The 72,089-nt window shown below is 41.8% G+C and overlaps 1 protein-coding gene across 4 annotated transcripts; it reads left to right on the forward strand.

Annotated features, from left to right (window-relative positions):
• Positions 1 to 5,350: 5,350 nt before the first annotated feature.
• On the forward strand, positions 5,351 to 35,841 carry PDGFA (platelet derived growth factor subunit A). 4 transcript variants are annotated; one of them, XM_072120475.1, is made up of 7 exons: positions 5,351 to 6,056; positions 8,234 to 8,330; positions 15,762 to 15,872; positions 16,724 to 16,911; positions 27,082 to 27,205; positions 28,867 to 28,988; positions 31,061 to 35,841. In XM_072120475.1, the coding sequence occupies exons 1-6, from the start codon at positions 5,994 to 5,996 to the stop codon at positions 28,956 to 28,958; spliced, it is 675 nt and encodes a 224-aa protein (XP_071976576.1). In that variant the 5' UTR covers positions 5,351 to 5,993; the 3' UTR covers positions 28,959 to 28,988; positions 31,061 to 35,841. The 4 variants fall into 4 exon arrangements, with proteins under 4 accessions (XP_071976576.1, XP_071976577.1, XP_071976578.1 ...); XM_072120476.1 differs by having other exon boundaries at positions 5,352 to 6,056; positions 28,900 to 28,988; XM_072120477.1 differs by lacking the exon at positions 28,867 to 28,988 and adding an exon at positions 29,824 to 29,892 and having other exon boundaries at positions 5,353 to 6,056.
• The last annotated feature ends 36,248 nt before the right edge of the window (positions 35,842 to 72,089 follow it).

Consider the following 72,089-nt stretch of genomic DNA (forward strand, 5'->3'; position numbering starts at 1 on the left):
GACCTCAGCGGGGGAAGTGACACATGCAGGAAATTGGACGCACGATCTTAGTGAATCACGGCAGACCCAAATCCTCATCCTCATGCCGAATCTATCTACTTATGCAGCAATGTGAGAAGAGGCGCTGAATTACCCCACAGCCAGACAGAAATGGTATTTAGGAGTATGGGAAATCTGGTTTACACAGCTGAAGGCGCAATTTAAAATATTAAGGTCATGTCACCTCCTCTCAAATATCTGATGTGTATTTCCCATAAAATAACTAATCTGGAGCATTTTTTCCTAATTCTGTTGTTCCCTTGTTATTCTTTCTAGAAGTTGATACCACCATTGGGGGGTTATCACTTCTTATTGCGTGTCCCTACACAATATAGTACTATAGCATTTCTGATTGGACAGTTTGTACAGGGACACGCCCCAACGGTTAGCATTCATGGATTTCCAGGATGAATAACAGAGGAACAATAAAAACCCAATTGATTCATTCTTGTAGCACTGTATTTATATATAAAATTATATACCAAAATTGAATCAGAGGAGGTGACAGGTTTACCCTAAATTCGCATCAAAGTTGCTGTCAATCTTCCGACTGCGTTTTGTTCTGTGGATGTGATTGCCACATGTCAATGTTTGGCCTGGAATGAATGTAGAGTAAAAATTTATTTTAATTACATAAAAATAACTCACAATTCTGAAATCCAAATTTGGGTTTCCTAAAATACATTGCGCTTCAACATCAGACCAGTAGAGGGCGACCCAGTACATTGAACTCCAGCACATTCCTGATAAGAGGTGGAATTTTTAACTCATTTCAATGTGATTTATTTATTTATTGCATTAAATATTTGTATATTTAAAACTATGGAAAATGTCACATTACTATGACCTCATGAAGAACTTTGGGTGAGTTTTTCTTTTATCTTCAGGTTCTGTTCAATCAAGGTATCTTCTCTGCCATGAAGCCCCCGATACCTATAAAGTGTATATAGTGTATATGAAGCACCTTATACCTATAAAGTGTATATAGTGTATATGAAGCCCCCGATACCTATAAATTGTATATAGTGTATATGAAGCCCCCAATACCTATAAAGTGTATATAGTGTATATGAAGCCCCCAATACCTATAAAGTGTATATAGTGTATATGAAGCCCCCGATACCTATAAAGTGTATATAGTGTATATGAAGCCCCCGATACCTATAAATTGTATATAGTGTATATGAAGCCCCCGATACCTATAAATTGTATATAGTGTATATGAAGCCCCCGATACCTATAAATTGTATATAGTGTATATGAAGCCCCCGATACCTATAAAGTGTATATAGTGTATATGAAGCCCCCGATACCTATAAAGTGTATATAGTGTATATGAAGCCCCCCTGATACCTATAAATTGTATATAGTGTATATGAAGCCCCCAATACCTATAAAGTGTATATAGTGTATATGAACCCCCCTGATACCTATAAATTGTATATAGTGTATATGAAGCCCCCGATACCTATAAAGTGTATATAGTGTATATAAAGCCCACCTGATACCTATAAAGTGTATATAGTGTATATGAAGCCCCCCTGATACCTATAAATTGTATATAGTGTATATGAAGCCCCCAATACCTATAAAGTGTATATAGTGTATATGAACCCCCCTGATACCTATAAATTGTATATAGTGTATATGAAGCCCCCGATACCTATAAAGTGTATATAGTGTATATAAAGCCCACCTGATACCTATAAAGTGTATATAGTGTCTATGAAGCCCCCAATACCTATAAATTGTATATAGTGTATATGAAGCCCCTTATACCTATAAAGTGTATATAAAGCCCACCTGATACCTATAAATTGTATATAGTGTATTTGAAGCCCCCCTGATACTTATAAAGTGTATATAGTGTATATGAAGCCCCCGATACCTATAAAGTGTATATAGTGTATATGAAGCCCCCGATACCTATAAAGTGTATATAGTGTATATGAAGCCCCCGATACTTATAAAGTGTATATAGTATATATGAAGCCCCCGATACCTATAAAGTGTATATAGTGTCTATGAAGCCCCCCTGATACTTATAAAGTGTATATAGTGTCTATGAAGCCCCCCTGATACTTATAAAGTGTATATAGTGTATATAAAGCCCCCTATACTTTTAAAGGGGGGGATATCCAAATCTATGTCCCATCTATCTATATCCTAATCTCCTTTCCATTAATGTACAGCAGGTGATTTTTTTGCCTTAATATGGCTCCCACTATCATTCACATGACTCAAGAAGCGCTGCTCGGTCGCTGTATGCTTAGTGGTGATGTCAGGTACTGCAGCAGTGTCTCATAGACTAGAATGGGCTATTGCTGCAGTACCTAAACCCACCACTACAACTAGTATGGCGCGTGAGCTCCATAGCTCCCAATACGTAACGGTGGTGCTCAGCGAGGGTCTCTATAGAGCATCTCCTTATATTCCTGTATACAGGTGATGACTATTCTGCAGTCTCGCTGTGATTTCCATCTCTCGCTGACTGTCTCAGGGATATGTTTACATGTGTCTCGCTGGAAATAGAATCCCATTAAAAATCGGAACTTTAATATCATCTGGAAGGAAGCCCATACAGATAAGAGCCGGCTCCCGCTGTGACCTAATGGCCTTTCCTGAGACAGGGGGATTGATTTCCCGTGCCTTTACCACAATACCATTTGATTTCTCTGTGCCAGGCTGCTGGCATGGGTTACACAAAGTGCAGGACGCCTTCTTATAGGAACCTATAGGATACGACTGTATATATACGAGGGGCCTATCCTGAGTGCTGCTCAGAGCCCTCCGAGGAAACCTCAGCACTCTATTCCAGGAGGCTGGCATCACTCTAGTGTGGCACCCACCTCCTTGTCCGACAGCGCCAGTTTACCAGTGGTACAGCAAAACTTAGGGCAACTGAGATCACAATGTTTGGGGGTCAACCTATTTAATGCCCATTAGTAGATACAGGGTTCCCTAAGTGTTTCCTCCTATATATATGGTAGTATTAAAGAGGCACCCAGCTATTAAGCCAGTTACAGCTCCACCCATATCCATGAACTGTTCGCCTGAATTAGCTGCAATACCAGATACCGCCACCGACAAGAGTGGCGCTGTTTCTGGGGAAAAGATTCTTTCAGGTGCAGATTTATTCCAAATACCAATCCAGTCTAAAATGTTGTAAAAAAACATGGATCTATTCTTATACATCATCCTTCAATAATTCCGCATAGGGAATCTCCCATCAAAATCCATCATGATAAACCCTGGGACATTACTCATAGATCCAGGCACTGTGACCGTATTATATTTGTTATACATGGTCTCCTTCCTGATAAAATCAACTTTTAAAATCATTTGAATGGGTCAAGAGGACTCTGAGGGGCGTTACCAGAGCCCCTCCATACTTCAGCTTCAGAGGCTGTTACACTGTACAGGAGAACTGCTCCCTCAGCACTTCCCCACTTTCTCTGCCTGATGTAACCTCACAACACGAAGAGGCTCTGGTAACAACCCCTCCCCAGAACACTTCTTCCTCATTTGCATAATTTTAATAGTTGATTTTAGAAGGAATAATAACAAATATAAGAAGATTAAGGCACACCCGGACACCATTGCCATCTCATTCATTGTGGGTCACCGTAGTTGGTTCCATCATCCAGACTCATGGCATCTCCTACCCATGTGCCAGCACTACGTATCCCCAGACAACCTCATGGAATAATCACAGATTTGGCGCAGATCCATACGTGCCTTTAATAAGTTCTAGACTTTGGAATGGAGTAAAGATCATTCAGATACAACGTAAATGTCATCAATGATTATTAGGTATTAAAGGTGTTATACATGATAGGAAAATCCTCTCTACTGATCGGAATGGAAGTGCAATACCGAGGAGAACCTGCGGACAGGTGTGGCGCTGTTTTTGGAGCAAACAAGTCATTTTTTGATGTATAAAGCGATTACTGGAATCGCCTCATAGTGTGATCTAATAATACAGCAGGGAAGCTCAGATAATTATAGCCGGGCTCCCGGGACCTGCGCTCCTTCTATTATACATACCTGGAGGCTCCGCAGAAGGTGATCCCTTACTAGACCTGTCATGGTAAACAGTCAGGCTCCATGATGTTATGGCTGCACTTTACCTATATCTCGTATCTCTAGCCATATAAACCCACCTGATCCCTCTATACATTATAGCTCAGTGACAGGCAGGCAGGCAGTATATACATTATAGTGACAGGCAGGCAGGCAGTATATACGTTATAGTGGCAGGCAGGCAGGCAGTATATACACGTTATAGTGACAGGCAGGCAGGCAGTATATACACGTTATAGTGACAGGCAGGCAGTATATACACGTTATAGTGACAGGCAGGCAGTATATACACTATAGTGGCAGGCAGGCAGGCAGGCAGTATATACACTATAGTGGCAGGCAAGCAGTATATACACTATAGTGACAGGCAGGCAGGCAGTATATACATTATAGTGGCAGGCAGGCAGTATATACACTATAGTGGCAGGCAGGCAGGCAGTATATACACTATAGTGGCAGGCAGGCAGTATATACACGTTATAGTGACAGGCAGGCAGTATATACACGTTATAGTGACAGGCAGGCAGTATATACACGTTATAGTGACAGGCAGGCAGTATATAGACTATAGTGGCAGGCAGGCAGGCAGTATATACACTATAGTGGCAGGCAGGCAGTATATACACTATAGTGGCAGGCAGGCAGTATATACACTATAGTGACAGGCAGGCAGTATATACACTATAGTGGCAGGCAGGCAGTATATACACTATAGTGGCAGGCAGGCAGTATATACACTATAGTGGCAGGCAGGCAGTATATACACTATAGTGACAGGCAGGCAGTATATACACTATAGTGGCAGGCAGGCAGTATATACACTATAGTGACAGGCAGGCAGTATATACACTATAGTGACAGGCAGGCAGTATATACACTATAGTGGCAGGCAGGCAGTATATACACTATAGTGACAGTCAGGCAGTATATACACTATAGTGACAGGCAGGCAGTATATACACTATAGTGACAGGCAGGCAGTATATACACTATAGTGGCAGGCAGGCAGTATATACACTATAGTGACAGGCAGGCAGTATATACACTATAGTGGCAGGCAGGCAGTATATAAATTATAGTGACAGGCAGGCAGGCAGGCAGTATATACACTATAGTGGCAGGCAGGCAGTGTTGGCTCGGAGAACCTGCCCACTACTTGGCTGTTTGTGGTCGTGTTGCTTAGTACAGGAGAGGGGGCGGTACAGGGGAGGCTGGCAATGCTATAATCTCTTGCTCCAGATTATTTCACTCTCCCAACAGCAGAGAGCTGTGAGCAGCTGACATCCCCAGGAGTTACTCGTCCACCCTCCTCCTGCTGCTGCTGCTGCTTCCTCACCCTGGGATTTAAACCATTTTCCATCCAGGTGGAGCTCCAGGGATCTGCTGCCTCATTGACCACCAAGCAGAAGACCTGACAAGATCTCAGTCTTTGGAAACTTGGTTTCTTTGGCTTCTTCCTCTGAGACAGACCCAGTGCTTGCTGCCTTTGTGCATTTAATGATTGGGAAGGGAGGGGGCACATAGGAGCTCCATGCAGACAGGTGATGGGCGTTTCAGTGGAGATCTAGAGCTTCCTCCTTGGGCTTTTATGTTGGTCTGATCAGTGCACAACATGCAGACCCTCAGCCTCATTGCCTGGTAAAGATCAACCCATCTGCAAAAAAAAAAAAGGGGGTGAAAGAGCAGGTTGGTCTTCTTGGTCTTGGAGAACCCACCCAACCCCTCAGAAGGTCCAGCAGATCCAATACATTTGGTGGGGTGTTGATCCCCCTCTAAGGGATGGTACTGACTCCCCCAGACACAGGAGCAGTTCTGCAGCTCCTACATCAAGACATTGCATTGTCATTCAGTAATAAGTGCAGCAGAACGCAATGAAGAGCTGGGCTTGGATTTGGCTTCTAGGCGTCTGCTACCTGTCTTCTTCATCCTGCGAGGTAGGTCTTCATATTCTCCATATGTTCTGTGTGCAGAGAACCTTGTATGTATATAGCATTTTGTGCAGATCCTACATTGCCTGCCATCCAGCAGCACTAAGGGCAGGGCTGGAAAGACCTACAGAGCTGATCCATTTACTCGCAGCAGCCTCAGATCTTGAGGAGCTTCTTGTCATAACCATGCTGCAAGTCACCTGCACTTGAGCAAGTTGCACCGTAAAGTCTAACCAACAACTGATCACTTATATGACCACCAACACCCCCATTACCATATCAAACATGGAATGTCACCATGGGCGCTTGTATGTTGAAGAACACTTTGGCCAAAAATTCTCCACCCTTTGTAGACCAACCGTGGAGCCAAGAATATCAATTCTTTATCATTTACTCACCAAATGAGCCTCAATCTAGCTAATATGCTTGCATCTAATGTGTGTGGTCACCTTTAAGACCATGATTGACGGTTCTGTATCCCAGGAGGTTCTGCAGCAGATGACAGCTGCCTCCCGAGAGGTTCTGGCGCAGGTTTTTCTGCATTGGCCTCCCATGGTGTCTCTAATAATGAAATCACAGAAGTGCTATATTGATCTATGGAGTGCACACCATTGACTAGTGCAGTGAACCACATTCTGAGTCCATGCCTAGACAAGATTGAGGCATGTTCCAGCACATTGGGCTCCTAAATGCTATTTTCCTTCCCTTCCTTCCTATACGCTACGATGTGCAAGGCCCTACACATGTGCTCTGATGCTATAGGTTCTTCCTGAGCACATCTGTCTGGGGTATACTGCCTCCTAGTATAAAAGTTCCTAAGCTATAATTAATGTGGATTTGTAGGATCCTAGTGGAAAAAAAATGAAGCAAAATCTCATTGCATTGCAGTTTTTACTCCATAGAGGAGCAGGGGCTGGGGTATTGGTCATGTGTGCTCTTGCCACGGAAGGCAGAAAAAAGAATCTTCAAGATCAAGTTCAAAGATTTTAGTTTTTGTTATGTTTATAGAAAAGTTACATTTGTATCAATATTGTTTCCTGAGCTGTTTCCTTTCCTATGGCACGATGGGTGTTCTCCAGCACAGACAGGAGTCTTTTGCACATCCATAGCATGTGGGGCACAGCTGGTAAAGTTTTGGCTAGTGTAATAGGTAGCCGTGGGCTTGTAGGGGAGGAGGGGGATTCCTATGCTGATGCATTACAGTGCAGAGATTCACGACTTCTTCTTCTTCTCCACCTTGAAGAGATAGAGACTTGGGCTGCAGGTTGTAGATACTTGTCTGGAACTAACCCCCTCCACCACAGTACAAAAAAAACCCCCAAACCTCTCTCATTGTTGACTTCACGGCTAAATGGAAGCAGTTACCTGCCTGTGGGCTTTCCTCAAAGAGTTTTGTTTCCCGCAGCCGCTGCATGTGGTGATCTTCAAAGCCCCTACTTGTTTCTTTCATACAATCCTACTACAGGTTGAACTAACTAAACCGTGGAACCACTTCAAAACCTGTGCATAGAAGGGGGTGGCCGTCTCCGATTGTCTCACCCTATAAAAGATTGTGTCTCCAAGGGGTTAAAATTGCGACTATTGACCAAAGAGCTAACAATCTACTGGCTCCATTACATATAAACACGGATCCTGAGTGTTAGTGGCGCGTGCCTAGGCCGTGGACTGTATATTTCCGTCTCTGCCGCGTGCCCTTTGGCTATAGAGTGGGACACAATGAGCTGATTTTCCATTTCTTGCCTTTATGTCTTGCTTTCCAGACTGCTGACATGCTCCCTTAGAGAAAACACAGACACCTTTTTTTTTTTTCTCTCTTTGCAAGTCTAGTTTACAAGTGGCTGAATGATTTCTAGTCCTCCTAGTCTCCTGCTAGTAACATGGGCAGGGAAAAAAATGACATTCGGTGACAAGTTTGAGAATGTGAGGTGGGTGCAAAGGTAACTCGGGTCACCGATAAGGAACAAATAAGACGCCATTGTGCGGTGGAAGGAAATGTGACATTGAGAATGAGATGTTAGGCCTGTGCTGTGTGTGACACTAGTGTCCCTCTGTGCTGGAGGTGCTCAGTACTAAGGGAGGATCCGGCATGTGCGCTGTACGTTATATAGTGGGAGTGGATTATCATTGGGAAGTGTCTATGTACTGTATTTTTTTAAATGTCTTTCTTCCCTGGCTGCATTAAGGAAGCAGAGTTCCCCCAGGAGCTGATCGAGAGACTGGCTCACAGCGAAATCCACAACATCCGTGACCTACAGCGCCTCCTGGAGATTGATTCCGTAGGTAAATTCGATTTTTCCTTTTTTTTTTGTACCTTCTCCCGTTTTATCTGCTGATTTTTCAGGATGTTGTTACCCCGATCACTTGTCAATGGTTAAATGAGAAGAAGAAAGGTCATATTCCAGGCCAATAAATAGCAGCGGAGCTATTGATAAACTAACCAGGGCTGGTAATGAGTGGGTGTGACGAGACTCTCTAGGGGCAATGGGAGAGGTTGGTGTAAGAGGTGACCTGGGTTCATGTTCATTGCCTGGTCCCAGAAGAGCAGAGGCCGAGATGATGATAATAATAATAATTCGGGAAGTAGCTTAGTCATTGTGTGTTCACAGCCCATCTGTTGCTATCAGAATGGAAATGTCATACAATTGTGTCTATGGACGTTCCAAAATTTTTTTTTACTCGGAGGGGCAACTTGTATCCATGTGTCACAAATAGCGAAAACTGGATTCGGGAAAATTGGCGGCTGGTAACGTATGCCAGTTTCCAGGATTTTTTCCATATTACTATTTCGGAAGATGGTTACACAGATAACTGTTACTTGTTCTTGGGTCGGATTCACATTGTGCAGTTTTTGATACGTTTTATGTTTCTTTAACCAGAGTTCTAATGATAACAAAAGTTTTCATTTTTGTTGTTGATCCGGCCTTTGTTTGCTTTGTAGCACGGTTTAGGTACGGAGCCTCGTACACAGAAAATTGGCCCTGAATATTTGTAAAAATATATTTTTAGCATGACTTTGATTACTGGGAATAATGGTTCTCCTATCTTGGTCAAGAACCTAGGAAGTGGTGGACCAAGGATATTAATTTACGGGATAGCTGCCTATAGGTGGCACCAGAGAGACAGTTTTCTTTTGTCGGATAGCTAATTTGCATATTTTTCAATGACTGATGCATTTCTCAAGAAAAAAAATTAATGTTATATAAAATTGTCATTGTAGACTAAGCAGTCTCTTTATGACCTTTGGGGGATTTTTTTTTCTGGGATTTTGTAGATGAGCTTGGATCAATTTATAGATTCCACTATTAAGTTTCAATTTACACGAATGTGTAGAGTTTGGTGTGATGAAATTTTTTATTTTGGCACTAAAGCTTTGGGCTGCCGGGTTCAGAACGGGTAGCCTGGTAGCCAACATGAGTTGGGTTAAAATCCATTTGACAGGGGTAAAAGTTCAGTACTTTTCTCCTACACATTGAACTTTCTGATCATTTGGTGGTGTGACTCTAAGACGTTCCAATCACTTGGTGGTGTGATGCTCAAACCTTCCTACCCTCGGTGCTGTGTCCCTCGAATCTTCCGGTCTTCCGCTGCTGTGTCCCTCAAACCTTCCGGTCCCCGGGTGCTGTGTCCCTCGAACCTTCCGGTCCCCGGGTGCTGTGTCCCTCGAACCTTCCGGTCCCCGGGTGCTGTGTCCCTCGAACCTTCCGGTCCCCGGGTGCTGTGTCCCTCGAACCTTCCGGTCCCCGGGTGCTGTGTCCCTCGAACCTTCCGGTCCCCGGGTGCTGTGTCCCTCGAACCTTCCGGTCCCCGGGTGCTGTGTCCCTCGAACCTTCCGGTCCCCGGGTGCTGTGTCCCTCGAACCTTCCGGTCCCCGGGTGCTGTGTCCCTCGAACCTTCCGGTCCCCGGGTGCTGTGTCCCTCGAACCTTCCGGTCCCCGGGTGCTGTGTCCCTCGAACCTTCCGGTCCCCGGGTGCTGTGTCCCTCGAACCTTCCGGTCCCCGGGTGCTGTGTCCCTCGAACCTTCCGTTCTCCCGCTGCTGTGTCCCTCGAACCTTCCGGTCTCCCGCTGCTGTGTCCCTCGAACCTTCCGGTCTCCCGCTGCTGTGTCCCTCGAATCTTCCGCTCCTTCAGTGCTGTGTCCTTCACACCTGGGAAGCCCAACTTGATTTGTGTTTACATTGGCTTTACGATTATCATGGTAGAACTTATTGTGCTCCACAAGTCTCCAACAACTTTTTAGAAAACTTCAGCGCACCCGATGTGTTGCAAAATTTATAATGATGAGTTACATTTTGGGAAAACACCCACCGCTTTTGTAATATAATTACCAAATATCCCTTATAAAGCCTTAGGGAAGAAATGCAATAATTGTTCCAATTATCTTGGATTATGTGGCACCAGATATTTTTGTAGCCTTCTACCTGTTGACAGGAATTTTTTTTTTTCTCTCTCTGTTTCTCCTCTTTTGTGAGCTATAACCCAGAGAGGAAGATTATGCCTGGTGGTGAAAAGATGCCTGACAATAGCCGTGTTATGATGGTGTCTCTAATGAATAGGGAAGACTCTTTGATAACATCGGGGTGGTAGCTTCTGTTGAGTGCATGCCTTTAGCAATTTTGAGTCTGCGTTGCGTTTGAAGTCGTGTTGGGACCTCCTAACTTTGGCCATAGTCATAAATAATAAAAAGCAATTATTTGTAGGGTATTAAACAAATCAGTGGTGCAGGATCAGAGAGCCTGTTGTAACAAGACTGCAAGGCTAATTTCCCTTGGATCCACACAATTGTCTAGCGGGGTTGTAGGACACAGAGAGCTGCTCGCCTCATTCACACATCCTTTACTGAGGGCATAATTGCAGGTCTATTTATATAGGCCAGGTTTTCTGCTTCACAACCTCCCTTTTGCCGCTGAGCTTTGAGCAGGTAATGAAGCACCGCGGTCCCAGACAGCTGATTGTGCAGGTTTTAAGATAAAAGGAGCTTTTATCTTGAAAGGAGGAAAATAATGCTGAACTTCCAATTGAAGATGCCAATAGTTCTCCATCTGGATGGTACTAACATGCAGATGGTGACGTACATCTGTGATCTGAGTGATGGACTTCATGTATTGACATATTCCAGGGCGATGTCCGTAAGATGAAGTCCCTGGCCCAAATACATCATCTGCACCATGACCCACAACCCTAATTTATTGTTTATACTACCGGTAATGGGAATAGTCGCCTTGTAGACCTCCTAAGGCACCTTTATAACCTTTTCATGTTATGGCCTTAGTGATGTCTTTGAAGGGTAGCTGGTTGTATTTTTTTTATATTGGATTATGACGGTCTCGAATTGAGGTTCCTTGGGCTCGCCAGATAAAATGGGGCCATCAACCCATTGGAAATAGACTCTAGCAGACCCTGGGGATTATTATAAAAATAGAGCCTGCACTCAATGGTAGATCTTCTGGAGGTGAGACATGGACTTTGTTTTATAAACTGTCCTGACTTGTTATTCTTGGTATCTTGGGTAAGAACAGGCAGCCAGCTTGACTTGGTTTCAAATGCATTTTCTGCTATGGGCAAAAGTTCAGAACTTATTTTCTCCTACTCATTGAACCTTCAGATTCCTTCGTGGTGTGTCCCTAAGACCTTCTTGTTCCATGATGGTTTGTCCGTAAGATGTTCTCAACTCTTGGTGGGGGTCCTTGAAACCTTCTGGTCCCTTGGTGGCTTCTCCGTAAGACGTTCTCATGCCCTGGTGGCATGTCCTTCAAACCTTCTGGTCCCTTGGTGGCTTGTCCGTAAAACGTTCTCATCCCCTGGTGGCGTGTCCTTCAAACCTTCTGGTTCCTTGGTGCCTTGTTCGTAAGACGTTCTCATCCCTTGGTGGTGCGTCCCTCAAACCTTCTTGTTATCTTGGGTAGCATAAAACAATTTAATTATTATTGAGAAAATCTGGAAATTGATAAAAAGGAAATTTTATGTTCTGATTGTATATAGGGAACCTTCTCTCATTGTGTGATTTATTCATGAGGATGGATCCTGTCTGCATCTGAGATGCTCCGTGCAAGGGTGGAATCTGAAATATTTGATATAATCAGTATAGCAAAAATTCTTATAATCTGGTGATATTGAGATCTATATATAATATGTATAAGGGCCTTATTGCTACAGATACACAGACCCCATATATAGTAAAAACTTCATAAAAGATGTATGTTACAGTGTCTCCTCCTAGTGGAGAACATTAAAACTAAATGAAATCAAAAGTGCTGCATAATGCACCATATATGATAAATTATACCAAAAACCCAAGCCTTTTCGTTCTAAGATAAGGCCCACACGACACCAAATACTATACTTAAAACTTTTTATTGCTCTAAGTGTTATTTTAATAATTATTTTCTATCGTGAGGCCATGGGGGGGAGTTGGCTGTGTCATGGCATGGAACTGTTTAGTTTTTAAGACTTTGACCTTCTAAAGTTTGTCATAACTCTATAAATGTGGTCTTAAAACCTTATCATGCAGCAATTTGAACCTGAGCCGAGGAAGCGAGTGACATTTTTATCCGCTGCAAAAATAAAGTGACAGAAGGGGCAGGAAGAGATTTGGTTGGGACGTTCTATATACAGAACATAATTGTACAAGAGAAATGAGGACCGGCTAAAATAACTCTACATCCAGCGGATATGCTGAGCCAGTGACCAGGGAAAGGTGTCTCTGGTGACTGAAATGCTTCATGTCATCACGTCTCGAAGGAAATGTTACCCTGGAATAGATTGTAGCTTTGGATGGAGAATTTGGGGGGTTGATAATGGGACAAATTATATAATAGACTTGGTCCTAATTCATATGATGGAGTTTATTGTAGGACCATCCCAATTCTTTGTTCATGAACAGATTGAAAGACTAAAACCAAAAATGTGCTTAAAGGTTTAACTCAAAATAGAATATTCGAGAGGGGTCCCTAATCATGTCGGGAGCTGCACCCATAGTGATGAACCTTAACAAGTGGAGAGGGTAATAAATTATTGTATAACTACTAGTTTCTATTATGTGAAAACCTCCCTTCGAATGGTGTGTCTGTTTCTTATAACAACCAGTCACAGCCCAGCTCTCATATCCTACTCCGTTCTGAAATAATGAAAGTCGTCCTGTGATTGGTTGCTATGATTTTTCACTATGGAGAGTTAAAACTACTCTACATAGCAACCTATCCCTGTGCTGATTAATTAACCGCAAGTTGTGAAATAAAGGCCTCATTGTGATTGGTTCTTGATTGATTTTTTTTTTTTTTTTTTTTTTTTTTTGTAAAAGCAGTTTGAGAAAAAGTGGAACTCTGGTTGGTTGCTTTGAGTCATAATGATAATTCGGGGCCCCCTAGTGCAGGATGTTTCTTTTTCACAGCACTCCCAACTTTAGGCAAGTTGCGTATGTGTAGGGGATGGGAGGCGGGCTGTCACAGGACCCTCTTGGACCAATATGTTTCCTCCTTGGACCATGGGACTTCACTTGACATAAGAAATGATAGCCCATGGTACAAGTAGGCCAATCTTTGCACATTGGTCTTCACACTTTAGGTCTTCAGCAGACCTTCCTTGATCAGTGTTGGACCTGATCCTTAGGCCCAACAGAGGAAATTAATCTAGGGGCCCACTCTTCATCTTCCCCAAGTAAATAGTTTTCTGCTGGTCCCTTGGGGTTCAGTATTGGGTTGAACCAGGCCCACCGGATGATCCTCTGGTACTCTGGTGGGCCAATTTGAGAACTGGAGCAGAGTATTCTTTTTGCCAATTCTGCATTGGCCTCCAACAGAGTTTTCCATAATTCTTTAAAATCTCCTTTAATTTGCGGTTTGGGGTCAAGAACTACCCTCTTGAAAACCACTTTGGGCATTGCATTACTTTATCTTGAAGTATTTAATTTAACATTATCCTATAGTTACATGAATGCGGGACATCTTACCGAGATGTCTATTGTATCTAGTAGCGGGGAATAAAAAAAAATTGGCTTTGCCTTCTCTAGATCTGATTTACATGAAAATAATGTGCATATTTTGTTCCCTGTTGGTCGACGGGAGTTATTGTGAATTCAATCATGTTTTGTCTACCCGGACCCATAGATCAATGTGAGGCGACTCCATTCTGGGCTTCTGAAAATGTAATTGCCTTTTTTTGGCAGATGTTGAAACGAATGCCAATACCTTGTCATTCCACGTAGGAGCAACTTATCCTCATGCGTTTACTTGGCGCGGCTCCATTTTGCCATTTTGTTGGTAATGATCAAGTTGCATTTTCAGATACATTACGGAACAAAACAGAACTAATTGTCGTATATTTTATCCATTCTCTAAACATTGTCAGTACATCAGGGCATAAAAAATTTAAGTGAAACTATTTGGGTCCTTGCCACAAAACCATTCTAAATTAACTTCTGGCAATGTCTTGCCCCTCACCTCCCAGAGAGTCTAGAAGAGAATCAGATATGTAGAATATGGAAACAATGAACGTGGGATCAAAGGTTTTTATGTCGGGTTAATGACGGAGATGTATGTTGCCTGCAGTAATTGTAGGTTTTGTGCGGCAAGGAATGTGGAATAGTAAAAATGGAGATCGAGAATTTTACTAGACGTTCTAATGGAGGGTTCATAAATTAGTCAAAAATAATAAAATAAAAAATGACACTTGAGTAGGTTTCACATCATATTAAATACCTGGGGCCCTCCAGACATTGCAAAAATATAACCCCCCCCAACACACACAGGCTGGTGTGGTTGTAGTTTCTCAATGGCCATATTCTCTTAAGTTGTTGCCTATGGAGAAGAGTGGTCATCTCTGGAAGGAAGCATCTATGTTTTTGTAACTTCATACAATTTTTTAGCTTCTAGGCTAGAACATTTGTTTTGAGGCTAGTTTTAAATTAAGTTTCCACCTCCATCAACTCCAAACTCCTTGAATCCTTTCTTATATCACAACAGTTGGAATATTTTTCTCTAGTTCCTACCGTTCCCGAGCAAACAACTGGACACCACCTGCTTGACCGTAGAGAACCTTGTCAGCATATTAGTTTCCAGGAATGTTGGGCCCTAGAGCCAAAAAGAAAATTGCACCAGAATTGGAAGGTCCACATCTTCAAAAAGTTGTAGTTGGTGGAGGTGGATCATGGAAGAAGAATTTCCTTCAACCATCTGCCATACCATGGGTCAAGCTTCCACTGCTGATACAGCCCCAGGTGTAGAGATAAAAAAGAGAGATTTTTGGCACCGTGTTTGAGCTGCTATTTTGGCCCAGAGTTGATACATTTTATTCTGGAATCAAAATAGTCTAAACCACTCATGTAAGAGTTGGTTATTTGTATACCCAGTTCTGAAGGGTCTGTAGTTGTCAGAGACCTGGTTGGGCAGGACAAGTAATCTGCATCAGAGCAGTTGAGGTGGGACGAGGAAGTAGAGACCAGAATGCTAGAAAGTTATTTCCATCCAGTGTAGCTTTCATTAAACTCTATGAAATGTCTGCAGTTGAGTTGCGCTGTAGATGCTTGAAAAAGTTGCAATAGGCCTAGGCTATAACATCTGGTGCGCCTTGAGCAGCAGTCCATCCATACCATCTTTCTTGTCCATCTGTTTTATGCTGTCGTAGACCTGATACTGACCTTTTTATAGATTAAAATGTATAAAACCTTTTTATATATTACATTTTTTTCTCAATCTCTTTTCTGCCTTTCCTTTTAGCGTCTGATGCTACATCGGGAGGAAACGTAAAAGCGCAGTCTCACAGCTTCTATCACAATAAACATGTTCAAGAGAAGAGGTCTGCGCCTGTTCGCAGGAAGCGAAGCATTGGTGAGATAATTTTTTTAAAATGTTCTTTTTTTTTTTCGTTGGATTTATAAATTGGTAATCTGGGCTAACGATGGCTGCAACTGCTTGTCTGGGCTACCAGTACAGAAGTTACAGTCCCTACCAGGCACGGCTGTTTTATGCCGTTTCCGTAACTCTGCCCATCTCCGGGGAGTTAAAACTGGGCCTTTCTCATCTCGGCTATGAAGTTTCTCCAACTAAAATTTGTTTTTATGCGATGCTGATTTCATATCCATGGCATAGACCACTTAGAAGTGTTTTTAATAAACTTTATTGTAATATTATTTTTAACCAATTCTGCCCAATATTATTGTCCATGTTTCTTTTTTATGGTACTTTCTTTTTGAACTTTGGGTGTAATAGATATGGAAAACATGGTGAATGTATGTGCCGGAGCTAGCCTTGACTTCCCTTGTGTGACTATTGAAGCCATATCCTAGCTCTGCCCTTCAGAACTTTTTTTTTATCCCGGGAGCTAATTGTCTGTTTTCAGTTCTCCGAGGCACAATTCAATGCGGAGGTTGTCTGGAGAGATGGCCTTGGAGATGATTCAGGAAGAGTGATTATCACACAGCACATAGACTCAACTTTCTCACTTACTGAGGGTATATATTTAGCAAGACATAGGTGACAGATTGTATGACTGGGATTGCAGCAGGTGTTTTGCTGAGTCATAACTTTGCACTTTTACCTCCTATCATACAACTAAGGCACTAAACAAATAAACAATGTATGACTATATATCTTACTTCTTTAGACTATTTTTTAGTGAAAATAATAAAATCTACATGCAGATAATAATAACTTTATCTCATTTTCTTTTTTTGGAACAGAAGAGGCGGTCCCTGCAGTCTGCAAAACAAGGACTGTTATATACGAGATACCTCGTAGCCAAATCGACCCAACATCGGCAAACTTTCTGATATGGCCGCCTTGTGTGGAGGTGAAACGTTGCACAGGCTGCTGTAATACCAGCAGTGTTAAATGCCAACCATCAAGAATACACCACCGGAGTGTCAAGGTAAGCAGATTCTATTACTCGGATCCTGACTTGACTTGAACTGGGTTATTTTTGGCTTTTGTTATCGTTGATGTTGATCCAGCCATGGTTGGTGCTATTGGCTAGATTTATTGGTGATACGCTAAAATGCAAATATGTTTTCTTATGGTGACTCTTGTCAGTCTTGTTTTAACCAGTCTTTGTGTTTGTTGCTGGACTTTAGTACAAGGGCCTAGGACTGCTGGATGGCAACCAGGGCAATTCTGGCCTGGAGTTATGTTGTGTCTTTCTCATCCGCATGGCATGAACGTTCTTGGATTAACTGCTTCCTCATCAAACTGATCCTTCAGTGTTAGTGTGTGAGTTGTTGGGCCCACACAGGCAAGAGGCAGTGTAGAGGTTTAAGTTGGCCATACTAATTTGACAGGAGTGTCATTCACGTTGTTGAAGATGACATGTTCTTCTTCATTGTGATCAACCATGCCTTGCTAGATAATTCTGCTTCAAGGAGTTGTGCAAAGATTGAAGTTTATACTGTATCCACAGAATAAGGGTTAATTGTGTATTGATTTGCGTTCTGACCTTTTAGGATCTTCGATGATCATAAGCAGCAGTCTTGAGTTGGCTCATTCCAGTTTCATGCCTGAGAAACCGCTACTTTATTGGATACAAGAGACCCTTCTTCTTGTCATAAAGTCCCAAAGGTCCCTTTCCCAAATTGTAAACATGGCAAAACTGCATTGAATTTCGGGTTTGTTTGACTCTTAAGCTACCCTGGAAGATTATGTACTTATCGTCATTAATGTTGACCCTTAGTTGCATGTGTACCTCATATGCGCAGATCTACTTTACTTCTGGAGACATCCACTACCCTGTACTGAAGAGCAGGTGAAAGTAACTGTGGGAACTCTACAAACGGGCAAGACTTGAGGTGATGTAAGTTTTGGGTTATGCTACAAACAGCCATGGCAAAACTATGACCCCCGACCCCCACAAGCTGTTAGGGCAAGCAAGCAGTTGTAGCTTTTTAGTGGCCATAAACTCTTAGGCTGAAACCAAAGCTCAGGGCTCAATACCAGAGTTGTGATGTGTCCACGAGACCTCTAGGTGATCCAGTAAAAGTACACAAAAATAAATTTGTAAATTTAACTATTTTATTATATAGATGTTATGCTGTTTTTACATTTTTTTTTTTTTTTTGGTTCCCGGATCACTTCTTTAAATTGTTGTGGTTTTTCCGTTATAATAATTATTTTTTTGTTCCTTATAACCAAGATAATTTTTTTTCCCTTCTGCAAAATGTCAAAACATTTAGTCTAATTACAAACCTCTGGTAAAAGACCATCCAGATAATATCCATCTATTTCTGTGTGGTATAGCGGATATGTAAAATTGGAACAAACTACGGCTAATTTCTTCGAGCAAAGTTAAAGGACAGAAGGTCAAAGAGCATGTTAGGAGAAAGGGTGTTTAAGCCTTGGAACTGGAAGCTCACCCCTTCACCTCCCGATGTAGACAATGGAGCACAGTGTACACCGCAGCACCCGCCTCTTTCTTGAGGCTTTATGCAGTTGACAAGCCGAGTTTTCTGAATCTGAACTCTGTACTTGAATGGCTTTGTGTGGCGTCATTTAGCAAATTGTACGGGAGAGTCACGCAGGATGTGGTGGAAAGTGTTACATGCTACTGGACGGCCTCGTATTGCTGGAATGTTTTTTAACTTTTTACTGTTTTTACAATGTCTAGTTTTATAAATACTTCCCTTTTCTATTAAAATAGAGGCCTTTCTTATGACGAGGCACAGGGATCATAGGAATGAATGCTGGCGGAGTACACGGCACATCCAGAGATCAATAAATGATAAGGCCGGCTGTTCCGACAAGGGCATCTGGCTGCATCTTTCACATCTACTTGGCAACGTTACCTTCTTTTTTTTCCCAAACTGTAATTATAGAGCAGCGGAGTAACTCTAAATAACTTTTACTGTCCTTGGAAAGTTAAAGAAAGTGATCAAGACTAATGTCTTCTCATGTTAGACCAGATGTGTTCTACCTGGAGGCTAAAAATCTACCTTTGGTTAAAGTATCTACAGCCGACGTCTCTTGAATGGAAACTATGTAGTATAATTGCCAACTATTTTTATTTTTTTTTGTTTTAACTTTGAAATGAAAAACAAATTTAATTTGAATTGTAGGGTAAAAAATGTTTCCCCGAGTTTGACATATTGGTGACAATGTTATAGTTACAAACCCGTAATGAATGGGAAATGTTTTTTTTATCATGAAGTGTGGTTTGTTGGAGACTGGGTTTGCTAAATTTGGAGCATCTTTAAAGGTGTGCTTAGTAGGACATTAAGCTTTACAACTCTATCCCATCACTCAGTGCTCCTCATATAGCAAACTAGAAATCTGCTCTGTGTGTTGTGCAATCACACTTTCCGAAATGGGTTAGACGTCAAAGGGTTAGGAGTTGACTTCCTGGGTAGACATTTTTTTTCCTCTGCATGCTGTTCTTTCACTTGTTGTATTAAGAATCCATGTAGAATGGGTATGTACATGAAAGTTGGATTTTTTGGGGCGGGGCATGAACTATAATTCAGTTTTCTAGTCGTCAAATATTGCAATTATTAAGAGTGTTTTTGTGCTTCCTTATCCACTCCTACAACTAGTTCACATACCACCCAAACTTAGCTCATTGACCTTTCCAGACTCTTCTGTCTCCGGAATATTTCTCTCGTTCTTCGTGTACTCGCACAGCCCACCACCTCACATAGCGATGATTCATTCTATAAATGCCCTGTCTGTGACTCCCTGCATCTAATGAAAAGAGATGATGCCAGAGTTGCTCTTTTGATGCAGATTTTACTCTAGATCTTTGCTGGAGATGATTAATATTTGAGATGTTCTGAATTATATTTATGGTACGGCATCATTTCCACATCAGTTGGGTCTAATCGCGTCAGAATACCACATCATATTGTGCATTCATGACTTGTAAAGCATGGGTTATGATTAACTTCAGAGAGGCGTTTTTGGTTTCTGAAATAGTTGCCTTGTTCTTGGAAATTGGACCTCTGATGGTTGCTGGTTTGTAGATGTGGGTTCCAGAACCCAACATGAGTTCAGTGTTTGAAACGCTTTTTAAAGACAACCCGTATTTATAGGGTTGGCAAGTACGATGTCCTACCGTGGTTCGGAATAATCTGATGTATTGTAATACTTTCATGTTGGATTTAGTCTTTTTGGCTTCTCTGATGAAAATCGGGACTGAAATTATTTTTGATAAAGTGCAGCGCCAGAATACAATTTTTTTTTTTCCCATTTGCGATGATAGCATATGTAATGCTTGTGCCTCTTCAGTTTTTATATGGCGAGAAAAATTGTGTAAAAATTAGGAAACAACTTAATGCTTTCAAGCCGTGGCCATTCTCCACGCAAGATATGTACCTGTGATACGGTTTACATTGACCCATGAGCAAGAAATGTCCCATGGATATAAATCAAATTCTGCTACCACATTGAACATGATGATTATATTTTACGTAATGATTAACTAGCCCTTGGTTCCTACTGAAAGGCACTTTTGGTAAATTTTAAAGGGAACCTGATACCAGGAGACCCATTTTTAGCCCAGTCCCCACAGAGCATAGTACATACACTGCCAAAGTGTTTTTGTATAAAAAATTGGTTTTACGGAAAAAAAGATATGTTATATTGTACCTTTCATTAGCATCTGCTGTATGACTAGGCAGTTGCCAATTGGAAGGGGCTGGAAAGGAGTAGTCCCCCCCCCCCCACCCCTTGGGAAACATGTGGCCTTTTCAAATATATGAATAACTCCCCTCACTTGGGATTGGCTGTAGAGGAGCAGGGGGCGTCGCTAAGCCCAGTGATGGGTGTTTTTCATGTATTTGAAAAGGTCACATGTTCCCCAAGGGTGGGGGGGAACGGCTCCTTTCCAGCCCCTCCCAGGGGACGAGTGCCTAGTCACACAGCAGATACTAATGAAAGGTACAATATAACATATCTTTTTTCTGTAAAACCAATTTTTTATACAAAAACACTTTGGCAGTGTATGTACTATGCTCTGTGGGGACTGGGGGAGTGCTAAAAATGGGTCTCCTGGTGACAGGTTCCCTTTAAGCATTATACAAACTCTGTCTACTGGAAGACCATATGCCACCATTTTCCCGTAGCCTAAAAGACTGATTCTGGAGTGGTGGGTACAAGTTGAACAACAATACATTTTTTTTTTCAAAATTCTAAATTTGAATGTAGACCTAAAAAAAAAAAAAAAAAATCTATAAATTAACACCGACTACTTTAAAGTACAAGCTAAAATAATGCTGCTGTGTAAAAATCCAATTATTCACCCCCTAAAGAACTGTCCTAATTATTCTTGGAGTGCACATTTTAAGTATTTAATCTATACTTTTGTGCAAAAAAAGTTCTTTTAAGGTTAATAAGTAGTGTATGTCATCGTAAGGTATTTCGTAATATATGGGTTAAATAGTTTCAAAAGACTGGAAGCTCAAAGGAGATCAACCACATCTGGAATCTAAATAGCTGGGCCTAGAGGAACAAGAAGGTGTATTGTGATCTGGGTATAATTCTAGTCAAATCGGTTCATGTAAGGACCTCGGTGAGTAGAGAAGTCTGGAATATGTTTGAGCAAGACCTAATGAGGCGGACGACTTGAAATGTTGCGATGCGTAATGGGGGTTCCTCTATTGATCATGATGGTAGTCGTAATAGGGTAGAATAAACTTTGACATTGTTTTGCTCAGTGAGTTTGATGTGACTTATACTGGTAAGTATAGTTTACTTTACTAACTCAGTTTGCTGGAGCTTGTTAATAGGGGGTGGGGGAAGCCCACCCCTTAATTAACTTGGAATAAACTGCCCATGGGAGCAGTCTCCAACCTCCTTCATGGGAAGTGATCTAGAAACTTTGAACGGGAGATCTGTCCTTCAGATCTTGTGGATGTAATACAGATTCTAAATACAACACATGGATCTTCACCCCATGTTAACCTTTCTGTAACTTTATAAATACTTGTGTTCCACAGTTAAAAAGGACTGTATAGGGAATCTGTAGATCTTTTGATAAATGGAGGACTCTAGAACATCTCAAAGGGTTGTCCAGGCATCTAAAAGTCTTTAAGACAACTTTGTGGCAACAATTATACTTTCCTTATTAATCACTTGCCTTTACCCTTCCAATTGTTCTGTTGGCCTCAGAAAGTTTTGGTTCCTCCTGATTAGGTGATGACTAGTTGACATGAGAACATTTGAGGCCATTTGGTATCTGTAACAGAGAAATGTCAACACCAATAACTTCACTGCATTGGCGAGTGATGGGCTACAACAGACCTTGTTCATACATATTATAGAAATGGGGACATTGGCAGGAGATCTTGAAGTGGTGGTTGATAATTATTGTATTTTTTAAGAAGTTTTTGAGGTGCCTTGATGGCCCTTTTTTAAAAAAAACTTTTTCAACCATATTACAGATTTGAAGGGTTGTCTAGGAATTTTTATGGATGTCTATACCATAATATACCATCAATATCTGACCTGTCCAGGGCTGACACTCAGCCCCACACTGACCAACTTTTCTGGGCAACATAAATACAGAGGTGGGAGCCATCGTCTCCGTGCTATGTTTCATGGCTGATGACCGAAGAGCAGACATGGCTCCAATTCACTTCACTGAGAGCTGTGGCTGCTGTTTCATATTTTGACCACTATACATAGTAGGGAGCCAAGTGCTCCGAGTTTTGTGCTCTGTGCTTAAGCAGACAGCATCTGCTCCACAGTGTTCAGATTTCGAAGGCCTATCCCGAGGATAAACCATCAGTCAAAATTCTGGTCACCCTCATTAAAATGGAACAGTGTTTTGGCTTTCATGTTATGTCCTAAATCGGGTTTAGTCTTGAAAGAGTCGTGTAGTGTTACTAATTCTATACACAATGATCATTATGCCATGAGTAGCTTGTTTCCCTTGTAATAACTGCAGATTATCTGACTCTCTATACTAATCTCTACTTTTTATTGGCCTCTGTCCTGTGTAATTTTCAACAATTCATGGCTGCCAGCAAAAACCTCAATAACTGAGCTGGTTGTACTGCCATATTTTTAACATAGTGAAGTCCCAAGACCTCTTGCCACTTTATCATTAGGGTTTCTGCAACAGGAGCCGAATATTGAACGTACTCCTTTCAAACCAAGTGCCGTATCATTTTTGAAGTCTTCGTAGGGAGGTCCTGACAGCTGTTTTACTGGAAAATTCGATAAATGTTATATATAACTTTCTTCCTAATCTGTGATGAAACCCTGTACAGCTTCTCGTATCTTTGTTGATCTTATCTCCTGAAATTCTGGATGCTTCGTTGATACCAGAGCAACAGCTGATGGCCCAGGGATGTATGTAGAGTCTGCGGTAGAGGACTTGGCTTTGTCAATTTTCTGGCCATAGATTAAAAAAAAAAGTTCCCAAAAGAAGCTCTCCAGATCTCCTGTGTTGATATTGTTTTGCCCACCCTGCTCCCTTTACCAATAGAAGGCCAACTTTTTACAAAAGGTCTTTATCTGTTGGTATTTGGAGGAGGTTAGAGGGTACACAAGAGGGCACGCTAGGTTAGCAGCTGTATTTATCAGCAGGACCTGTAGTTGTCTTCTTCGTCTTTTCACCCCTTGACAAATACTCCTGTTTGGTTGAAAAGGCTGTGTATGTACATATTTGTGTTTCCAGTGTTTTTTTTTTTTTTTTACGCTCCGAGGGTAAAAGAATGCAGCAAGATAAAAGATAAATTGATTTCAGAAGGCGAGGGGGGGAAAGAAAATAAATCTTATCTTCTTTATAAATCTAAAAACGCTGAATTATTAGAAGCCTCCAAGAAAGCACCTTTTATGGTGATCGGTTGAACTTGGCCGCGAAGTGGAAAGATGAGTCAGAGACTGCGAAATAACGGTCCGCAGAGAGATTAGGGCTTTGTACGACTAAGCTCCTTCTACATGATAATTGTGAATTTTTGTAACTGTACATTGATTTTTTTTTTCCAGTGCCTTGAGACCATGTTGTAGAAGAGGGACTTTCCAAGAGCTGTTCTTCATTCAGACGCAGCTCGGCGGGATAATTAGAGATTTGCTAGAATTGCCGTCTGTATCTTCACTCTTAGGTCTTAATCATCATTTGATCTTCGAGAGTTTTGCAGATTAGCCGTTCTTTCATGCCGGATGAGTCAAATTTACCCAGCGTCTTGAAAAGCATTAGCAGGAGGCGCTCACCATAAAAGAAACTTAAACATATTACTTCGACCCAAAGTTGACCTTCTTGCAAGGCATTCATACTTGTCACATACAGCTTTGACTTGTTCAATGGAAATCTGACAGCCCTGGAAAATGCCTTTAAGTTTGACTTTTTTTTTTTTTTTTCTCCCTGTCCGCTACTGTCTGACTATAAGACTTTTGTTTGCAGGGCTAATGAAAGCAGGCTCCATGTCCTGTTGACAAAAAGGGCAGTGACTGAAAGCCGAGTTTCAGATACTTTGAGACTTCTACTTTGTGTGTGCCAAAAGTACAGTTTATTTGTTATGAAGTGGTGGTGTTTTTTGTATAGTATGTTGATGGTGACTATGGGACAATGTTGTGTGTGTTGTTTTTTTTTTTTTTTTTTTTTTTCAATTAAAGCAGTAATTTATTTCTCCTTGTTCTTTGACAACTTTAAATCGTTCAGCCTCCTAAAGACACCAAGGCAGTTGAAAGGAGGAGGGCAAATTTGCCTATCATTGTAGGAAGATATTGTAGGAAGATTCTTTGAGTCCTGTCTGGTGAACTTCATTCTGGGGTGATGGCCTTGGTGCCCACAGAGAGGGCTCTGAGTGCCGCCTCTGGCACCCGTGCCATAGGTTCGCCACCACTGCTTTAAAGGCTAAGATTTTGTTGTTCCTATACTACGGACAGGACATCAATATCAAATCGGTGGGTCCAACAGCACTGTCATGGGTCAGTTGAACAAGAATGAAACAAGGCGGCTCCATATTCTGTGTTGTGACTAAATCAAGTCACTGCAGCTTAGTTCCATTCAAAATGAATGCAGTAACCAGTTCTGACCACTACACTGAGAATGGAGCTGTCTGCTTCCCGGTTTATCAGCTTTTTTACAATATGAGGAGTGCTGTATGTTGGACACTCTCCAGTCTTATTCTATAGTTATGTTGTAAGTATTTTAGCTCCCAAAACCTCCTTTCGAGCTATGAACCAAAGGATCATGTTGAAATCTATCAAGTTCAATTGTGGACAGTTGGATTTCCTCAATACACATTAGATTGGTGAGTTCAACCAGACATTAAGTTGTAGCCTCAAGGCAGCCATCTGCACTTCTGTCGAGGGTTTGGCATTGATGGTGGTAGAAGCTTCAAGGGACGCATGGTTGGATCTGTTGCCACAGTGCTCCTGTGTTTTGGCTTCTGTTCCCAATGCCTACTTTACCTATATCACAGCCCTTTTCATGCACCATATTTCACCATCAATTCTTCGCTTTTGGAACCTACGTTTCTAAGGGAATACATACTAAAGCTTTCTGAGATCCGGTTGTGTTGAGTACATGTCCCTGATGCTTGTGGTCCATTAGTGACTCCCCCCTCATGGCACCACTAATGGTTACTTGCTCCTCTTGGTGTGGTCATAGCTGTGCAGGAAAAGGTTTCTTCCGATAATATGTTTATCTACAGATTACTAGTTGATTCTGGCATAGCACATAGTCAATATTATTCTACAACCAGCGTCTGAACAACAACAATGGGGGAATATCCTTGCTCTCGGACTTGTTTTATCCTTGCTGCCAATTTTCTTATCGTGAGATGATGTCACTGGCTTTTAAGAATAAAAATTGAAAAAAGAAGTTTAATCATTGAGCCTACAGACTAGGGCAAGTGAGTTCACTTTATCAGTGAAGGCTTGTTTCAGGTGGCATCCACCCACATAGAACATTGTGTCATTAGAGACCATAATCTGGATAAAAGTGTTTCATGCTTTTAACCCAAGTTGAGCCAGAAGGAGACTTACTTTTTAGGGATAGGTCATCCATATTAGAGTGGTGGGGCAGACAGAAGTAGCTGATGATCTGCTGAAGCTAGTTTCAAAATCTCTTCCAGGACATCTACCCTCAGATCTACTGATGGTAGATGTCCCAAACTTTCTTTCTCGGGGGATCTCGCTCGGTGGATCTCAAGGGATCTCGTTTGTTCTAAAAAAAGGCTTCGTAAAAATATTCAAATGAGCTGGAGGAGCTCAATTCTATGTCACCCCATCACCTCTTGGCTCCACTTCCTGCAAATATATGCACGCCCCCTTCGCGTTCACGGCACCAGGCCTCACCCACTGATCGTGACATCATTGGATCAGATTTACTGATGGGAGATGTCCTTTTTTTTATACAACTGTATTTTTACAGGGATTAAGGGAATGATGGAACAGCTGATACAATAAGACTTAAACAGTGAGCAAAATTGGAAATTTTGAAGGTTTGCATTCTATATTTTTGGAAGAATATCACTTCACTATTTGTTGTTTGGATACAAGGGTCTTCAGACAGTATCTAAGTTGATGTTGGGTTGACGTTTTTGCTAACTTTTATGGAAGAACTAGACATAATAGGTGGTCGGGATCAGAAGAAGGTTTGAAAGGTTCTGTATGGTGACACCCAAGTACTATAGCCAAGATACTCTTTCTGCCACCATAAAGTATTATGTTCCTTTATTGGTTTTGTATTGTATGAGAAAAAAAATTGCATGTCTTCGGTATAGTAAGGTCCGATTTCTATCCATAGTATTATAACGTCAACCAGATTAGGATATTCATTTCCTTTCAGCACAGTCCTAATTTTGGTCCCCTTCCACTTATTTGTACCCCAGATTAGTCTCCATTTAGACTTTCATTCCTGTGTATTGATTTTTTTTTTCCCTACAACAATTCATTTCTAACAAATAATAATTGGACCAAGAAAGATGACTTTTTTTCGTCATTGATTTTTGATTTTGTTGCTATGTCGAATTGCAATCATTAGATATGGACTTTTTTATGATTTGTTACTCCTGGAACTTTTTTTAATTTACTGAATTTTTTTGCTGCAAAAAAATTAAAGTGCACTTCAAGTAAATGCTAAAAAAAAAAATCTGTTTTATTTCAGGTGGCAAAAGTAGAATATGTAAGGAAAAAACCCAAATTAAAAGAAGTTCTGGTGCGATTAGAGGAGCACCTGGAATGCACTTGTACAGCAAATTCTAATTCAGATTATCGAGAAGAAGAAACTGGTAAGTTCTCATAGATTTACTTTCAATTTTACTCAATCCTAAATGTTTGTTAAAAAAAACAACAACAACAAGCCTTCTTTCCTCATCTTCCATTCGGTGGAGCATAGGTTAGGGTTAACCCTAATCTTAACGGGCTTGTCTCAAGTTATACCCTGTGCACTGTCTGTGACAGTAGCTGAACTTGTAGCTCGATTTGGCACTCCACCCATTAGTGAGAACGGGATCCCGGTTCTCCAGATCATGGAGATCCACTTCTGTAATCGGTGGGTGTCTCAGTTGTCACACCCTCGTTGATCACCTTGTTATCATTTGGAGAAGGGATAACTTAAAAACTTGGATTAAACTTTTTAAATAGTTGACCATTCCTGAAGAGAACGTTGGGTGTGGCCAACTTTCTGACCGATTTTTACTCGGTGGCTAGCGGAAGGACCCTTGATTAGTGCACTACACTGTTGGCTTGCTAAAGTCTGGATACTCAGTAGAGTTTGGGATATTTGTTTTCGAAGCTAGTAATATTCTTGTAGATCTTGGCTGTGCTCTTTCCGTTGCTTCTACCGACCTTAACACCCGTTAATGATATTGCACACCACAATCTTGAGCGATTACAGAGGATTTCATACAAAAATTTTTTTTTCAAATAAATGGATGATCTCATCTAAAAACAAGAAAATCCATTATATTTTGAAGAGAATCCCTTATATTATTATTTTTTTTAATACTAAACTGTACAGTGCCTGTTTTTAACAGTGTCAAGGTCGTACCTTTTTGAGTGGAGCTGATTGCTATCGGCTTTTAGCTGTGGAAAAAAATAGCATAGTCATGTTAATATTTGTGCTTCAACGCCTTCTGTATTATTTCTTGGAAACAAAGATCTGCCAAATTTTTTTTAATGTAGCATATTGAGATTAATACTTTACCCTCCCCTCTCACCCCCCCCCCCCCCAAACCCAGAAATGACACCACGGTAGTCTATAGGATGTGCAGTTTTGCAGCTCAATTCCCTTGAAGTACAATAACAGACACATTCAAGGGACAATAGAGGTGGTGTTTCTGAAGGAGAAAAATTGTATCCCCTACTTTTTTTTTTTTTCTTTTTTTTTCCCCCCTTCTTTCTCATCAACTGCCTCACCAAACTTAAAGGAAATCTACCACCAATCTCCATCATGATAAACCAGGGACACTTACTCATAGATCCAGGCACCGTGACTGTTGTAATCATCTTATATTTGTTATCCATGGCCTCCTTTCTTCTAAAATTATGCTAATGAGCCTAAAGGGTTCTGGTGGTGCTCTGGCCTCTAATGTAATCTCTTTCTGCCTTATGTAATATTGCACGGGGGGAGGGGAGTGCTCCAGTGTAAGATCCAGTGAAGCTATAGCAAGGATGGGCTCTGGAACTGTCCCCCAGAGCCCTTCTGACTCATTATCATAATTTTTACAAGTTAAACTGTTTAAATTTATTTAAAAAAAAAGTATATTTCACAAAAATAGACGAGAAGCCACAATCGCATAAGCTGTAATGCCTCTACAACAGTAAGTCTCAAAACAATGCACACCATAAAAGAGTAGTACACGCGGTAGCTAACCAGTTTCTCTTTCAGGAATGCACTTCTTCTAATGTATCTGCTTGTCTCATTACTGAACAAAATACGTTTCCTTAGGCCTTTTCACCATCCCTGCCCTTGTGTTAACAGGAAGGCCTAAGGAAACAGGTAAAAAACGGAAGCGAAAAAAACTAAAGCCTAATACCTAATAACCAGCTGGAAATAATTTTCCTCGGCAGGTAGGAACCCCAAGCTGAAAATAACAGCACCAGCAATGAACCAAATTTCCCAACCTTTTTAATCACGTCAACACAATCACTTGTTCGAATCTTGACACTATTACCTTAAGGCTGCAAAAAGATTATATCTGATTGGCTTTGATAATTTTTCTGTAACTGCTGGATTTTTTTTTTTTTTCTTCGAGCTACACATCACAGTAAACGTCTTGCATTCTTTGGCTGTCTTCTTCTTCTCTTCTGGCTTGGTTTTTAAAAATTCATAACTTTTTTTTATTTTTTTCAATTGCTTAAGCTTTACTGATCTGGATTATTTTTCAAAATGTTTTATTGTCAATGATTTTTTTTCATCTTTGGGGCCACCTTGCATGCAAAAAAAAAAAAAGTTTAATATAATATTTTTGTTGCAGATGATAAATTTCTTGTGTGTGGGGAAAAATAAAAATCTTGATAGTCCACAAAATATAAGCTGTGAAACTCTCACCTTTACTGTTGTTTTTAGTCCTGGATGTTTTTATAGATTTGATAACGGAGGAGACACATTGAAGGCAACTTTTTCGATTCTATGTTATATCTCAAATGGCCAACATAGATAATGGGGCACATCATAAATCATGGTATCAGATTGTTTTTGGGGTAAGAGGGACCGGTTTGGGGCCAAAAGAGCTTTTTCCACAAGGAAAATGTTAGCGGAGCCATTTAGGTCTACATGTCTACTGTTGGTAGGGTGAAACGGGGTGTATTGGGACGGATAGAAGGGATTCTTCACGTTGAATAATTTTTGAATGTTAGGTTTAAAACCCTCTTTTAAAAAAAAAACTTTATTTTTTTGTATCAGGGTGTGGGATAACACCGTGACCAGCTCCATTAAGCTCCATCTTCCCTTCAGCTGAGGGAAAGTGAAGAGGTATGTTATTAATGTACCTGCATCATACTCCTATTGAGGGTGGTAGCCACTTTATGAGCTGAAATTCTATAATATTTGTCCTATATTTTTGCAAAATTGTTTACCTCAACAAAGTAGAATAGAAGGCCACAAATTGACCCCATCCGTTGATTTTAGGTAAAATATAAATTCAAGTTGGAATCGGGTATAAAGTAATTATTTTTAAGTAGTGTTTTTATAAAATTTTTGCAAATTTTAATCCACTCGCTGTTGGGAAAACGTCTAGGCCCAACTGCCTTCTTGACTTTTTTCTGTTGGGCAAGTTACATTGATTACAGGTTTGGTTTAACAGAACCAAAAAGTTAATCATTGTAAAATTTTTCCCCCAATTTTTGTGCTTTCTAACTTTGCATTAGATGGTATTTTCACAAATTTTGTTTGTACTCTGAACAAAGCCGTTTTGGTTGCGTGTGGTTTAGGAACCATTTGGCTTTTCATCTTTTGTGTTTCTCTGAGCCTTTAGCGGAACTGATTTTTTTTGAATGGATTTGCTTTCCAAAGATTAAATATTTGCTTAAGCGGAAACCGGTGCCTACAATGAGATGTTGGGGGGTATAGCCATGATGTGTTTTTTTTTTTCTTTTTTTCAAACCCTTGAACTTGATGCTAATGAGGCCTGAAAGAATTACAAAGCCAAAATCAAATATGGATTTGCAACAAGTCTTGTGATGAGCAACGTGAGAATCTGGTCTTGAACTCTAGAAAGGCTAGGAAAGAGTTTATGCCAGTTCAGGGGAAGTTCACGTTAATCGTTAGGGCTTGTTGGTCCGAGAAAAAATTTTGGCCGTTTTTCTGAAATTGGTTACTAGGCTTAGTTTATTTTCCCCTTTTATATATGTCCAGTATTAAGGCCCATTTTAGAGAATCTCTGATTATACAGTAGTAAAGTAAGTTTTCAGACCCCCCCCCCATGTATTTTTCTTTTTAATGAAAATAGATTGAAATTTTTCAAATGTATGTTTTGTAATTCACATGCCCTAAATTTGCCCAAAAATTCAATTTCAATTCAATGAATAACTAACGTAAAGGTGAAAATATGTGTATATTTTGTGGACCAACTGTTTTAAAGTTTTACAGTGCTAAGTAAATTTCTATATTTTTACTTTATTTATTTTTTTTTTTTTTACAGATGTAAGGTGAAATAAGCTAGAAACTTTCATCTGGGACTTGGATGTACACACTTTGTTACATTCCTGAATCTTCTACGTATGGTGCTTTTATAGACTTTTGTTTTTGTTTTTTTTGGTTTTTTTTGTTTTTTTGTTTTTTTTTTCCCTTTTTTGTTCTCTTGTGTGGAAAGACAGGATTAAAACAAAAACATAAGGAAAAAAGAGGTTCAAAGGACACTCTGTGAGAACAAAGGAACAATGTACATTTTGTTTTAATGTGACATCAAAGCAAGTATTGTAGCACTCTTACAGAGATGAGACGCTCCCCCCCCTCTCCGCCAGAAAACTGCGACAACAAAACAAGATGGCGGGTTGGATGATGGAAGGATATGCTTAAAAAAATTTCGGATGGAAAGTGAATGGGGACTTCATATGAAAGTGGCGGTGCTTTATGTCTTGTGATGTGCCTACTTATGTAGATGAAGATGGATGGTCACTGACAGACCACTGGCACAAGAAAAGGCCAGGAATGTATCAAATGGACAAGTGTCTACGCAGAAGCTTTCTATACAATAAATCCTTGCTCCATGATGTTAGTCTTCACAAAAAAAAAAAACCTGGGAAGCCTTAAGAGGACTTTTTTTTTTTTTTTTTTTTTTTACTCTATAGAGTAATTATTATACCATGGGGGTAATTTAATTATGGCAGCACAGTCCTACCACTAGGAACTCACCTGCTCTTATATTGGTCAGTTAATGATTCTAATATCTATTTGTGTCATTTTTGCAGCAGTTGATCTTCAAAAGTGTTGAATTTTGTGTGTTTGCGTATTTGCTCTTGCTTGCCAGAAAAAAGTACAAAAAAATATTCAAAATCTACACTCACTTTGCCAACCAAATAGGATATGTAAAAAAAAACCAAAAAAAACACAACAAAAGATCGAAGGGTCTCATAGCTAATTGCCCCATATCTTGCTTCGGGTTAAGAAGCATCTACAATGGAAGCTGTCATTTTGTGGATTGGACTAGTATAGTCCCACCGATACACCAATGAAGTTTGAGGCCTACTAGAGGCTCCTCCCACTCCTTCTTCATGTTAAACCACTTTCAAGTCCTAAACGAAGAACCCATGATGGTGTGATCCACAAAATGGCTACCTCTTAAAATGAGCATCAAATTCTGGAATTTTTTTTTTCACGGGGTTCTGTATATCAATTTTTTTTTATTTTTTTTGTATTTATATTTAATTTGTCTTTTGATTATTTTATATGTTGTTAAAAAGTGAGCATTTTTCTTTATTTCGGTATACCTTTCCATTGGTCTGGTGATCTTTAACGTAGAGGAGACCATAGCAAAAACTGAATAGTCACAGACTTTAAGAAAGTGGCCTAAGAAAATTTAGTTTTACAACTATAAAGGCAGAAGGTAGTTACAACTGTAGAAGGAACTCCCGGGAAAACTGATCCCAAGGAGGTGGGGTTAATCCTGATAGGCCCACATTAAGACCAATCAGATCTACTGCAGGAGCAAACATACTTATAACAGCCAACTACATTTTGAATGCATGCATTTACATTATTGTAGGCCTACTTTTGACATAAAATTTTTGGTACACTGTAGATGTAGTTACAAACACTTAAAGTATCTCCGTAAGTATGGTGGTCTATATATATATTTTCTTCAATGCCCATTTCAATTGATCTTTATGTTGGCAGTATTCAAGTGGAAGGTAACTGAAAAAACACACACATACCCAGCTATGACTTTGTAGTATTTCTTACTCCTGGATTCAAGCTAATGAACTATATTAAATTTCAAAAAGAAAAAAAAAAATTCGATCCAATCCGCACCTCCATAGAATTTCCTTTCCATTGTGTCTGCATAATTTAAATAAAATATTGTACATTAATAAATCATGGGATATCTGTGCAACACTAGATTTGTGCCAGTTGCCTATTAATGCTAATATTTTTATTTTTCTATGTTGTTTTTTTTTTTTTTTTTGTTTTTTGTTTGCAATTTTTTTTTCTCATACACAACATTTTTCACATTTACTTGGTTTTAAAGTGTGAAATGGACATTTTATTCTTGTAACTGCATTGTACAGTGCCACGGTAGCAAGAGATAAATATTTGCTACGTGTATTTGAACAAATCCTAAAATTCTTTATTTTTGGTAAAAAAAATATATGTATGCTTATGTGTATTCAACAGAAATGTGTTTTTTTTTTTTTTTTGTACAGTTGAAGTTTGTATTTTTATCTAAAATTAACATTTTTATATGAGTACGAAAAGCCTACTATGTTTTCTTGAACCAAAAAAAAATTGCATTGTGGGGTCATATTTTTGTAGCACCATATCATACAAATACTTAGCTCTATATGTTGCATAGAAGTGTTTCAAACACTTGGTTTACGATATCCTATATTCTACTGCTGCTGTTAAAGTAAATGTATATCTAGTGAGAGTCCATTCCCTGATTCGTCAGTCTGTTGAGTGGCTGAAATAAAATTTAAGGGGCCGCCAGATTATTATACATTGGGTCATAAATTGTTTATACTTTTTACATTCATGTATTGAATTTTTTTTTCATTAACCTTTTGTTTTTTGTTGTACCTCCCCATTTTCTAATTACGCTGCTGTCTTGCATCATTTAATACCTGCTAATCATACAGGTTTTAGTATACTTTCATAGAAGTAGTTTCATATTTGTTTCACCAATTTTGGTGAGTATTGTGCTACTGTATATGGAATATTCATTTGCCCCTTGTATCCTGGCAAAGCCAATACCTATAGCAGTCCATTCAACCAATTATTAGACAGGTCTAAGACAACTCCGAGTCAAAGGTCCTGAGTAGAGATGAGCAGACCTGTTATTTGGTGTTTGGGTTTGGATGCCTGACTTGGACTTATTGCCAGATTGGCAGACTATCTGGCAAATTGATTCCCCTATCAATTAGCCATTGATGTGATTAGGCCGGGATGTCTCTTTTGCCAATCATAGCCATGGGTAACTGAAAGGGGAATCAATTTGCCATATTGGCTGTTTGGCCACCAAACCAACCATCGGGTCCGCTTATCTCTAGTCCTGGGTTTTAAGGATTCCAAAAATTACCAAAAATAGTTTAAGTATTAAACAGAATTAGTGTTGTGATGCCCTAAACTGGGATTTAATATGGGGTGTGTAATATCCTTTATAAATTCAGCGTGTACTTCTGGCCTTCAGTGGACATCTACCTGATGGACTTAGACCGTAATACACTTGTGAGTCTGGCAGCTGTTAATCCCATTGAGCGAAAAACCATCATCCATTTGAATTCCACACTAACTCTTAGCCCTATCTGCCATTGAAGGAGTTTATTAAGGCTCATACACATTATATGGTTGGCCATACCCATCAAAATTTCCAGATTTCTACAAGATGTATCAAATTTTTATAGGGCACCATGCACACACACTTATCATGGCTTCCTACAACCTTTTTAAGTTGTACACCTCTCTATTATGGGATTCGGTCACGTCTACCGTACCTCCATAGGCCTCCAATTTCGTCATATGGTGTGTCAAGAATCTGGCATATAACAATTCACCTGCCTGATCCTTCTTATAGTCTCCATATCTCTATGGGTGGCCCCATACACTTTACATTGTAGGACATCTTCACAAAAATCTTCAGATTCCGATGGTTATGGAATGTGTATTGGGGAGCTCCTACACGCAAACCCATATGACTTGATATGTCCATTGTTATTCGGGTGAATATTAAATGGAACTTGACACATTGGAGGACCTGTGGCTCAGGAGACCCTCTGGAACCAATTTGATGAAACTGAAAGAAATGGAAGAGTTTTTGTAAATCAAAAGTAGTTTTGGAAATAAAATCCATGCTGTGATTGGTTGTTATGAACAACTAAGACTTTGTCATGTTACAATGAACGATGAAAAATTGAAACAACAATGCCAAAATCAAAACCATTTCCTACTGAAGGAAAATCCTTAATTTTACGGCTATATACCATAGACTAGTATTTTCCCAAGCCTATCAACTTTTGGAGGATGCCGTTAAAATGACTTTAGCTTCTGGGGATGTGCTATCTTACGGTAAAAGCGAAAATTCGGGTAGATTGTATAAGCCTTTGATCCTAGGATTACTGGATATGGCAGCCATTTTGAATTCAGGCCACAGTAGTATCAATCTGTCAATCCACGCAAATTTTTTGTTCAAACCATTATAACCATTCATTAATTTGGGGAAACATTGGAAAATACTTTTTTTTTTTTTTTTAATTCCCTTTAACTCATGGCATGATTTTCCTGGTCAAATAATAGCCACAATTTTTTTTTTTTTTTTACTATATTTTTTTTATTTTTCTAGTTCAGTCCACACCTTGCGATCGGCCCAGATGTATTTACCGCCAAAACTGGAAATTCATGTATTCAATTGTGTGTTTGCTCCTTTGCAAATAAGTGTACAATTCATAATGTAATGCACATGAATGTCTGTGTCTGCGTAAAAACGGAAAAAAAATGAAACCCTGTATAAAAGTGTAATTTATATATTTATGTTTTGGTGGGATGCCAATAATAATGCTCATTTTTTTTTGTTTTATTGCCTAAAAAGTATCTAATGAAACAAAGGCTTTGTATATCCATTAAAATGATGTAGATGGAATGTATGGTTGTAGCATTTCGGACACCTCTTATGCGATATTCCTATTTCTGCATAATGTGCGTACAAGTGCGTTCTATGACATTGCACAGGTTTTAAACAGCAAAAATAAAATATCCTATAAGTGAAATTTTTTTTACTGGCTCCTGTGTATTGGGTTACATGAATTATGATGTTTATTTTGGTCTCAAGGGGCTTCAAATTCTTCCACATAATCTTCCGATATTTTGCCATGGAGGTCCTAAATCCTAAAGGGTTTGTGCCAGCTTTTTTGACCATATGTTAGGTTGTAACCCTTGGTAGCTGTTTAACCAGTGGGCATGTAATAAGTAACAGCAGGACTGTGGAAAAACGTACATTCCACATGTGGATTGGGGGTGTCTCCTTACACTGTTGTGCACTTGGCACTCTGCATGGAGCAGCTCAAAAGGCTCTCCCCTCTTTTCTTAATTAAAAAAAAAATAAAGTAACAGGGAAATTGATGAATACTCCAATATTCCAGCTGGGGTGAGGGGCAATGGAGCAGTTTAATAATGCTGAGAGGCAAGAGCACAGCAGTGTTAGGGGGCCCTACCCCTTAGGAAAGCTGCACATGAAATATGATACAAGGAGTACTGGTCTGGCACTGAAGCCGGTCTGGTTTTTGCATCATAATTTTGAATAGTGCATAGAGTCTGGTCCTGTCTAATGTGTGCAGTCTGTGGAATCGCAACAACATACAGGACCATTTCCATGGGCTGCGGTTGCCTTATACTTGGAGGATCTACAATGCTGGAATATAACTACATTTTTCCCACAATCCTGCTGCTACTAATAACTGTCTGCTGTCAATTTCCCCTAAATTTTTAAGGGCATGGTCAGATATCGTTATTCGGAAGGTTCCTGGTCATGATGTTTGCTTTTCAGGGGCCTCATGTGTTACCTAGATGACACAATTGTTAGTTGCCTCTCCTTCTGGAGTTCCCTAAATCTTGTAATACTTTGTTTTTCCAGTGGGGGTGCTGCAGGGGAATTGAGCATGTTTTGAGGTTTCTATGGTTTATCAATGGGGTGCATGGTGATGACTCCCTCTGTGGTGTTGTGCAGCCCTATAACAAATGGAATTTCGAAAGTGAACATTTCCTTTTAGGCTGCGTTCACATCGCTTTTGGATTGGGTTTAGAAACACAATCGAACTGGAATGGTAAACGTTCAGCTCAAAGTCCACCAAACAAGTTAGGCCCTATCCGCAGAGGGGACCGATGGCGCATTGCTCAACTATCGGCAGTACCTCGGACTTAATCGGAACCCTCATTTCTATGATCTATGGGGTTTCATCTCTATGGATAGGACCTAACTTTTTTGGTGGAAAAACCCCTTTAAGTATACTCTTCTTCACGCACAGACCATTGGGTGCTCATGGTTACCCGTTGGCCCTTTTAGAACTTTGAGGCACATTTATCCTTCTGGTAAGGACTATACATTGGGCAGGGACTTGAATTTCCAAAATTTGGTTCCGCCACAATTTCTTAAATGTAGTGGGTATTAACTACTTCCATATTTGCCCTGAGCTTCCTCCAATGGCCATGTATTAGTATATATAAAAATAGTAGAACAACAATTCTTACTTGTTTCATGAGGATAGGAAATGTGGATCTAATGATCATTCAGTTTTTAAAGTGGTTTAATTTAATTGGATCATTTCTCCCCAAAACAGCACAAGGCATACCCACATGTGCATCATGACTCCATTACTTCAGTGGAGATAAGGTGCAATAAAAGACTTGGATAACCTTGTTTCAGCCATATTCTTCTAATCTTTTCAACCGAAACGGGAAATAGGCCATCTATGAAGTTTTTAAGTTAAAATTGACTTTGGAAATTTAAAGAATTGTGGATTTTGGGTTGATTTATATTGAAGAGTTTTGGTACATATAATAATAATAACCATTGGTAGTGTCATGAGAATATTATCATGGATTCGAGTATATTGGTAGCTTAAAGTGACTTTTATATAACCAGCTTATATGTAACCAGGAAGGGTAGGTAGAGCAGGATTGATGTTCTGGCTTCTTAAGAAGCCAACTTTATAGTCTCTAAGGTCACATAGGGGCGACATAACCCCCCTCCCCTTCCTCTTGAAATTGCTAATTTAATAGGCAAGGTGGTTCCCGCTATGGCTGCTACAGAAATCCTCATATGGATTTAATATGACTTCAACAGAAAGGTCTACGACGGGCTGAGTGGCTTTGGTGGGAAATCTAGTCGAGTTTCAGACGCAGACAAACAAGCCACAGCTCAGGGATTTGGTGTGTCTACATGTGCCAAGAATAAGTCAAGTCCAAGCTGAAGATTAAGTTATTTCCACTCCCTTTGGAAGTCCCATTAAGGATCTTTTGGCATTATTTCCTGGATTTTGGACAGAGATGTGACAAGGAGGCATAACTTTAGGGCATCTTCAGGGATCATTCTTCAGAAATGTTATGTTATTTCTCAACGCTCACATGAAAAGGCTGATTTTCTGCTCAAGTCTCCTGTAATCCCTGAACTCTTCAGTATTGGGTTGTACAACGTGTCGTAGATCACTCTAACTTTGATGGGATGAAATGAAGCATAAAGTAACTCAACGACTACTACTGTGAGTCTATTGATCCAATCCCATCTCATTTGTGGTAGGTGTGCGGAAACATCCCTAATGCAAAAAGTCTATTGGGTACAGACGGCTGCGTGATCAAAGGGAGGAAATATTTCATAAATATCCCGGACTGGTGACAAGGTCATCGGTGAATACACTTCACATCTGGTGTACATTTAATTCTGTAGCGCAAATGATTAGCTTCCCTTTGTGAGTTGGTTGACAACACAAGGCAGCGTGTTCTTCGACAGAATGGATGCCCCCCGACTTCCAGACGTGATTCTTGTGTGTAAAACATATCTCCTTACTCTGTCGTTTTCCCAGACGAGCGTGCTTTTGGGCGGTCATGCTTGAATACCTTAATAATTTTTAAATGGTTTAGAAAATTTAATCTTCAGATAAAACATCTGTGTAATATCCAGGGTCACCTGTCTCGGGCTTGAAAATCGCTTTTGGTTACCAAGCATGAAAGAGGGCATTTTCCCATGAGAATGGAGCCAGGATAATTTAGGTCAGGACAGGTTTAACGACAAATTCCATTTTGGCAGCACTTTTTTTTTAGGGTCTTACATCTCTTTTGCTATTAAAGTAAAAGAAACTGGTCCCTTAGAAATATTGTATATGGAAATTGAAAATTAGATTTTTTTTTCAAAAATTTTCTGAACGAGAAGAAGTTGCAGTAGATAAAATGGAAAGATACAAAGCACAACAATACTCATGGTTCAATAAATCACGAATGAAGCTTGGTTTCGGTATTTGGAGTGCTTAGAGATCCTCTTAACCCAATGCCAAAGTGCTTACGATATAATGAAGGTCAAGTAAATAAGTCCATTAAAGGGAATCTTTCATCAAAAAGTATTTCAAAAAATAAACTACTATAAAGGAGAGTGATTGGTTTTAATCCAAACCTCGAGCTTGGGGTAATGTTTAGTGCTTTGAGGGTTGTGTTGCTGTGGAGAAGGGATCTTCTCAAATTCATTTTGACAACCTGTTGTAACCTGGGATGCGGGTGTTGTGTAAATGGAACGTAAATTAGCAGAGGAGTAGAACATAATAAACTGAACAAAAACATTAGGGAATTGTGTGACAACTCTGTTTTTTTACATGAAATGTTCTGTACTCTAAACACAAGTTTGGTGAAGAAGAAAGAAAACTCCGAAATACTTCAGTTTAAATTGTTGCAAATTTTTTCCCTCAATGGACGACATTGGTAAGTGATGAATGTGATAAGATTAGTGGGGCCACTATTCTTTGGCTTATTTCCATCACTAGAATGGAAGTGGAGTTTGAAAGTAGGGGTTGCTACACATTCAAATTAGGCTTAGGACCACCAAATAGTTCATGAACTGAGCCACTAACATTGCTGCGGCCACCGGACCCTTTTACATTCTATATGCACAACGCTTTGTTCACTTATAATACAAGACAAGACATTTTATGGTTTCTTTTAAAGGGGTTGTTCACTTTCAGCAAATACAGGTGGTCACCTACTTAAGGACACGTGACTTACAGACGACCTCTAGTTACAGACGGACCCCTATGCCCACTATGACCATTAGGGAAGCTTTCTAAATGCTTTACTATAGTCCCAGACTGCAATGATCAGCTGTAAACTCCAAATGCCACTTGGGCAAATATTTTTTTTGCTTGGAACTGCAATTCTAAAATATACAGTTCCAACTTACATACAAATTCAACTTAAGAACAAACCTATGGAACCTATTTTGTAAGTAACTCAGGGACTGCCTGTAACTAATATTGTTTGTGTTCTACAATTTTACAATATATTTTCTGTATCAATTCCACATGGTTTTCTAGTTTACTGCTGCTTTCATTCTACAGGAAGCTTCATTGTCTACTTCATGTGCATAAAAAATGGTCCCTGGTTATGTTATATCACATAGGTATGCTGCTTCTTCTATGTGTTATAACAAGTCATGCACCTGGGTGACTTCACATTATCAGGGATATAACCAGCTGTGCACCTGTGTGACATCACATGACCAGGGATATAAGGAGCTGTGCACCTGTGTGACATCACATGACCAGGGATATAACAAGCCGTGCACCTGTGTGACATCACATGACCAGGGATATAAGGAGCTGTGCACCTGTGTGACATCACATGACCAGGGGTATAATGAGCTGTGCACCTGTGTGACATCACATGACCAGTGACCTTTTTATTTCTCCACAGGAAGTAAACAATTCCTGGTGAATGACACCAAGCAAAGATCTAGGAAACCGTGATGAATTGATACAGAAAGTATATTGGAAAATTGTACAACTTTTCATTACACAAACAAAATCCAATATTTGCTATGTTTTTAACCCCTTGAAGGTCTAATGGGTTATTAATATGATTCAATATTAGAGAGGGATTGACTTCAAAAGCAGATGTTGTTTCTTTTTTTTTTTAATTTTGTGGCACATTTTTTGTCAAACCATGGGTACCACTGGTACTCTGTTGGACTGGTCCAGTACTGCCGGTAATGTCACTACACTATACTATGTGCATGGATCCTGTGCAGTAGCTCACTGGTATACAATTTGATGGTGCTTCTAGGAAGGCTTAATTGGGTGATGTCCGTTTGGTAAATATTAAATTGAAAAAATTGGGAATTTTTGGAAATGTACATTAAACGTTCCATTAAACTTGAATCCTTCTGTGGAGCGGTTTCTAGACAATCCTTAGGGTACAAAAATATCTGCTCACGACGTGTAGCCAATACATTTGCAGTTGTTGCTATGGAAAGATTCAGCCAAGACTTTTTTTTTTTAAATAAGAACGACTTTCTCAAAATATTCTGTTCTCCAGTTGTTTGTCCTTCCGTGAAACTGCCTAAATCCAGTATGTGCCTGCAGATCTGAGCTACTATTAAATGGCTTTATTCTTTTCTAAAGTAAAATCTGCTTAACTATAGCCTTGGATAATGAATATTGTTGTTGGTGATTCATCCATAATAGTCTATAATATTATGTTATGAAAATCAAGCGTCCGATGCGAAAATGTGGTTTTCCCGTAAAGATGAAAAAAAAATAGATCTCTTCCTTGCCAAACCTCCAAAAACGCTTTTTTTGGTTGCTGGATAGAGTTCTTGTATTGTAATAGCCACGGTAAGCTCTGTTTTGGTGTGGCAAGTCCACAAGTGAGTGGCTGCTGCTACTACGGGTTTATAAGAAAGTATCGGTAGACAAATCGTACACACTGGACATACTGGGAACATTTTAACACATATGACTTAAGAGTAAATACAGGCAGTCCCCGGGTTACAAGATAGGTTCTGTAGGTTTGTTCTTAAGTTAAATTTGTATGTAAGTCGGAACTGTATACTTTATAATTTTAACCCCAGACAAATTTTTTTCTATCTCTGTGACAATTGGATTTTAAAAATGTTGGGTTGTCATAAGAACCAACATTAACAATAAATCTTCATTGTAGACACCTGTGATAACTGTTATAGCTGATTATTGTAGCCCAAGGCTAAAGTACAGTAAATGACCCATGACATTATCAGGGGGGGCTGAAGGAGTTGGGGCTACAAAAAAGGGAGTTCTTTCAGGTGGGGGCTACAGAAAAAGGGGGGCATAATAAAGAAGGTAAATGAAAAGGAAGGGGCGATAGCAAAGGGGTCACTACAAAGAGGATCTGCAGAAAAGGTGGCTCTATACAGCTGCAGCAAAGGGGGGCTATGGGATTATGGGTTGGGGCTAGGTATGGGATATTTGCAGGGCATAACATTTTTTTTCAGGGACCAACACAGTCCCTGAGAGAATTTTTTTGGTGCAGCTGGTCCCTGGTTACAAAAAGGTTGGGGACCACTGTGATAGTTATCTACAGAAGAACTTTTGAAATGCATCTTGCGCCAGTTTTAGACAAGCAATCACTTATTTGATCATATTCTGGCAGGGGATGGACTTCATTACTACATCACTATCTTTACGGCGCTCGTAGATTTTAAGGGCCAGCGCACCGCTGATTCGCGCTGGCCATTTCTCGGATTTAGATAAAAACCGGCCTCTCCCAGCATTCCCCTCCGAGGGAACAAGAGAAAGCTTGCTCACTTGCTGTATTCTTTTGTATTGATCTCCCATTGTGACCCTGGATCTGTTCCTGTTTACGTTCCTCCGCTGCCAACCCTGACCTCCTACTCCATCTCTGACCCTGAACCTCTGCCGCCCGTTTTGACCTCCTGCCTGTCCCCGACCACGAACTTACCTTCCGAACTTATACCTCACCTTGGCTGCCACCGCAGACAAAGTCGCACCTGTGGAACAAACTGGTGGTACCATGGTGCAGTAAAATCCGCTTTGCGACGGTTCTGGTGAAGACCGGGTGCCACTTAATAATAATAATTCTTTATTTATATAGCGCACACAGATTATGCAGCACTGCACAGAGCATGGCAAATTGGTCCCTGTCCCCATGGGGCTCACAATCTAAACAACCTAACAGTATGTTTTGGAGTGTGGGAGGAAAGCGGAGTACCCGGAGGAAACCCACACAAATGCGGAGAGAACATACAAACTCTTTGCAGATGTTGACCTGGGTGGGATTCCAACCCAGGACCCCAGTGCTGCAAGGCAGAAGTGCTACTCACTCAGCCACTGTGCTGCCACTTAGACTCCGGTCCCAGGTGTCAGCTTATGTCATCATCTGGGGTGGTCCAGAGGGTTCACTATCCCAGGCTTGAATATGGTATTCCTTTAATGTGGTAGGTTCACCATATTTCTAACTAAATTCTAAATTTTAGTTGGATTTGAGCTCAGAGAATGCAAATTAACAGAGAAGTTTGTTAGAATTGCGTCAATTCTCAAAATCACAACATGACCACAAAAAAAATTGTATAAAATCATTCAGTGGTGTGGCATTTTCTGAAGGTCTACTGAGGACTATGGAGGACTTCGAATCAAGGAGCTACAAACCTGAAACATACCAGGATTTTTGACCAAAGTATCTTCTACTGAACAATATCTTTTTTGAATGTACTATTAGATTCCAGGTTCTATCTCCTTAAAGAGACATTTTTCACATCAGTCTAAGGAATGGATAGTATTTAATGCCAGAGGCAGGAACTCAAGTTATGATAAGTATATGAAACATAAACACATACATCAGTGTCCTTAGACCCAAGTAGACGATTCTTTGCCTCAGGTAGCACTTCAAGTAAGGCATCAGATATCATGGCTGGTAAAGGTCAGTATAAAGGGTCGTACTGCTGTCCATTAATAATGGATAATGGGTGGGAAAAGATTGTGAAATTCAACAGATGCCCCAATTGTTATTATATATATTTTGAAAGGGGTTAGAAAACTCATTATTATATACCGTAACAGTTTGGTAATTCTGCTTTAATAGGAGATGGATCCTTAGCCCAGAGTAGAGAGCAGTAACGAGGAGAATCTTGTTGTCTGGAGGACCTGCTCAATGATTTTAATGGATGTTGTGCAATACTTTATTTCCCCTCCGGGGGCACTGCAGGGAAACTGAATATTTCCTGGCCAGTTCTACAGAATACAGCTGATCACTGGGAATTTTTTTCAATATGTAGAATCATTTGTCGATGAGGTCTAACGCTGGTTTGTAATGAGAATCTTTAGTCTACTGTATATGTATATTAGAGGGTTTTTCCTGTTACAATAAGTCACATTTAGAGCAGTTATTTCAAAACCTCCTAAAAGTAGGAGCCACTTCTGGGCCAAAATTTTGTTCCAGACTTCCTTACGACTGTTTTTAGCCACATTTAAAAAATAAAATTGCCTTTAAACTTGATGGCAGTAACTTCCCCTGTGTCCGGCCTCTTATTCTGCTTCTTGCAATTTGCCTTTAGAGTATTTTGGCCTCTTATTCTGCTTTTTACCCATATGGGCCACCATACAGTGTGTTTACTGGTGAATGAGTTGTGTCCCCCTTCCGCCATACCTCTTTATACAATACTTAAGGGGTCATGTCTATTGGACAATTCGACTATTGGTAGTGTCGACCAATTTCTTATTCCCCTTTAATGTTGCCTTTTCCAACTTTTAGAAAACAAAAATAAAATATATTGTTCGATTTTTCAACTTGTGGGTCATGAATTTTTTCAGGTTGTACCTTGTTAGGGATTTATCGGCAATCACTATACAGGCAGTCCCCAAGTTACATACAAGATAGGGTCCGGAGGTTTGTTCTTAAGTTGAATTTGTATTTAAGTCGAAACTGTATATTTTATAATTGTAGATCCAGACAAAATTTTTTTTTGTCACAGTGACAATTAGATTTTCAAAATTTTAGCTTCAATGGGACCAGGGATTATCAATAAAGCTTCATTACAGACACCTTACAGCTGATCAGTGCAGCCAGGGACTATAGTAACATCCAGAGACTTCACTAGAGGTCACAGTGGGCAGAGGGGTCCGTCTTTAACTAGGGGTCGTCTGTAAGTCGGGTGTCCTTAAGTAGGGGACCGCCTGTATATTCAAAAGGGGGATGAACCAACTACTGGAACAGGACCAATTTTGACTTTTACAATGGGTTTCCCTTTTACTATGGGGGATCTTGCGTCTCTATATTTGCTGGAAGCCGTGAATGACAATAGATCACTCCGAGACAGTAAAAGGAAAATCTGCTCCTGTTAGACATAGGCTGTAATTTTCTTTTCAGCTCATAGCAATGTTGAATATATTATTAGGAACACTAACACTATATATTAGGCTTTTCAAACCAATAATATGGAGCTTCAGTGCAAGTAAGAAAATACACCACTAATCACATGGCATGGCTGCTGATAGACACCACCTCTAATTACAGTATTATACGCAGACCTATTATTCTTAATGCTTGGAAATGTTGTCAAAAATAACTACTGGTCAGTCTTCAGAGCTCAGCGCATCTCCAACTGCGGCTAACCGGAAGAATCGCTGGCAGGAAAGCCATATATGTGCATCTTGTGTTTGGAACAAAGAAGTCTGAAAGGAAATCTATCATTTGTTTTTATGCATTATGAAACAAACATATCTTGAGAATGCTGTAGCGAGGCTGACGCAGAAACATATCTTGTTTAATTCCCGAGCTTAGTGGTTTTGCTGAAAAAATAATGAGGCTCTATTGCTCCTGAGGTTGCCCTGGCGCTTCTCCCCTTACCCTAATTATGCACTGCTCCAGCCTAGTCTTGCTCAGCATAAGCCGAGGGTATGTCATCACTGTGTTGTCCCTGACAGGCAGAAGTAATCAATCGCTGCAGCATCCTCCAGCTGCTGTGTATGAGTCATCCAGCTCAGATTGATAAGTCCTGTCTGGACAGTTCAGGAAACTCCGAATACTGGGGCTTATTTACTAAGGGTCCGCTGGACTGCAATTGCGTCAGGTTTTGCGAATATTTCTGATGTGCGCCAAATTGCCCTAGGGTTTTTGGTGCACGCGACCGGATTGTGTCTGGCGCATCGGCGCTGGCATGCTTACATCAGAAATCCGGGGGCGTGGCTGTCGGACAATCTGACGGATTTGGACAAACCGCGGAATTTAAAAAAGAATTGTGTTGCAAGATCAAGCACTCACGTGCACCAGGAAGAAGAAGGGGAACTATGGCGGACCTCGGTGTAGCAGCGACACATGCAGGAACTCGGACGCACAATGTTAGTGAATCCGCCAGACTCGAATCCTCATCGGACAACGCACCACGGGATCACGACGGCACCGGGTAAGTAAATCTACCCCATTGTGTTTATGTATGGCAGGCAGTCTGCACTCAGCTTTCCCAAGGTCCTGATTTCTTTTAAAGGGGTTTTCAGCATTGTAAAACAGGGACAATTCCTTCTAAGAAAAAGTGTCCCATTTGTACTCACCCTATGAAGTAAATAAAGTGCATTCATTTAACCCCTTTAATTGTCAACATAACTAACATCATGAAGTGTTCGCCTAACAGTGCCAACGGTAGCTGTGGCCCAATCTATGAGGGCTGTGGCCAAACACAGGAGCAGGAGAGGGGTGTGATTGTCTGGTCGTCTAAAAGTTGGATAGAGTGACCACTAGGGATGAGCGGACCCAAACTGCGATATTCTGGTCCATACCAGAAGTTGGGGTTCAGGTTGGTGTTTGGGCTCAGACCTATCGGTAACACCCATGGCTCAGATCGTAGGTTTTAACCTTTTAAATGCAGGTGGTGATTGCATGCTGCTCATTCCCTAGGATCGATGCTTCCCTATCCTGGGGAAAATGTTTTTTAAAGGGTTTATAACTGGTACTAGCACCGATTACACTGGAGGGGGTGAGACTTTTAGGTTTGGGTACCCTAACTGAACTTTTACTCAAATTTCGGCCAAAGTCAGCCAATCCAAACCTGAACGGGTCCGCTCTTCATTAGTGACAACCAGTAACTAAGATGCACCCATAAATGGTGCTACCACCGATTGCACTGGTGGGGTGAGATGTTTAGGTTTGGGTACCCTTACTGAACTTTAACTCAAATTTTGGCCAAACTCAGTGAACCCAAACCTGAATGGGTCCAATCACCACTAGTGACAACCAGTAACTAAGTTCTCTAAATACTGTGATTCTGAAATATTTGTCTAAAGTTTCCATCTTAAAAAGAGTCTATCCCCATCAAGATCACAACACAAGTAACAGCAGCATTGTGTAGAACATTCTATAAGCTTCCCAGACTTACTTTTCCTCTTTTTGAACTATCTGTCATTTTAGAGAAAGTTCTATTTCTATGTTTATACATAACAGCGTCTAAGTGCACTATGGGTGGGGCTATGATTATGGATGCACAAAGAAAAATTTCATCCAGGACTCCATTGCTTTCATGGATATAATGATGTTCTTTTTTGATCTTCACATCTATTACATGCAGTTACTGCAGGAACAGACAATTCTACCCACGCGTTTCGACCAATTTGGTCTTAATCATGGTCACATGATAACGCATGCATCTATTTCTTAGTCTTTTGCCCTCCAGCACTACTTCAACCCTTTTTACAAAAATAAACATGGACCGGTAGTTATTAGGCACAGAATGAAAAAAATGGGTGCACTGGTAGGTTCTACCACGTCACAAGTACACCAAAAAGAACGGGTGGTACAGTGGTTAGCACTACAGCCTTGCAGCACTGGGGTCCTGGGTTCAAGTTTCATATAGGTTAACAACTGCAAAGAGTTTGCATGGGTTTCCTCCGGGTCCTCCGGTTTCCTCCCACACTCCAAAACAAACTGGTAAGTTCATTAGATTGTGAGCCCTGTCTGGACAGGGACTGATTTGGAAAGCTCTGTGCAGCGCTGCAGTATCTGTTGGCTCTATTAAAATATAAGAATTATTATTAAAGCCTATAAAGTGCCCTACGCTTGAGACAGATGGTGATACACAGCCCCATAAACCTGCATAATTTCGGAGCATGTGCAGGTTTTGTTGGCCTGTACTGTAGAGCATTGTGCATTATAACTTTTTGTATGTACAAAGGTACATTTACAGTGGCACGCTGACAAGTGACACATCCTGTTTATTCACCCCGGCTGCCGGGCGCATATCTCACACAGGAGTAGCCTTCACCATAAACTGCTCATTGTTGTGTGTGATTTTACATAATGCGTTTATTGCTTCCTTTATGTTACAAGTTTGTATGATCTGTTGCTGCATTTACTACATGAAATGTTTCCGCCTGTTACAAGATATAAATCTTTAAAACAAGAGAGATTTTACACATTTTTGTTTTTTACCGAACTTAGGCCATCAGTGTTGGTCCATATTTCCCAAAATGGGTTTGCCAATAATTAAAAACTCTGCCAGGGTAAGTAGAATTACCTAATATCATCTCTTATATTGTACTTACCCCGGGGAAGTTTGTCTGTTGACGCAGATCACCTGCAGCCGGACTCTGGACTTCCTGTAACGTCCTGTGTCCTGCTGATTTCCTGCAGATGGAAGGGGCTGTGCAATCATTATTGTCTGCATGCCCCCTCCATGATAACCACTCCCATATCCTGGAGGGGTGTGAGGATGTCCTTGCCACATCACTTCCTATAACTCTTTATGGGGGTGGTTATCATGGAGTAATGGCTGAATGGCCCCTCCATCCGCTGGAAGGCAGAAGGACACGAGACGTCACAGGAAGTCCCAAGTCCTACTGCTTGCGGGTCAAGTGACCCTGGCTCCCGGTGTCTACTGAGGTTTTTCCAGGGCAAGTACAAGATGGGTGACCCTATTAAGGTCTTGTTCTCACCCTGGTAAAGTTTGTTATTAGTGGCCCATAGTGTATTTCTATTATATTGCTGATTGAAAGGCTCCCAGAGGTCATACCTGATGACATTTTGATTTTCATGGATGAAGGAAAGCTGGAGGGATAGCTTATTGGGCCCAGTGCAGGGGTGACAAAGAGAAAAGGAGATGTAGTTACCCTGCTTTCACCCCCATTTCTCATGTCACACCAATCTTCCAGTCTTCATCATTGAAATTCCAGTGGTCACAGGATTCACTTTGGCCAATCAGTGGCCTCCTCAGACCATGGGCAGTGGAAGCAGGTCAGGTGACTCCTTTTTCTTCCAGATCAGCTGCCAAAGACCGGAAGACCAGTGCTGTGTGGGACCCTGAAGCCAAAGCAGGGTAACTTGCATTGATCTGTGGTGTTTTGTTATTGACATTGTTAATTATTACTGCAGATCTGTAGACTAGTAGAAAGGGTTAATGAACATTGAGAGACATTTCTGACTGTGTATCTTTAACTAATGGAAAGTCAGTAATTTTCCAGCTATAGTAGATTTTTCTGCAGAGGAAAAACAGACTTGTTTACCAGAAAAGCAGAAAGCTTGACCTTTAGAATGACAGGTGCTGTTTGGAAACTTGTTTACACTTTAGAACCCTGCTGCCATAGAATATTATGGGGACTCAATGTAAGACTATGTCATTGTTTTTGTGCTAAAATGTAACCAACCCCTCCCCTGGTAGAAAATATATAAGAAGAATTGTCCTAGTCCTTAATCTCTGCAGTTAGGAAACAAGGCTTGGACTCTAGATACTTGACACTTGCTTTGTTTCCAGACATTCCCGTAAACCTCTGATTTTGGAAATAGGTTGCCATCTTGTTGTGACTTTGATCTGGACTTTGGTTCCTCTCTTGTTGTGTCAGTTTTGACCCAGTTTGCTGCCCAAGTTTTCCTCTAATATTCCCCATTCTTCACCTTATTTAGTATAGGAGTCGGCATGCACAGTAGCTCCGGCTTCAGAACCAAGACTGCGCAGCTGGCGCTTTGCGTTCTGCGCATGCACAGAACCCAGCTTCGTAGACAAGTGCACGTAGCTACCAGGAGCTGCACACTGCAGATGCATTGGTAGGCGGAACACAAGAGGATATTGGGGCGTGGAGTGGCTGCGCCGTGTAGCCTCAGCTCCGGCTACTCCACGCCCCAGTAGCCTCTTTAGGAAATTTGAATATTGGGGGAATTAAAATTTACAATAGTTATGGGCCACAAAAGAATTAGCCCTAAAAAGGACTTTACTGCTATACATAAGAGGAACCTTAGGTAGATCCGTGGTGGTAGGTTTCCTTTAACATCTGGATTCACGTTAGAACTCAGGGAACGCTGCAATAATCTACACAATGGTGAACTTTGAAGCAAGACTGTTTTAGGAGCCAATAAAAGTGCACATGCGCCACAAAAAGTGGCAGAAAAAGCCAAGCAAAAGTTTGATAAAGAGTTGGGTTGGGTTAACGTGGTAAAGGTCCTCTTCCAGTTACTATACTATTGATTTATTCATATTATTGCCCCACATTACATTCCAGATAATCCTGGCAGAAACATCTCAATCTATGTTCTGTAAAGTAGTCTTCAGGTTCTGGCGTGGTAGGAGTGGGACACGGGCCAGTGTTGGAGATATCACCGGCTTGCTATGCTGACCTGCCAGTTTCAATTATTGAATTAATTAGGTATAGGAGGACTGGTGGAGAAGCGCCAATGACCCGGGAGGAACTGGTCTGGAGTCATATCACTACAGAAACTGCATGAAAGTTTATAGCTTGATAAGAACATAGCGCAGGAATCTGGCTCAGCTTCTTCATGTAGAATAAATTATGGGGAAATATTAGTATTATTATAATCTCCAGCTGTAGAGGCCATTACTAAGACTAATGATGGAAACTTAGAATTCGTCTTTCAAGGTGGCCAAACATATTGGTTATCTTATGTAAATTCGGTTGCCCCCTATTCTCCTTGCTAGATGTCAGAGCTACTTCACTTTATCCCAGTTTCCATGTTCTGTAATCTGACGGGTTCTGACTTATTATAGGACAATTGCTTAATAATGAAGCAGAGGAGGCAGTATGTGGCTTCATATTGCTCCTGTAGTGACCACAACCGGAGTCATATGGTGTTACATAACATCCATTACCATTCTGACTAATAGAGGGGAATGTACTTCTAAGTTGTCCATCCGCCATAATTGGGAATATGGACAGTGGTTGTCCTAGTAGGACAACCTCTTTTGCATCGTAACTCTTTAGGACCTCAGAGGTAGGAGAAAGTAATAAAGTTGTGGCATGCTGCTGACATTCTTGTTTCTGAAAAAAGTGGGTTGCCAACACTGTATCCGTGTCCATAGGCTGGCAATACAATTTAAAGTTATGGAAGAACATAACGAAATAGACTTCTTCCTCTGCCGTTTGGTTTGCAGCTAAGCATTAGGGGGCCCTTCAGCCATGCCAAATCCATCCCTGGTTAGGTGACATGTGGCCCTCAAGCATATTAATGAAACAACCTAGCTTAGGTGGTGTACATTCCTCATTAGTGCCTCTGTTGTAAGGATATGGCGGAAGGATTCCCTATGTGTACTAGGATATATCTCACTATATGCTCATACAGTGGGACAGTCTCGGACTGGGTTTCCTTAGGTCCACCAGAGAAAATCAATTTGGGGGCCCACTCTTCATTATCCCCCAGGAAATATACTCTAGCAGCCTCCAAATTGTGGTGTTTTCTGATGGACCTCCGGGGTTCAGTATTGAATTGAGCCAGGGCCCACCGGAGGATCCTCTGGTCCTCTGGTGGGCCAGCCCGACACTGCAGTAAGATATGTCTTCCTGTACTTCCCCCCCAAAGCAGGAGCATGAACATTGTCAGCTGCCTAGTTCAGAGGAAATATACTCTAGCAGCCTCCAAATTGTGGTGTTTTCTGATGGACCTCCGGGGTTCAGTATTGGATTGAGCCAGGGCCCACCGGAGGATCCTCTGGTCCTCTGGTGGGCCAGTCCGACACTGCAGTAAGATATGTCTTCCTGTACTTCCCCCCCAAAGCAGGAGCATGAACATTGTCAGCTGCCTAGTTCAGAGGAAATATACTCTAGCAGCCTCCAAATTGTGGTGTTTTCTGATGGACCTCTGGGGTTCAGTATTGGGTTGAGCCAGGGCCCACCGGAGGATCCTCTGGTACTCTGGTGGGCCAGTCCGACACTGCAGTAAAATATGTCTTCCTGTACTTCCCCCCCAAAGCAGGAGCATGAACATTGTCAGCTGCCTAGTTCAGGGGTTTTTGTCACTGTCCATATAAGGATAGTCACATCACAGGGGACCTCCCAGAGCATTTGCTCAGCGGAGGCCAGGGATGGATGCAATGGCCCCCACTGACTGTATATATAGCTCAGTAGGAGGGAGCTAGATGGAAAGATAAAGCTTGCTGCTTCTTTCCATCCTGTCATTTGCACACAGATGGACGCAAAGAGGTTACTTTTGTTTTCTAGCAACTCTATGCTAAACATAGCCCGTCATTACATAACTTCTCAGTCCGTGTTACAAAGTTGTCCTCTGTTTGCAGTTCTGAGAAGATGCTTATTTGGTTGCAGCGTGACTCTAACAGGCAGACATGTCCTTTTATTTACACAGAAAGCATTTTATGGACGGAGAGGCCTGCGCTGACTTGTGTCGTGTCATAAACACTTCAGCTCTCATCTGTTAAAAGTCCAAAACTTAAAAAGAACTTTGTTGTAATCTCATAATTCACATGAGCGTTTTACGCCTCTGAACCTTCCCTGACCCTCCCAGGAGAAGAGGGAAGTTTCCATGTTGTTGGAGAACTTCTATAATAGGGTTTCAGGGATAATTAGTCACAATAAATTGATAATTACTGTTGGAAAATGTATCATTCATCATTCTTAGAAAGGCGTAAAGTGTAACTAAAGGTTTTATTTCAGAGATTAATAATCCAGATGATAACAGTAAACTCTGTTATATTTTTTATTCAGGAACATTTTCCTCCATCCTTTCTTTCCCTTGCCCTTTTCTTTCATATCTCATGAATAAATGTTGTTATCTTTCCATAGAAGTCTGGGTCCTAGAGGTCAGATCTTAATGGATGTTACATTATTATATCCATACCTCCCAACATTTGGGAAAAGGAAAGAGGGACAAAATGGCGGCACGCGTAGCGTGCCGCGGCGATCCCCCTAAGCCACACCCCCAATCACTCCCTGGCCACGCCCCAAATTTTAGCCATATTAAAAATAATAAAAATCATAATTTAAAAAAAAAAAAAAATTATCCTCATTGGGATTTGAACCCAGAACCTGCAGTGTCCATGTACAATAATAACACAGCGACTCAACCCACTGAGCTATAACCTCAGTGATTAACAAGTAGAGAATTTTGGTAACTAAGAACTATATACTGCCTTGGTATATAGGGAGGGATCTTCTCAGATTATTGTAATTATTGAGACTATTATTATTATTATTATTATTATTGAGATGATTATTATTATTTTTACCATTATTAATAATCATCTCCATAATAATAAAATTTATAATAATAATAATAATAGTCTCAATAATTACAATAATAATCTCTGAGAAGATCCCTCTCTATATATCAGTGCATTAGTCTGTGTCACAGTGTAAATGGCAGATAACATGTCTTAGTTACCAGAAATCCTCAGCTCTGTATCACTGGGCTTATAGCTCAGTTAGTTAGGCTCCTGTCTATGGTGCACAGGGTCCCAGGTTCGAATCTCAGCCTGGCCAAAACTTTATTTAATTTAATTATATAAAGAGCTTGTGTCTGGGGAAGACCTGGAGACCATATATGGACAGATAGAGATCTGAGCTGATGACGTGGTCCCTGCTCTCTCCACTAAGCCGACACTTCTCTGAAAAGGATTCCCTCCCGATGTCTGCTCTGGGGAACCCTAGGAGATGCAGCGACCATATATGGACAGATCTGAAGCTGATGACGTGGTCCCTGCTCCGCGCTAAGCCCGACACTTCTCTGAAAAGGATTCCCTCCCGATGTCTGTAGAAGCCATTCTGTACTGTGAGTTCAGACTTTCAAAGTATTTACTATGCGGACACAGCGCCGGGACACAGCGGGACCTGGGGGGGAAATCCGTGACAATATCATAGCTGCCCGTGACGCGGGGCAGGGGTACGAAAAACGGGAAAGTCCCGTCAAAATCGGGACGGTTGGGAGCTATGTTATATCTGATGTTATTTACAGCAGGGGCGTAACTACAGTGGTAGCAGCCACAGTGATGTCACAGTACAGTAATTATACACAGTGATGTCACAGGACAGTAATTATACACAATAATGTCACAGGACAGGGATAATACACACAATGATGTCACAGTACTGGGATATTATACACAGTGATGTCACAGTACTGGGATAATACACACAGTGATGTCACAGTACAGGGATAATACACACAGTGATGTCACAGTACAGGGATAATACACACAGTGATGTCACAGTGCAGGAATAAGACACACAGTGATGTCACAGTACAGGGATAATACACACAGCGATGTCACAGTACAGGGATAATACACACAGTGATGTCACAGTACAGGGATAATACACACAGTAATGTCACAGTACAGAGATAATACACACAGTGATGTCACGGTACAGGGATAATACACACAGCGATGTCACAGTACAGGGATAATACACACAGTGATGTCACAGTACAGGGATAATACACACAGCGATGTCACAGTACAGGGATAATACACACAGTGATGTCACAGTGCAGGAATAAGACACACGGTGATGTCACAGTACAGGGATAATACACACAGTGATGTTACAGTACAGGGATAATACACACAGTGATGTCACAGTACAGGGATAATACACACAGTGATGTTACAGTACAGGGATATTATACACAGTGATGTCACAGTACAGGGATGGTACACACAGTGATGTCACAGTACAGGGATAATACACACAGTGATGTCACAGTACAGGATAATTCACACAGTGATGTCACAGTACAGGAATAAGACACACAGTGATGTCACAGTACAGGGATAATACACTCAGCGATGTCACAGTACAGGGATAATACACAGAGTGATATTACATTACAGAGATAATACACAGAGTGATATCACAGTACAGAGATAATACTCAGAGTGATGTTACAGTGCAGGCATATTATACACAGTGATGTCACAGTACAGGGATAATACACATAGTGATGTCACAGTACAGGGATAATACACACAGTGATGTCACAGTACAGGGATAATACACACAGCGATGCCACAGTACAGGGATAATACACACAGTGATGTCACAGTACAGGGATAATACACACCGTGATGTCACACTACATGGATAATGCACACAGTGATGTCACAGTACAGGGATAATACACACAGTGATGTTACAGTACAGAGATAATACACACAGTGATGTCACAGTGCAGGAATAAGACACACAGTGATGTCACAGTACAGGGATAGTACACACAGTGATGTCACAGTACAGTGTCAATACACACAGTGATGTCACAGTACAGAGATAATACACACAGTGATGTTACAGTACAGAGATAATACACACAGTGATGTCACAGTACAGAGATAGTACACACAGTGATGTCACAGTACAGAGATAATACACACAGCGATGTCACAGTACAGGGATAATACACACAGTGATGTCACAGTACTGAGATAATACACACAGTAATGTCACAGTACAGAGATAATACACAGAGTAATGTTACAGCATATGGGTAATACACAGAGTGATGTCACAGTACAGAGATAATACACACAGTGATGTCACAGTACTGAGATAATACACACAGTAATGTCACAGTACAGAGATAATACACAGAGTGATGCTACAGCATATGGGTAATACACAGAGTGATAGTGAAGGAATTATACACACAGTGATGTCACATTTTTCGTAAGATGTATATGTCCTGCTTTCACTGCACCAAGAGGCTTATGTGTCTGGGGATAACGACACAGTTTTTGCTGAAAATATCAGGTAGGTGTATGAAACCTTATACAATACATGATGTAATTTGAGGGGTGATTTAGGAGCTGGTGGGCTCTCCTTAAAATCTATTGTTGTACTTGTAAGATAATACTTACTGTAGAGACCCATCACATGCTGCAAAGTGTATGTAATGGAAACAACTTGGGTAAAATGTAACAGTCTGACAGGTCGTAGCTGTTACACTTGTTACACATCTGTACAAACACAATGAAGCCTTTGAAAGGACGCTCCCTTCCCTGATACATCGTGTCCCATCCTTCTCCCAGACAGGCCTGAAACAATCCCACGTGTTTACCTGGACCCAGTCCTGCCAGGTATGTCTGCCCATGAAACCCTGGCACATCTGCGCATTGTATTAGTCACTCGCATGGAACCCAATTGGTCTTATTTTAGAACAATGTTTAGTTTAGCTTGTGGAAGCCTGTTCCCAGATAATATTCCACACATTCCAGGCCCGAGCCCTCTCCAGACACAACTACTAGTCTAGGAAATAGTCACATTGTACATATAGAGCGGGAGGACAGTAATATAACACGTGGTAAAGGTGATACAGAACATTGGCACTGGGCCGTGGGGTGGACTGGGCACTTAAAAGGAACCTGTCAGGGGGATGTAGGTCCATACAATGCTACTGACCTGTTACCCATGATGTCCATGTATTTGGGGAGATTCAGCATTACTCAGAAATAGATACTTCAGTACTGTTAGGAGTCACAGGGGCGGAGAAGAGTCATGCTGCCACACCCCCTTCTGGCTTAGTCCCTATTCCAGGTACATTATCACAAGTCTAGGTGGCAGCTACTGAGGGTAAATTATATTGATGTCTTCGTCCTATGCACTTTTTGGCCAGCTTTACTGATTAGACTGGAACAAGATGAGCACAGACATGTCATTTTTCTTTAGTCAGGGATAGATGTCAGATCAATTGGGTTTCTGAATGTCTAGATAAGGACACTTTACACCACTAAGACTCTTCATGCAGCTTTCCTGTCACTTAAAGGGGTTGGACACTTTCCTCATGTTTTTTTTAATGTGTGTGTATAGATGTGGGGGGCAAGGATATTAGGTAATTTACCAATATCAATACTATTAAAAGTTCTGCTCTGCTTTCTTGATATCTAAAGTGAAGTGGACAGAGAGAGATCACATGACCCTTCATCTGTGGCCATTTTATGGTCAGGAATATCTGGCTGATGAGGTAAAAGACAGGAGGCCTCACTTTACATATCAAGAAAGCGGAGCAGAACTATTACGAGATGTATATTGGTAAATTACCTCATATCCTGAACCCCACACTTACACACACATTACAAAAACATGAGGTAAAGTGGCCAACCCCTTTAACTTCATCACTTTCTGGAGAATTTATTGGTCCAATCACTCATTTTGATTTCAGCAGCCATAAAGCGCTGCACAGTGTCCTCTGACTAAAGAATGTTAACACCCTGCCGGGAATTCTATGAACTATTTCCAAGAAGAATAAAAGAGGAATCAGACAATGCAGTTCCAGGTTCATTTTAAAGGGAACCTCTTCTGCTGTTTTTTGGGAATAAAAACAGTAATATGCCATCATCCTGCTCGGGTTTAGGGGTTGGAATCTGCAGATAATCCAGGTGAAAGTTACCAGGGGTCAGGTGACTTGAGTGCATGGACACTGTGCTTGGCTTTACCAGGCTTAAAGGGATTGTCCAGTCATGACAAGTATAGTATCAATTGAAGGGGGTTCTGTTGTTTCCTAAATGAACAGAGCAGCGGTCGAGCATGGGCACTGTCGCTCCACACTGAGTACAGCACCAGCACCATAGAGATGAATAGAGTTCATTTGCCACCAGATGCTCTATTCATTTCGGGTACAACAGACCCCCCAATTCTTGTGATAATAAATAATTAATACATAAGAATAAAACTTTATTTATATAGTGCCATCATAATCTGCAGTGCGGATCCCACATCTGGGACCCCCACAGATCAACTATCCTGTGGATTTCAGGAAGTGCAGAGGTCACAGAAATACCCCAAATTTCCTAAAGTGTAAAGCAATGAATATTTTATTAACATGAGGTGCAGGATTCCCCCTCATCTTGGGCACCTGAGGAGCCTGTACCGCACCTTGCGCCCAGCTCAGCACTCCGGGGATAGGGAAGTGAACTTTCCTTCTTAGTTAATGATTTCTTCCTTATCTACATTCTTAGTACATTCCATCTTATTTATCAAGTAACTTCAAACAGATGGGGATTACTGTGATCCACCCTTCACCAGCAAGAAATTATGTACATCCTGAATCATGGAAACTTCTATGAGGTGTTTACTTGTAAGGAAATGGCCTATCGGAGCCTCAGATGTGAGAGTGTAACTATTGGGGGATTTACAATGGTGCCTAAGTGTCAGGTAATAGCAGCGTGACACAGGGAACCTCATACAACTCCTGGCTACAAGCCCTCACTGATTCCAAGAATCCTGCATAATTGACCCTAATAAGGACAGGTCTAAAACAACAACAGGGCAGCTTTACTTACCTGGCCCTGTCGCGATCCCGCGGTGCGTTGTCAGACGAGGATTTGTGTCTGCCGCGATTCACTAAGATTGTGCGCCCAAGTTACTGCATCCGTCGCTTCTGCGCCGAGGTCCGCCGGAGTTCACCTTCTTCTTCCCGGTGCTTGTAAGTGTGTGTCTTGCGACACAATTCTAAATGTTAAATCCTGCACATTGTCCGAATCCGTCGGACAGCCGCCCCCTGATTTCTGTCACGTGCAAGCCGGCGCCGATGCACCAAAATCCGATCGCGTGCTCCAAAATCCCGGGACAATTCTGCGCAAAACGGAAATCGTCGGGAAACCCGACAAAAATGCGCTCTGCAGACCCTTAGTAAAGGAGCCCCAATATACTACCCCTAAAACTTGAACTCACAGAATATTGTAACCACGCGTCTCCCTGTTGTTACAGGGCCTGGATATTTCACTTGTAGTAGAGGGAATTTTTTGGTGGATAACTGTTACATCAAGACACAATTCATTTGACAGCTGCAAATATTTTGCACATTTCAGCCCCCCAAGAATTCCCATAGATCAATTCCTCTTTTATTAATGGTTCTATTAATATCCAGAAATACAGATGGTCATACACTCAGCTGGTCAGTACATACTTATACTGGATCTTATCCTCTTGTTCCATAAGTGCGTAGAAAGAATATTCAGAAAAATGCATGGGCCGGATGTATCACAACTGTGGCGCAGTAGTTTTGGTTTGGAGCCTAAATGAGGCACATTCTTGCACCTGAATTATCACAAGCTAAAACCATCTGTGATGAGTTGAGGTCCTTCGTCTTATCAATCACTTGTGAGTACCTGCCTGATTTTATGAATGCACTATAGGCACAATTTCTTGTTCTGGCCTCCAACAAGATCATCTCTGCTCCTCACAGCAGAGCACCCTGCACCCAGTGATCTCCTCAGCAGTCTTCTCCCGGAGGGGATCTTCCAGTGTTGATCTTCCCCTGCAATTCTGGGCAGTATTCCTCCTTAGACACTGGGACCCTTCTCTGTACTGTCTCTCCCCCTCTCTCTATGCTCTTCTATCCTTAAACACTGGGACACTTCTCTGTACTGTCTCTCTCCCTCTCTCTGCTCTTCTATCCTGATACACTGGGACACTTCTCTGTACTGTCTCTCCCCCTCTCTCTGCTCTTCTATCCTGATACACTGGGACACTTCTTTGTACTGTCTCTCCCCCTCTCTCTGCTCTTCTATCCTGATACACGGGGACACTTCTCTGTACTGTCTCTCCCCCTCTCTCTGCTCTTCTATCCTGATACACTGGGACACTTCTCTGTACTGTCTCTCCCCCTCTCTCTATGCTCTTCTATCCTGATACACCGGGACACTTCTCTGTACTGTCTCTCCCCCTCTCTCTGCTCTTCTATCCTGATACACTGGGACACTTCTTTGTACTGTCTCTCCCCCTCTCTCTGCTCTTCTATCCTGATACACGGGGACACTTCTCTGTACTGTCTCTCCCCCTCTCTCTGCTCTTCTATCCTGATACACTGGGACACTTCTCTGTACTGTCTCTCCCCCTCTCTCTGCTCTTCTATCCTGATACACCGGGACACTTCTCTGTACTGTCTCTCCCCCTCTCTCTGCTCTTCTATCCTGATACACTGGGACACTTCTTTGTACTGTCTCTCCCCCTCTCTCTGCTCTTCTATCCTGATACACGGGGACACTTCTTTGTACTGTCTCTCCCCCTCTCTCTGCTCTTCTATCCTGATACACTGGGACACTTCTCTGTACTGTCTCCCCCCCTCTCTCTGCTCTTCTATCCTGATACTCTGGGACACTTCTCTGTACTGTCTCTCCCCCTCTCTCTGCTCTTCTATCCTGATACACCGGGACACTTCTCTGTACTGTCTCTAACCCTCTCTCTGCTCTTCTATCCTGATACACTGGGACACTTCTCTGTACTTTCTCTCCCCCTCTCTCTGCTCTTCTATCCTGATACACTGGGACACTTCTCTGTACTGTCTCTCCCACTCCCCCTGCTCTTCCACATCCGGCCCTATATACTCTATCTATCATATTATTTATTAATTTAAATCCTAAATTGCAATGGAAAAATAACGGGCAAGTAAGAAAGCATTCAAAAATAGAACTGTGAACAGAAGTGCCTCTAGTTGGACAATGATCCCAAACATCCCGCCAATTTTCCAATATCTGCAGGGTAAGAAAGAACAGGAAGTCCTTATAGATTGCCTCCACCAAGCTCAACCTCATCGTCAGGATCAGTGGATCCACTGGACCACCGCGGGAGGTGGTACAAGCCGACACCTGGGACCAGAGTCTAAGTGGCACCTGGTCTTGCTGCAGCAGTTTACCAGCAGGTCGTTCCACAGTGGCGACTAGCCTGCGGTGGCAGCTGAGGTCGAGGTACCTTAGTGGTCATGTTCAGGCACAGGGTCAGGGCTGGCAGCAGAGATGCAAGGTCAAGTCCAATCCGGGGTCAGCAACTGGAGGTCCAGGCAGATGGGAATGGGAACACAGGCACACAGGAACCAAGATATGGGAACTCAGGAGCAGGAGCACACAGGAACGTAGGACACAGGAACGCAGGAATACTCAGGAATGTCGCAGGGAAGCTTTCTCAATGGAGTAGGCACTCAAAGGTCTGTCAGGAAGAGGCAGATTTAAATAGAATTCTGGGAAACGGCCAGCACCAATTACTGGCGCGCTGGCCCTTTAAATTTTCTGAAGCCAGCGCGCCCTAGGAGCTGGGGATGAACGCGCAGAGACCGCGGATGGGGATCCAGAACGGGGACAGGTGAGTTCATAGCGTCGGACGGAACGGGGGGCACACAGAGGAACACGTGTGCACCCGCGATCAGAGACAGGGATTGCGGGAGCACCCGTGACACTCGTCCAGTCTAGGATAAAATTAAGAGACAGAAGGGTTGGAGTTATCCTACATCCACAAAAGATCTTGGTTTGAAACAAACTTCCTGCTGAGTTCATATAAAAACTGTCTACAGAATTGCTGCTGAAGCTAATGACGGTCAGAACTTTTTGGAAAAATTGATAAAAATAACATTTCTATTTTTGAAATATTTCGAATATTTCTCTCCTCACTGTCCACTTATCTTTCTTCAATTTATCTATCTTCTATCTATTTTTTATATCCATCTGTGTATCCGTCTATCTGTCTGCCTCTTGTCTATCTATTTATCTGGGTATTATATTACTGTGTACGTTTATGTGGTTCTCTTTGTTTTTATTGTATTTTGTGTCCTGTTTTTAAGATGTGATATCTCTAGAGCTGTACATGACCACTCTCTCTACTCTTCTATCCTGATACACTGGGACACTTCTCTGTACTGTCTCTCCCCCTCTCTCTGCTCTTCTATCCTGATACACTGGGACACTTCTCTGTACTGTCTCTCCCCCTCTCTCTGCTCTTCTATCCTGATACACTGGGACACTTCTTTGTACTGTCTCTCCCACTCCCCCTGCTCTTCCACATCCGGCCCTATATACTCTATCTATCATATTATTTATTAATTAAAATCCTAAATTGCAATGGAAAAATAACGGGCAAGTAAGAAAGCATTCAAAAATAGAACTGTGAACAGAAGTGCCTCTAGCTGGACAATGATCCCAAACATGCCGCCAATTTTCCAATATCTGCAGGGTAAGAAAGAACAGGGAGTCCTTATAGATTGCCTCCACCAAGCTCAACCTCATGGTTAGGATCAGTGGATCCTCTGGACCACCGCGGGAGGTGGTACAAGCCGACACCTGGGACCAGAGTCTAAGTGGCACCTGGTCTTGCTGCAGCAGGGTACCAGCAGGTCGTTCCACAGTGGCGACTAGCCTGCGGTGGCAGCTGAGGTCGAGGTACCTTAGTGGTCATGTACTGGCGCGCTGGCCCTTTAAATTTTCTGAAGCCAGCGCACCCTAGGAGCTGGGGATGAACGCGCAGAGACCGCGGATGGGGATCCAGAACGGGGACAGGTGAGTTCATAGCGGCGGACGGAACGGGGGACACACAGAGGAAGTGACGGTCAGAACTTTTTGGAAAAATTGATAAAAATAACATTTCTATTTTTGAAATATTTCGAATATTTCTCTCCTCACTGTCCACTTATCTTTCTTCAATTTATCTATCTTCTATCTATTTTTTATATCCATCTGTGTATCCGTCTATCTGTCTGCCTCTTGTCTATCTATTTATCTGGGTATTATATTACTGTGTACGTTTATGTGGTTCTCTTTGTTTTTATTGTATTTTGTGTCCTGTTTTTAAGATGTGATATCTCTAGAGCTGTACATGACCACAAAATGTCCCTATGGGATGAATAAAGTATTTTATTATTGTAGTATTATGTTACTATTAGCCATGTGTGGTGGATGAAAAGCGAATGTCCTTTTTTTGCCGCTAATCCACTGAATTAAGAGAGGACACAGCAGAGGTGACTATATGGTGTCCCCTCTGGTCACAATGGATCCTAAATATAGAAGTGAAAATCTTTACATTTTAATAAACTGGAGAGGAAAAAGCTTTCCATGTGTTTTCATCTAAAGCGCAGACCTGTCTGTGGAAAATCGTGTTATGTCGCGGCGGGTGGAGGGGCTGCTGAATGATTACTGGGCGGAGGGGCGCAGGACGTGTTTATTTTCTTACTTTTAGCCACTGTTTCTAGGAGTGAGTACAGATGTCTTGCCCCTGGTATATGAAGGACACCGGTGCCGGCAGATTTCAGCTTTGGACAATCAGAGCTTTTGTTTATTTTTCCTTAAACTAATTACTTTTTGTTATTTTTATATCATTTATTTTCTGGAGGTCACCAATGTCCTGCAGCCCAAACCATGAACCTGCTCAATGTGACTGCAGAACCCTCTATATGCAACTTATGGGACTCAGACACAATGGGGCAGATTTACTTACCCGTTCCATTCGAGATCCAGCGGTGCGTTCTCTGCGCTGGATTCGGGTCTTCCGGCGATCCACTAAGGCAGTTCCTCCGACGTCCACCAGGTGTCGCTGCTGCACTGAATTCACTGGAGTTCACCAAGCCGGGCCAAGTGAAGGTAAGCGCGTGTCCAGCGACACTTTCTTTTTTTAAAATGTGGCGGTTTTTCCGAATCCATCGGGTTTTCCTTCGGCCACGCCCCCGATTTCCATCACGTGCATGCCGGCGCCGATGCGCCACAATCCGATCGCGTGCGGCAAAATCCCGGAGCAATTCAGGAAAAATCGTCGCAAATCGGAAATATTCGGGTAACATGTCGGGAAAACAGGAATTGGGGAACATTTACTAAGGGTCCGAATTCCGTTTTTTCCGTCGGGTTTTCCAAATTCCAATTGTGTCACATCGGTGCCGGCTTCCATGCGACGGAAATCAAGGACATGGCTGTCAGAAAACCCGACAGATTCGGAAAAATTGCGCTATTTAACACACTTACATGCATCAGGAAGAGGATGGTGAACTCCGGGGGACCTTGGGGGACCTCGGCGCAGCAGCGACACCTAGTGGATATCGGGCGCACGACCTTAGTGAATCGCCGGAAGACCCGAATCCTCGTTGGAGAACGCGCCGCTGGATCGCGAATGGACCGGGTAAGTAAATGTGCCCCTATCTGACTGTATTGCCTATTAGTTATGTTACTAGTTTTGGCTAAATCCCTTAAAGGGGTTTCCAGCCTAAAGTTATGAATGCTACATCATTACAATAGCTCCTCAATATCAGATTGGTGCCGATCCAACACCCAGCACCCTCACAGATCAGCTAGTAGATATAGAATGGAACACGAAAAAGACAGTGGTCAAACCTGGTTACTGCAAGTAACTTGGATCTTAACTGAACTGTAATTAATCATCTTGGCCACTACAAAAAGATCGGTGCCGTCTGCTTCTTTTTGTATTCTTGGAGTGCATGAGACTTTAGTGTGTATACTGAGAAAAGCTGAACCGTGGGGGTCAGACTACACCTCCCTGTAGCTCTCTTCTGATTGCCAGGAACATATAAGAAGTGAAGCTTTCTGTTATGTTGCCCATAATTCCTTAGCACAGCATCACATGGGCAGCATTTCTGCCTGCTGGGAGGACAGTGCGATAAACCTTCCCACTATGTTCTCCTACAAAAATCTAAGACACCAGAGGGGGGATGTTAGTTGGGACATTCCTTCTTTTTAATTTAATCTGAAAATATGGAATATATATTAAGTGATTTATATTTCCTTACACAGAAACTGGTCTCCTAGAACATCTCCTGGTATACATAGAGTACCTTCTTCTCCGGGGTTAATCCTTTGTTGAGAGAAAGTGTGACAATGTATCACTAGGAGGAAGACTCTCATTGCTTATCCCCTGTCTACAGAATGTCAGCGTTTATCTTGTGTTTGCTTTGTATCTAATAGATAGCTGTTGGGATGACCTCTGACCCCATGAACCAACTTCTGCTAATGGTATATGGCTGTCATCCTGGCCTTATAACACACTGCTCACTTGCTGAACAAACCCATCTCTACAGATAACAATATCAGTATGAAGATGGCACAATCAGACCACACAAGCTTTGGGAAAAGTAACTAGTCTATAAGATGGCAGATGATGGCTGGTTCAGCATTTTGATTTCTTAAATTAGTTTTATTCTGGTCTCTTATAAAGAAGGGCTGGACCATTATACAAGCTTGTATAACTCTTGTGTCACCCCCTCATCCTCATAGACTGTAAGCTCTTGTGTCACCCCCTTGTCCTCATAGACTGTAAGCTCTTGTGTCACCCCCTTGTCCTCATAGACTGTAAGCTCTTGTGTCACCCCCTCGTCCTCATAGACTGTAAGCTCTTGTGTCACCCCCTCGTCCTCATAGACTGTAAGCTCTGGTGTCATCCCCTTATCCTCATAGACTGTAAGCTCTTGTGCCACCCTTCATCCTCATAGACTGTAAGCTCGTGTCATCCCCTCATCCTCCTAGACTGTAAGCTCTTGTGTCACCCCCTCATCGCCATAGACCGTAAGCTCTTGTGTCACCCCCTCATCCTCATAGACTGTAAGCTCTTGTGTCACTCCCTCATCCTCATAGACTGTTAGCTCTTGTGTCACCCCCTCATCCTCATAGACTGTAAGCTCTTGTGTCACTCCCTCATCCTCATAGACTGTTAGCTCTTGTGTCACCCCCTCATCCTCATAGACTGTAAGCTCTTGTGTCACTTCCTCATCCTCATAGACTGTTAGCTCTTGTGTCACCCCCCTCATCCTCATAGACTGTTAGCTCTTGTGTCACCCCCTCATCCTCATAGACTGTAAGCTCTTGTGTCACCCCCTCATCCTCATAGACTGTAAGCTCTTGTGTCACCCCCTCATCCTCATAGACTGTAAGCTCTTGTGTCACCCCCTCATCCTCAGAGACTGTAAGCTCTTGTGTCACCCCCTCATCATCATAGACTGTAAGCTCTTGTGTCCCCCCTTCATCCTCATAGTCTGTAAGCTCTTGTGTCCCCCCCTCATCCTCATAGACTGTAAGCTCTTGTGTCACCCCCTCATCCTCATAGACTGTAAGCTCTTGTGTCACCCCCTCATCCTCATAGACTGTAAGCTCTTGTGTCACCCCCTCATCCTCATAGACTGTAAGCTCTTGTGTCACCCCCTCATCCTCATAGACTGTAAGCTCTTGTGTCACCCCCTCATCCTCATAGACTGTGAGCTCTTGTGCCTCCCTTCATCCTCATAGACTGTAAGCTCATGTCATCCCCTCATCCTCATAGACTGTAAGCTCTTATGTCACCCCCTCATCCTCATAGACTGTAAGCTCTTGTGTCACCACCTCATCCTCATAGACTGTAAGCTCTTGCGTCACCTCCTCATCCTCATAGACTGTAAGCTCTTGTATCACCCCCTCATCATCATAGACTGTAAGCTCTTATGTCACCCCCTCATCCTCATAGACTGTAAGCTCTTGTGTCACCCCCTCATCCTCATAGACTGTAAGCTCTTGTGTCACCCCCTCATCCTCATAGACTGTAAGCTCTTGTGTCACCCCCTCATTCTCATAGACTGTAAGCTCTTGTGTCACCCCCTCATCCTCATAGACTGTAAGCTCTTGTGTCACCCTTCATCCTCATAGACTGTAAGCTCTTGTGTCACCCCCTCATTCTCATAGACTGTAAGCTCTTGTGTCACCCCCTCATCCTCATAGACTGTAAGCTCTTGTGTCACCCCCTTATCCTCATAGACTGTAAGCTCTTGTGTCCCCCCCTCATCCTCATAGACTGTAGGCTCTTGTGTCACACCCTCATCCTCACAGACTGTAAGCTCTACATAGTGTCCTATCTGCAGGTAACATGTTGTAGAGCAGGAGGAGCTGAGCAGATTGTACATAGTGTCCTATCTGCAGGCAGCATGTTATAGAGCAGGAGGAGCTGAGCAGATTACCCTCAGCCCCTGTAGATGTAGGGTCCATGAAGGGTCTTACTTCTCCCTCTATGGGTTAATCTTTGCCTTCCTTGTGATGTACAGAAGGGAGTCTTAGTGAGCTCCTTAAAACAACTTCCAATAACCTGTTTGACATAGAGCTGTGACCCGGCCTATCTCCTGCCTTCATTACTCTGATGTATAGCAGAAGTCAGATTCTTCACCTCGTAGCATTGGCCTCGCCACCGGACAAGCACTATGTCCATGATTTACAGCCGCTGGCACTGTGGGTGATCCTTATGGAATTTTCTCAGATATTTCTGGGAGCGTATATTTGTTTTAAGATCCAACATGAAAAATACAAAATAAAATAATTAAGCTTTTTCTTAAAATTTTCCTCTTAAGAAGACACAAGATTAGCCTTTTCTATTTAAAGGGATTTTTCACAGCTGCCGTATCAATCAATTTTGCTTTATATTTAATTCATATTGGTCTGACTACTAACTCCCCCACTCTTTAAAGGGGCCATGTCACTCACATATAAGCCTTGTGTCCCTTTAATTGTTAACCAGGCACAATGCTGTGTATATAGTTGTGGTTGTGTTTGGTACTGCAGCTCCCATTAGGCCAATTTTCATGTCCTTTAGATATTTCCCATTCTTGGACAAATTTAACCCATTCACTTTAAGCTTCAAAAGGGTGCGGACTATTTTGCTAAATTATCAATTGGCGCATGTTCAGGATAGACTATTGCAAAATGTCCCTTATTAAATATTGGAGATCTACAATGTACCCACTGCTGCTCCTCCCAGTCCCCTGACAAATTACAAGACAACTGGCAGAACAATATAACAGTAGAACAATAGAACAGTAGAACAATAAGATTGTTAAGCCACACCCCATGACTAAGCCCCGCCCCTTAGGCAGTTACCAGACACGGTAGGTGAAAATTTTTTTCAAGACTGTTGAAAACGGGTTAGAAAAGTGGATAATTGGATGAATTTATCATATGCTGGTGCTCTGTGTGTATAATGAAGGTCCTGCACCTCGCTGTACCAGATACATTAGGAGCTTAGGCGAGCTATAAAACTGGACCCCCCTCCACCCCATCCGGTATTATATTTTTATCAAGTCAGTTCTCTCGGCAGTGTATCACACTCATAATGACCTTGGCTGTGAAATGATTATTTTTTAAGTATCAGGTCCTGTAGCAGATGACTGCACCCTTGATGCTGCCCCTTATCTTACTGCAGGTGGTGCCGCCTGAGGCAAGATGCTCAACTTGCCTCATGGCACGTGCTCCCCTGATCAAGAGGCTCTGGACTAAGTCCTGAATGTTCGCTGAACTCATGAGTCAAACTTGTTTTTTTTACATTTTTGGTCTTATTTGCAAGATTTTTTAAGGTTAAAAATATAAAATGTATGATTTTAGTGATTTTTGGTAACTTTTGGTCACGTTTTGAACTGCAGCTCGGTTGGCGTTTGCCAGGTGTGGCGCTGTTTTGAGAATTTTGGTTTCTAATCCTGCACAACCCCTTTAAAATATCAACCCAGAAAGTCACATATTCTGGTCTATGACCTTTTTCCTACAAATTCTAAAATGTATTTTTTTAATCTGCCCAAATAGGCTTTTAAGACGAGCAGATAAGTACAAGGCCGGGGATGTTTTGTGAGTAATTCATGATAAAAAGGTTATTTTCCGCTCGATCCGCAGTCGCCTGACATTTGGTAACCTCGTAGAACTATGTTCCCGCTCTCTTGGAGACCTTGTAGCATCACCGTACCTTTATTTATGACAGCGAAATGGTTTCCGTGGCAACGCATTATGTCGCTGCTAGATTATAAATTCCCAGCAATAGAACGGATTCAGTACGGGCAGAACGAACACCGACTAAAACCTGATGGCAAATTTAGAAAACAGACGGAATAAAAGCAGTGAACTATTATTACACAGACGGCATAAGTCTGACACGTGTGGTGACCAAGGAGCATAGCATCCAGTGCTGTCACCCAGTGCTGTCACCCTCGCTCCAGTGCTGTCACCCACACTCCAGTATTGTTACCCTCACTCCAGTGCAGTCACCCAGTGCTGTCACCCTCACTCCAGTAATGTCATCCTCACTTCAGTACTGTCCCCCTCACTCCAGTAATGTGACCCTCACTCCAGTACTGTCCCTCTCACTCCAGTAATGTCACCCTCACTCCAGTACTGTCACCCTCACTCCAGTAATGTCACCCTCACTCCAATAATGTCATCCTCACTTCAGTACTGTCCCCCTCACTCCAGTAATGTCACCCTCACTCCAATAATGTCATCCTCACTCCAGTACTGTCACCCTCACTCCAGTAATGTCACCCTCACTCCAATAATGTCATCCTCACTTCAGTACTGTCCCCCTCACTCCAGTAATGTCACCCTCACTCCGGTAATGTCACCCTCACTCCAGTACTGTCACCCTCACTCCAGTAATGTCACCCTCACTCCAATAATGTCATCCTCACTTCAGTACTGTCCCCCTCACTCCAGTAATGTCACCCTCACTCCAGTAATGTCACCCTCACTCCAGTACTGTCACCCTCACTCCAGTAATGTCACCCTCACTCCAATAATGTCATCCTCACTTCAGTACTGTCCCCCTCACTCCAGTAATGTCACCCTCACTCCAATAATGTCATCCTCACTCCAGTACTGTCACCCTCACTCCAGTAATGTCACCCTCACTCCAATAATGTCATCCTCACTTCAGTACTGTCCCCCTCACTCCAGTAATGTCACCCTCACTCCAATAATGTCATCCTCACTCCAGTACTGTCACCCTCACTCCAGTAATGTCACCCTCACTCCAATAATGTCATCCTCACTTCAGTACTGTCCCCCTCACTCCAGTAATGTCACCCTCACTCCGGTAATGTCACCCTCACTCCAGTACTGTCACCCTCACTCCAGTAATGTCACCCTCACTCCAGTACTGTCACCCTCACTCCAGTAATGTCACCCTCACTCCAGTAATGTCATCCTCACTTCAGTACTGTCCCCCTCACTCCAGTAATGTCACCCTCACTCCAATAATGTCATCCTCACTGCAGTACTGTCCCGCTCACTCCAGTAATGTCACCCTCACTCCAGTGCTGTCACTTTTACTCCAGTGCAGTCACCCTCACTCCAGTAGTGTCCCCCTCACTCCAGTGCTGTCACCCTCACTCCAGTACTGTCACCCTCACTGTAGTGCTGTCACTTTTACTGCAGTACAGTCACCCTCACTACAGGACAGTGTCCAATACCATATATCACTGCAACACACATGGATGCAGATAAAGAATTCTACTCCACCCCTCACACTGTGGGGTTAGGGAAAGTCTGTTCCTAGGGCATTTGGCATGTGGTTCCAATGGCACTATCCATCTTATCTATCATCTATCTATCTCCTATCTATCTATCTATCTATCTATCTATCTCATATCTATCTATCTATCTATCTCATATCTATCTATCTCATATCTATCTATCTATCTATCTATCTATCTCCTATCTATCTATCTATCTATCTATCTCATATCTATCTATCTATCTATCTATCTATCTATCTATCTATCTCATATCTATCTATCTATCTATCTCATATCTATCTATCTCATATCTATCTATCTATCTATCTCATATCTATCTATCTCATATCTATCTATCTATCTCATATCAGTCTATCTATCTCATATCTATCTATCTATCTATCTATCTATCTATCTCATATCTATCTATCTCATATCTATCTATCTATCTCATATCTATCTATCTATCTATCTATCTCATATCTATCTATCTCATATCTATCTATCTATCTCATATCTATCTCATATCTATCTATCTCATATCTATCTATCTATCTATCTATCTATCTATCTATCTATCTATCTATCTATCTATCTCATATCTATCTATCTCATATCTATCTATCTATCTCATATCTATCTATCTCATATCTATCTATCTATCTATCTATCTATCTATCTATCTATCTATCTATCTCATATCTATCTATCTCCCTTTCCTTACAAATATCAACCATTTATCTATCCATCTATTTATATCTTTATGCCTTATATATATGTATCTGTTTTCCTCCACCTGTTATCTTTCTGTACACCTTCCAGTATATTGATGTACTGAAGCCTCTCAGCATTAGGTCATGTGTATGTGTCTCTGCATCATGTATGGGCTCATTCACACAGATGTATTTGTGGTTTGTGTTCCCTCCGCATATATTTTCCCAAAAAACAGATCTCAGCAGAGGGAAACCAGAAAATCTTGATGTGGACAAAGTTTTCCTTCTTTCCGTCTGCAGTCACAGATATAGGAGCGCAGATATTTGTGGTTATTCACCGCCCTGGCCCCGTGTGATGGGAGCAGAGGTTGGGGAGTGTAGATATAGCAGTAACACCCCAGTTCTGGTCCGGGGGACCCCTGCATTGTGGTAGGTGAGGTCCTGTTACAGGCTCCTTATCTTCTGGTTACGTCCCTGACTTTGAGTCTGACATGATGTGTCAGGCAGAGTAATGGTTATACTATATACCACGGAGTAAAGTGACTGCAATCTCTTCTGCTCGGTGCATATTGTATTGATCACGTTCTGCCTATTGAACGTCCGCACCATTAATCGATCAGGAGAAGAAAAGCTGAACGGGAAGGCACCTGAGCATTAAGATCTTATCAAAGTCATTCGTCATCTTCAAGTCCAGAAATCCTCGTCAGGATAGAAGTATGGCGCAGTGTGCACGCACTCCTTTCATATAGTCCTTTGCTATAGCTGTTTTGTGCACATCTCTATGGGGCACAGTTACTTACCCGTCCCGTTGACGCCGCCAATCCGGAATGTCCGACGAGGATTCGGAGCTGCCGCGATTCACTAAGATCGTGCGTCCAATTTCCTGCATGTGTCGCTTCCCCTGCAGAGGTCTGCCGGAGTTCACCTTGTTCTTCCCATTGCATGTAGGTGTTGATCTTGTGACACAATTTGGTTTTTAAATTCCGCGCTTTGTCCGAATCAGTCGGGTTGACTGACGTCCACCCCCATCCAATTTGTGTTGCATTCAAGCCGGCCCCGATGCGCCACAATCCGATCACGTGCAAGAAAAACCTGGGGCAATTCTGGGCAAAACGGAAAAAGTTGGGAAACCCGACGAAAATGCGGTGTTCGGACCCTTAGTAAATGTTTCCCTATGGGGGTGATAAGGGCCTGATTCGCTTTTTCCCGACGTGTTACCCGAATATATTTCTGATTTGCGCCAATTTTCCCTGTATTGCCCCGGGATTTTGGCGCGCGTGATGGGATTGTGGCGCATCAAAAACCCGACGGATTCGGAAAAACCGCCGCATTTTAAAAAAAAAAAGTGTTGCGGAGCTTGCACTTACCTTCACCAGGAATAGGCCGGTAAACTTCAGTGCATTTCGGCGGGCCTCGGCGTAGTTCAGCGCAGCAGCGCCACCTGGTGGACGTTGGAGGAACTGCCTTAGTGATTGCCGGAAGACCCGAATCCACCGCAGAGAACACGCCGTTAAATCGCTAATGGACCGGGTAAGTAAATCTGCTCCTATGGGGTGTCGCTGCTGCGCT

The sequence above is a fragment of the Engystomops pustulosus genome, chromosome 8 (assembly GCF_040894005.1).
Source record: "Engystomops pustulosus chromosome 8, aEngPut4.maternal, whole genome shotgun sequence".
Classification (NCBI taxonomy): Eukaryota; Metazoa; Chordata; class Amphibia; order Anura; family Leptodactylidae; genus Engystomops; species Engystomops pustulosus.

Coding starts and splice junctions, on each gene's coding strand:
- PDGFA (XM_072120475.1), top strand. CDS start 5,994: ATGAAGAGCTGGGCTTGGATTTGGCTTCTAGGCGTCTGCTACCTGTCT. Junction 6,057..8,233: donor TGTCTTCTTCATCCTGCGAG/GTAGGTCTTCAT, acceptor GGCTGCATTAAG/GAAGCAGAGTTCCCCCAGGA. Junction 15,873..16,723: donor TCGCAGGAAGCGAAGCATTG/GTGAGATAATTT, acceptor TTTTTGGAACAG/AAGAGGCGGTCCCTGCAGTC.